The sequence below is a fragment of the Saccoglossus kowalevskii genome, chromosome 16, assembly GCF_978046115.1.
Source record: "Saccoglossus kowalevskii chromosome 16, keSacKowa6.1, whole genome shotgun sequence".
NCBI lineage: Eukaryota > Metazoa > Hemichordata > Enteropneusta > Harrimaniidae > Saccoglossus > Saccoglossus kowalevskii.
In genome coordinates this window covers 8415286-8487374 of record NC_140656.1, presented here as the reverse complement: position 1 = coordinate 8487374, position 72089 = coordinate 8415286, and the positions used below count along the sequence as shown (strand labels likewise).

The window sequence follows — 72089 nt, the reverse complement described above, 5'->3', positions numbered from 1 at the left end:
CACCTGGAATTGAACCAGAGACTTACCAGAGAAGTCATGTAGAGTTATATAATAGACCATATAATTGATTATGCTCGAAGTTTCAAAATTGTTTTTAATTGCACTGTTGGAAGCGCATTTTCAATAGAATAGTATCAATTCAATTTATTGTGCATTGGATTATTAAAATAGGACTACTTATTTTGACCATAGACACATATTTTTCTTGAATAGTAGTGCATGCACAAAAAGATATGTACAGTAATTGTAATACATGAAAATGAAGCACGGCTAATAATTAAAATGTAAGCAAGAAGTATTTAATACTTAATTCGATTTGCTGCAATATACAAACTGCAATAAACAATACTTACATTTTTACTGTTACAACAATCTTAAAGCTATCACATGCAAGAATTCCCTAATGTAAGTTGTGGCTGCATGCTTCTGTAAATAACACAAAACAAATCATTGTCAAAGGCATAGACCAGTTTATATTATATTATAGGCATGAAATATTGCACGACTCGTACCAAGAGGATATTCATAATATCAAATAACATGGCTCAGTGGAACTCGATTGTTTAAACAAGAGAACCATTTTGAATTTGATGCTGAAAAAAATGCACTTTTGTTTATCCAATATGATGCCTGATATATGCATGAAGTTTAAACTGGACCGGTTCATGCATATCAAGTATATAAAACTGGGACTACATCTGTACATCAAAACTGTACACACGACTGAGACCTAATTTAGGTACATTTTTGGTATTAAAATTGATGCCTTTTCACAGATTACTTGTGTCACAATGCTTTTATTTAAGACTTAAGATTAAGAAAGAATGGCCACATATTGCAGTTATAGTCATAATAATGGATACACATGTTTGAGTATACATGTAGAACGTGGCTAATTTTCCTAGAGGGTGGTGACTTTGTACGGACTGCATAACAGCCAAACAGAGACGCTTCCAAGTTTTAACTATGACATTTACTTGGTAATTGGAATATATAGGCGTCACCAGTGGTAATTAGTGCATGTTGTACCCCTATATAAACTACAGAGATGATCTTTAAAGGAGTTATTCAGTATTAAATTTAAGGTAGCGAGACTATTATTTGTATTGAAAATTACGATTTTCACATTTATTTATTAATTGATGAAATGCACTATAAACTTTCATGTAATAAAGTCAACATAACATAGAATGTCATGTACGTTGGTTAAAATGTAGATTTTCTGAAGGGAAGCAAGGCAGCCTCAGTGGTGTTTTCCAAAATCAACAACACAGATTTAATCTGCCTATAAGTTTCAAAGATTAACTCAAGACAAAGCAATGTTAGGATGTGTTATCAGTAGCTTTCTGGCACACAATGAGTGTTTCAAAACATTTGAGTGGTTTGTCTCCGCCCCTGTTTGTTTCACAGATTAGTCATTTGCATATGAATGTGTCAGACACAAGGTCACACAGCCACTGAAAAAAATCATTGATTTTGGTGTTTTCATATGCCGAATTTATCTAATTATAGCTATCCCATTCCTTTATTTTTTGGTTTCTAATAGCCTTACACATTTGGATGTCCTTACACATGTTAAAACAGACCTTGATCTGAAAACAAATTGATTGTGCCGATAAACAAGCTTGAAAATCTTTGCTGTTACTTCATGGACGTTTTCTAGGAGTTTATGTTTTTCAAAATACAAGGTCTTTAACAAAAAATAACGTATACTTATTGTCGTCGGATTAACACCAAATTTTCACAGCTTTAGGTTGACAGTGAGAGGAACTTGAATGTGTCCAGACAAACTATTTCATCGATTATTTACCAATGTGTTATGGTTTGAGTTGGAGGCAATGCGACTAAAACAGTAATTGAAATTCAGCACACTATTTTTTAAAATGCGTTGCTTGAATAAAACTGGCCAGACACATTCAATTTACTAGACTATTGAACAACTAGGAAAAGTAAAAAAATGCTTCTTATCGCCAGCATAAATGCGTTATTATTTTTTTTACAGAAAAAGTAATTTTTCACCTTTGATTGATTAACGCATCGTAGAATGCAGATACGAGCATGAAAAACACACCTTTGAAAAGCTTGAAGTATGGCGATTCTGAAAATATATACTTTCCTGGGTCTATTTGTAGTCATTTAGTCACAAACAATAGTCCCGCTACCTTAAATGTCGACTCTTACATACAGGTGTGAAACCATATCAATGTACTGCTTTCCTAATTTATTCTCATTCTGAGATAACAGACACATACAGGTGAAAAACCATATCAATGTACTGCTTTCCTAAATTATTCTCATTCTGAAATAACAGACACATACAGGTGAAAAACCATATCAATGTACTGCTTTCCTAATTTATTCTTATTCTGAAATAACAGACACATACAGGTGAAAAACCATATCAATGTACTGCTTTCCTAAATTATTCTCATTCTGAAATAACAGACACATACAGGTGAAAAACCCAGTGTTGTGCCGAGGCCGCGCCCTTGTGTCATTCCCGCAAAAAAATAACAAATGACGCAACTTTTATTTGGCTGGAAGGGCCTTCGGGCGCACTCATTTTGCCAGTACAAATCTGTAATGAATAATAACTTTCAAAGAAATCACGCCATTTTGACGACTCATTTTTTGTAATGACGAGTAAAAAAAAACGAAATCGCCTTTACCTAGGCCCCTATCCACGTGTATGTATGTATATGCTATCGTACAGTGTTGATATTGTGTCAACTAAATACTACCTAATCGCCGATGTGAACTCAATTTTCATTGGCTAAAATCACGACTAGAATAACGCTATCAGTCACGGTTGACATAGCGACTACTCAATTAGTGCACGCCCCGACTGTGAAATTGATTTTGATTCGCTCAGTTCACGTACTAAAATTTACGCTTGCTGTCACATCGATGTCCAGCGCAGTCAGCCTACCCTCAACTGTGAAATTGATTTTCATTGGCGAACCCCACGCCCTCAACCAATCAACACTGCCGTTTCATTGAGTCGGTAACTGAAAGCAAGTTGTCTGCACACGATGGTTCAAAACGAAAGGGTAGAACAATATTGAGCTTTTCGGACCATCAGCTCAAAAGAAAAGCAAATCGAATGACGAGATTGGGTTAGATAAGTCAGAAAAATCGACTCCTGTGGAAGATGTGTTTTTATCTCCACCGGAAACATCACAGTCTTCGAAAACTACGGTACATGATTCTACTAGTACATCGCAAGAGCGTGAAGATGACATTGGGGGTGAACCGTCTTTCGCGGGAATGCAAACTTCAAGGTATGTCCGACATTTTCAAGATAAGTGGCTACGAGATTTTAAATGGCTACAATATGAAGCTTCCAAGAATGCAATGATCTGCAAAGTGTGTATCAAGCATAATAAACAGAACACTATGACCAAAGCGAATGCTAATTTCCGAACAAGCACACTTACTCGCCATGCAGAATGTAACGATCATAAAGCAGCAATGATGTCAGATTCAATGATTTCCGACTTTCAGAAGGCGGTAAAAAATGTTCACACTGAAAAGGAAAATAGCCTGTTGGTTGCTATACGTGTAGTGTTTTGGCTAGCAAAAGAGGACATTGCAATTAACAAATATGATAGCCTACTTAACCTGCTTGAGCAACTTGAATGTCCACATGTGACAGGACTCAGAACAGGAAAAAATGTAACTTACGCTTCCAACAAAGCAGCCTGTGAAATGCTAGAGTCTCTTGCCACTGTTATCCGAAAAGGACTTGACAATAGACTGTTAAAGTCGCCCTTTGTCAGTGTTCTGTGTGATATGAGACCACAGATATTGGTATTAAAAAAAAAACTGGTTGTCTATAGTAGAATTTTAAACCCGGACTCCTTCAAACCATCAACACATTTTCTATGCAATTTGGAAGTAAAAAGTGGAACAGGCAAAGTCATTTACGAAGAATTGTCTGGTGTTATAAAAGAAAAACAGCTTCCACCAACCAAGATAATGGGCCTTGGTACAGACGAGGCCACCGTTATGAACAGGGAAAGGACAGGGTGTAACTGGCTACATATTAAGAGAAAACCCAATGATGTTAAATTACCACTGTATTGCACATCGTTTAGCATTGGTAACATCTCAGGCAGCTGATAAGGTTTCCTACTTGGTTGAATACCAGCGAATAATGACTGGGATTTTCTACTTTTTTAAGGCATCATCAAATCGTACAACAAGATTAACAGATATTCAAAATTTGCTTGAAGAACCCAATTTAAAAATTAAAGAGGTTCATGAAGTGAGATGGTTGTCTGTCTATCTGGCTGTAAAAACTGTGTATAGGTGTTTAGACTCACTCATTACGTTTTTTACCACTGACAAAGATGCTAAATCTAAAGGTTATGGCAGTAAGATGTCCAAGTACGATTTTTTAGCTACCACTTACCTGCTCATGGACATATTACCAATAGTCTCAGAATTGTGCCTTGTTTTTCAAAAATCTGACCTTGATGTTAGCTTAGTGCAAGTGTCAGTAGATCACTGCAAAACAGCTCTAAATAGGATGAAATCTTCTGAAGTAGAACATGACACTTACCTGTATCAGCTACAGAGTGAGCATCTGAAGTCTGAAAAGGGGAGACTTACCTTCAAAGGTAACCATATCATACAGGGTAAACAGAACATTGATTGAATCAGGGTAAAATTTGTTAATGCAATCTTGGAAAAAATTGACCAGAGATTTCCAAATAATGATATTAATATTGTGTATGCTTTTGGTGTGCTTGGAATGAGGCCAATATCATTCTGTTCTCAAAAAGACCTTGAAACATGGGGTAATGAACATTTAGAAACACTTGTCTGCCAGTATGGAATGCCTAAGGTGTCCAAACCTCTGAATGACCAGACTCCTGTGACAGTTGAACCAATAATTGATGCAGAAACTACAAGAAAAGAGTGGTCCCTTGTGAAGCCATTGGTAGTCAAAGCTGGTTATCCAAGAGACAAAATGGCTGATTTGTGGGGAATGATTAACAAGTATCATAAAGATGATTTTCCAAATTTGTTAACTCTGGCCTCATTGGCTTTAACTGCCCCAATCCATACTGCTGATTGTGAAAGGGGTTTCAGTGCCCAGAACCAGATTAAAACAGCTGCTAGAAATAGGCTGTCCTCTGCAAGAGTTGGTGACTTGCTAATAGTCAAACTTGAAGGTGACCCAATTGAAACATTTGACTTTAATGCAGCATTACAACATTGGAGAAAATCTAAAGACAGAAAGATATTCCACACAAGTTGAATAAATGTTTTTATTTCACATGAACATCATTGAACATTTTATTACTAAGTAACAAACATTAACGACCACTACTGTACAGTTGTAACCATCTTCTTTTCAGTTAACTGTAATGTTGTTATTGTAACACAAAACTGGAAATAAAACTACATGTTATGATCAGTTCTATGTTTGACTTGTGTTGACCCAATTTTTGGGAGGTCATGGGGCCATTGGACCCCACTTTTTTCAAACCTTGGCACAACACTGAAAACCATATCAATGTACTGCTTTCCTAATTTATTCTTATACTGAAATTACAAGACACAGGTGAGAAACCATATCAATGTACTGCTTTCCTAATTTATTCTTATTCTGAAATAACAGACACATACAGATGAAAAACCATATCAATGTACTGCTTTCCTAATTTATTCTTATTCTGAAATAAGACGACACATACAGGTGAGAAACAATATCAATATACTGCTTTCCTAATTTATTCTTATTCTGAAATAACAGACACATACAGGTGAGAAACCATATCAATGTACTGCTTTCCTAAATTATTCTCATTCTGAAATTACAAGACACATACAGGTGTGAAACCATATCAATGTACTGCTTTCCTAATTTATTCTTATTCTGAAATAACAAGACACATACAGGTGTGAAACAATATCAATATACTGCTTTCCTAATATATTCTTATTCTGAAATAACAAGACACATACAAATGAGAAACCATATCAATGTACTGCTTTCCTAATTTATTCTTATTCTGAAATAACAGACACATACAGGTGTGCAACCATATCAATGTACTGCTTTCCTAATTTATTCTTATTCTGAAATTACAAGAGACATACAGGTGTGAAACCATATCAATGTACTGCTTTCCTAATTTATTCTTATTCTGAAATAAGATGACACATATAGGTGAGAAACAATATCAATGTACTGCTTTCCTAATTTATTCTTATACTGAAATTACAAGACACATACAGGTGAGAAACCATATCAATGTACTGCTTTCCTAATTTATTCTTATTCTGAAATAACAGACACATACAGGTGTGCAACCATATCAATGTACTGCTTTCCTAATTTATTCTTATTCTGAAATTACAAGACACATACAGGTGTGAAACCATATCAATGTACTGCTTTCCTAATTTATTCTTATTCTGAAATTACAAGACACATACAGGTGTGAAACCATATCAATGTACTGCTTTTCTAATTTATTCTTATTCTGAAATAACAAGACACATACGGGTGTGAAACCATATCAATGTATTGCTTTCCTAATTTATTCTTATTCTGAAATAAGACGACACATACAGGTGAGAAACCATTATCAATGTACTGCTTTCCTAATTTATTCTTATTCTGAAATAACAAGACACATACAGGTGTGAAACCATATCAATGTACTGCTTTCCTAATTTATTCTTATTCTGAAATAACAAGACACATACAGGTGAGAAACCATATCAATGTACTGCTTTCCTAATTTATTTATTTCAACAACATTGCAAGTTGTGAATCAGTGCCTCCACGAATCCATGTCGAGTGCCGTTAGCGAACGTATCGATTTAGTTGAACTCTGTGGTAAATGAATGTTTGCCTGTATCCATGAACTGTGCTTCATGTACACCGAAATACAGTTTCCAATAGCTTATGTAAACTCTGTACGGTAGATTAAACCATGGGAGCAATTGTGGACAAATCAACAGTGTCACGTTGAAATAAGAATTTTAATCTATCCATCAGCGCTAGAACGTCTTTTTCAGTTTTGTTGTTGCCACAAATTTAAAGGACAAGCGTAACAACAGTCCCTTCGCAGCTGCATTATCCTTTTCAGGCCTTGATTCCTCCTCCAACTCAACTGTGAGCACAACTCAACTTTTGTTGATTGCCTTAAATCTGGGCGAAAGTTTTGTGAGCATGCGCATAACTAGTTACTCTACTGCGCATGTGAGGGCTCATGAAAGCAACATGTGAGCAACAAAGTGAGCGTTATTTTTTTATGAATAAAGGTAACGGAGTTCGCTCGATCGTTCCAAAGGTCATTTACTTTATCTGTGGTTGATCGGAACGAAATAATATTTCGAAAAACGATTGATTTCGTGACTTTTTGTTTTTTCACGCCGACAGTTCTTGCCGACCTTGTATAATGGTTACAGGGCCAGGCGATCTCTCGACCCCTAATGTACACAGTGTCATTCTGGTTGCCTCATATTTGTCAATTATTTTCTCCTGCACAAATTTGTTAACAACTCTTTAATTTCAATTCTATATTCACACAAACACTGGCTAAGTTTATTGTGTGATAGTCCTAATTCTGTGAATTTAGTTAAACCAACTTGGTGCATTTCTGTATTGTTTGCTTTAAATTCAGCATACAGTCCACGTATTGGTGCTGTCAAAACTCTTGCTTGTTCCAATGTTTTTTTGCTTCCAGATTTAATTCCTGGTAGTTCTGTTGAGATATCTGGGCGTTTTTTGAGGAATTCCATCGATATCATATTCAAGATGAGAATATTTTCGCATGAAAGGAACACTCACTCCCAAGTTTTTACTCAATGCTTTTTTACACATGTATCTCTTTGTAATTAATATTGTTGAAATGAGCAGGCGCTTAACACAAAGACTTCTGGTTGAATATTTGTGTTTTAAGTCGGCAAATTTTTCCTTAAAGCTATCAGTTATGTCTTAACACATTTTCAACCTTTAACCTTAAGTCACACATAACTGCAGCGAATTTGTTGGGCTTTGTGGCAAAACCTTTTTTACATGTGAAACGGCTTTTCGTCTTGCACTTAGTGTGTTGTATCCATTACCAGTCACTACACCATCTATCCTAGAGACAACTTTTTTTTTCTACTGATCCTGCTTTTTATTGGTCTTTTTATCATATTTAGATCTTCTTTTCTCATTAATTCTTGATTTTTCTGAGTTGACATTGCTTGTCTTTGTTTTTGTCTCTCTCCAGTAGACTTTCATTCTTTCTGCTGTGTGTCTTGTACACACTTATTTTCTTGTCATTGCTGTCACACGTATTTAGCTGTTTCGCTTTTTTTGCTCTATATCTCTGCATTCTTATTTTAGCAGTTTCTCTATTTTTGTTCTTTGCTTTGATTAACTCAGTATTTTCTGCGTTTCTGTACATTTTAAAGGCACTGGCATCACTTTTGAGCTTTGTCCTGTAACGACGCATTCACTTTTTACTGCTAGGAGCTTCTACTGATGGAGCTTGGATTTTCAATATAAAAGGCATGGTAAATTGATACTTAACAAAAGACAAATTGACTGTTGGCTTCTCTCCTTCAGGTGAATTAAATACCTGCATTGAATGAAAAATAAAAAGCTAATTAACAAAGTGAAACAAATTTACATTTATCTGAAAGCTTGTATTGTTCAATAAAGATTTGCTTAAATTTATTTGTATGATGTTTTGTTAGTCATCCACATTTATTTAAAATATCATTGCTTTATACACATAATCAAAATTATTATTAAATAAAACATGATTTCCATTGGAATCGGGAATAGCTTTACAAAAGTAATTAAAGGAGAATTAGGTTAATTTATATAAATTGTTCATTAATTACAAGGGTTGACACAAAACACAAAATTAATAAATATAATATAGGTTAGCCAGTATGCTTATAACCGGAAAACATGAAGTGTTTCAAGTTTTCACTAATGCTTAATGTGTATAACACTTCTGCACGTGAACTTCATTAGCTTGGGCATGTCAGAGATACAGATCGGCATTGTGCAAGCTATGCATAGAGGTTAATCAAAGTCTCCAAGAAAGACGACTAATAATGTGTATGAGTTTGAAGTGTCATGAATATATCACAGGTTGCAAACAAAATTAGATGTCTCTGATGGTAGAACACCAGCATTTGAGACTTATATACTAAACAATCAATAGTATTTCGTCCTACTGACAAGTTTGAAGCAATACATTCAATACAGAACAGGAAACCAATTTAAACCCTCGGCCGACAATTAAAACCAACTGAAATAGCTAATTAAACACACTTAATGTACGCTCCACTATGAAAATAGACACACTCGTATATAAACATGTAGTCACAAAATTTTATTACATTATACCAAAGCAAACGCATGTTTATCATTGACCAAATGGTGGCAGCCATTTTGAATGTCACTTATGACAACATCATTTTGGTATGATAACTAGAACTGTTCTACTAAAAAAATCACATTAAAGACAATTAAACTGTACTATTTCAAAAGTTAACAAAACATAGCTTTTCCAATAATAGTTTATCCGTATAAGAATTAACAAACCAATACTTTCACAGATTACACTACTAGTAGAACTTTCAATCAGAGAGTGGCTTACAAAACACATTTGCCATATATCAACTACAGAGGGCATAATTCACTCATAAAGTAAAAAGATCTTTTATTTTGTAAGAAATTGCAGAATTTTCCCTCCAAGTTTGATTGAAAGGTAAAAACATTTTGTGTGCATATTACTAAGTACTTACAAAAGTCAAAATAGCAAACTTCAAAACTGCTTCCTAATATGTTCAGCGTGTTCTTCATTCAGTCTTTTCTTTATTTCTTGTACAATTAACAGGTTTTCACTCCTGAAATGGCGATTTAACCCTTCATTTCCCCCAACGTATACATGTAATGTTTGGATGGTAGTAAACATTCTTCATTCGTCCTATTTTGGTCATTTTATGTTGCAAGTGTGCTCACTGATGCAGACCACTGTACCACATCTTTCAATTTTCTCTGTGCAAGTCGAACAGTTGCTGCCTTGGAATGCTGGTTGAACAGCTAAAACCAAGAAAAAGACTATGTTTTCAAAAAATGCTAAATAAAGTCGAACCAAACCTTTCGTTGCAAGCGGACGTTGGTCGCAATACAAAACACTGGAGAGGCTGAGATCACTAGCGTTGATGGGTTCCTTGTGTATAGATGTGTTCTTTCTCTCTTCTTCACGGTCTTCACAATGCCACGCAAAATATAATTGGCAACCTGGAACTATCTGTCATGCATAATATTGATCTTACGATGATAGGGAGTACCAGTGATATATATGTCTGTGAATTGACGCCCGTAAACCAGACAACGATGGTTTGCCATTATACTTCTCGCCATCTTGCCTTCGAGTCGATGCTCGTCAAGCTGGTCAACAACTCCAATGAATATGTTTTGTAATCAAGCCATTCTGTAAACGAAAAATACAAAATAGTAAGAATTATGATTTATTTAGATGATTTTTTTCATTATTTGACAAATACACGATCCCCGTCGTCGATTGTCTGAGATTTGCTGGTGGTCCAAAATTCATGGAATTTTACTATTTGAAATCGAGAAATGCCCGAAAAGTAGAAAATTACATACTGCGCAACACTCGCACTACCCATATTGTTTGCTGTGACGTATTTTTCTCATTTCTCGCATTTTCAAGGGTACCCAGCTCTGCTTCACCAACATCAACAAACCGTGCCATGGTCAAAACACTGAAAATGACGGTGTTGGTAATGGTATAATATAATATCCCTTAAGGGAAACTTCTTAATGTAGAAAACTGCTTATACAAAAGTTGTAACTACAGTTTTAATATGACCTTTTGAGTTACCAAATCTATATGTTATATCATGATCTAATAGTCCTACCAAAGTTTATGTTCAGACCCATGACGCAAGTTTGGGGGTCAGAAACTAATAATTTTGTGCCTGGAATATCTTCAAGGAGATCGACATTTGCATATGTATTGCTGTGTTCAGTCATTTTGCTTTGCCATACCGTTAAAAGTACCAGGATGTAAACATTCGGGGTCAAGCAAAGGTCAAAGAGAATGGCCTATTGAACTGGGATTCACTCGCACTAACCGTGGAGTCTCGCCATATTCAGGTGGTGCATTTTTCTTGAAAACTTTGCATACCATATTTCAAAGCATTTGAGTCTGGACTTCCTGGAGAAATACAAATACATTAAATTATTGGCTAAATAGTTGAAAACACAGTTGAGAATTATCAAAATATGTTATTTATGTGCATATTAAAAATGTAGAGATGGATGTGAAAAGTCTATTTTCATTCTTGAAGAATAACATATCAATGTTGTATGGAAATCCAGGGCATATTTTTAGGGTAGTAGACGCTCTCTCATTTTCAAATATTAGGTTGATAAAAAAATGTAATGTTGATTCAGCATGATATGAACATTTTCTTCAAATAAATATTCATCAAAATCATGCTTCAAACATGGAAATTAAATTCCTCAACATTCCCCAATTTAGTCAGTATTCCAGTATTCCATGAAATTCCATGCTTCAAACATTATAGAAATGCAATAAAAATTGCTAAAAACAGATAAATTAATATGTTTTAAATATAATGAAACGCTATGTAAACATCCTTACTTTTTTTGCCATGATAAATCTCCCATCTTTAAAACTTTTTCCTTGTACTTGGTAAAAGCTTTTTTACATAGCTTGAATGCGATCATTGAAATGACACTTCATGACATAATTGCCTGATTTCAGGTAGTCATTATCAAATACATAGCAGTTGTATGCCTCTCGCATATCTCTTATTCCAAGTAGCTTTCCTTTGTGAAATGAATTTAAGTGTGATGTATCTTCCCAGTTGCATACATCAGATGTACTGTACTTAAAAAAAAGTAGTTTTCCTTCTGTGATTTGGTCTAATAACACAGAATGAAAAACAAACTCATTTTAAAAATGGTATTTTTATGTATTGGTGGTTGTATGTTCATTAAAAAGTATTCGTTGTGTAAAAATAGTGGCAAAATATGAGATGGTGAATGTTTCTTGGTTAAGTGACAACAAAAAACATAACTGTATTCCATATCCATAGTCCTAGTGGAAACTAAATGTGCGATGATTATACTTCAATCAAAACGGAACCTATAGTGCGGCATTTCAGTTGCCACGATATAGCAATTGGAGCGGCCCAACAACAGATAGAAAGCAGTGAATAAGGTAGGCTAAAATGTCACCAGTCATGAAGGTAAGCAAGTTAAACTTTTCGACATCAAGTTATCCTGGACTTATGTGACGTCTGCATTGATGTTTCAATCATTTTCAACACTGGAATGGTGGTATCAGAAGCACTCTGTTTGTATCCTGGGGGGGGGGGGAACCATTATGTTCAATTGACAGAAGTTTGAATGAAATAAGTCCATGAATGACTGACTTGAGATCCAGCCCTGGAATGACAGAAGGGTACTTTTTAGCACTAAAAAGTCCATAATTCGGCCATCTTGATTAGGGTCATAAAAAATCATTTGCATACGTACGAGATATGCTTGAAGTTTAAATTAAATTAGCCCAAGCATATCTGTATGCAACTAAACTAAATAATACAGGATATATCTTAACATACAAAAATCACTATAAATTGTGTTATCGCTATAAAATAAAATGTAATATTATTATACATCTGTCACCGTAACGCCATAAGTTACAGCGTGCAATAATTTTGCTGTATTTTACAGGGTATTTTCATCCTAACATATTGGGAAATGGAACGATTACGCGCGTGAGCGTCATTTAATAATAAAAACAAACATGGTTCAGGGTTTGACCGGACTCCACACAAAGAAGTTCGCCGATTCTGTTTTAAGCTTGTTGGATTTCGGCATTCCCATGATGTATCATTGGAGGAAAAGATGTATAATAATAGGGTTATTACGAGGATACCTGCGCATCGGTCGATACTCTTGCATACTTTGAGGTATCTTCGTAATAACTGATATGTTCACCATCACTATGATTTGAAAGAATTTTTTTACTTCAGCCATGATCACTGCTGTATTTCACATTAGAACATAACCCTACATACATGGACTGTGTCGGGTGATTACGGACTGACATTTGGCATTAGTTTGTCGGTCAACACAGCGTAGAGCTAATCAAATAATAAATCCAAGGAGGATGTCGCATGACGTGATTAGTCCCTTTCCGACGTCATTAACATACATGAAGAATTTAGGCCAGTAAAGTTAATACTGGCAAAAAAGTGTTTTTTGTTTTATTTTAAATGCTTAATAAAGGTTGCAAACGTTTTTGCCATGGCAAAGTTGCCTAATTAGTATGCATTTTTATTTATTCAGTGCTGAAGGCACGCGAGAAAGTACGTGATTAGCTGTTTCCCCGAGGTCATATTGTGGTCTTCAGGTGTAGGTCGTGTCAGACCACTTTAAATATTGCCATGTAAACATCACCTCGTGATACTGTTTTGGTCGTTACCATCATAATGTAGACGTTGCAGATATTTTCAGTTAGTTACGTAGCCAATTTATAATAGTTTTTAGCCCAAATATTTGTAAAGTGAGTCGGCCCGGCCGACTGCCGATATTCCCTAACAATGTCGACACCACCGACCACACCTGTAAAAAAAAAGGAATCAATAGTGCAAAAATGTGCGTAGTTCACCGAGTGGATAGACTCCAGAGAAGAGTACTGTTAGACATTAACAACATCCATCAACAGAATGTGGAACGTTCAAAAGTGTTCTCACAAGCCTTGTATTGAGCAAATATATAAATTTTCTAAATTTGTCATAAACACTTCTGGAGCAATGAAAAATTCCCATTTCTTATATGCAGGAATATGTAGTCTTTTAAGCCAAGGAAATATACAACACAGATAATGGCACAATCGTTAATCAAAAATGATCCTCGACTGTTGGGATCAGCAACCGTTTCAGCCTGTAGGGTAAAAAAAAATCTATGTATATGGTACAAAATAATAAATTGCTTGTAACTAATTATACACTTGGACCTTGTTACTTGTTAAAATGTTCCATCAATAAATTAATTGCTAATGTATAAATCTCGTTTGGTTGTTTTTAGTATGCAATGATATCAATGTTTGGCATTCCTTTACGCATGAGAGCAGATAAGGGTGGGTAAAATACACAGGTTGCACTATTCTTGTTGAAGCACCCAGAGAGATGACTTGGCAGAGGCAGCTTTATTGCAGCAAAGAGCTTGCACCATCAGCGAATTGAGTGTCTGATGCGTTTCAGGACATTCTATAAAGGTATTACTATTTATCATATACCTTGTATTGCCCGGCCTCGTAACGCTCTGGGAATCCCAATGTGCGAGCCGTGCAATAATTTCCCATATCACGCCCGGGCCCCGTTTGCCATATTTGGTAAATGCGTCTATTTCCTGGAACTACTTTCTGTTTACAAAAAACGCGCGTAATTTGAGATTATCGATTTAGAAGCTGTGGGTGATTTTATAAAATCACAACGAAAAGCAAGCACAGTTCGTACAACTGAACGAGACGTCGCAAAGGTACGGAGTTATATTCAGAGCCGATATGTTGACCATCGTAAGCTATCGGAGATTCCACCTAAAACACTGAACGAGTACTTGGCCACATTCTTTGTTAACTTGAAGAAACAGGATGGAACTGATTATGAACCAGGGTCCGTCTCTGCAATAAAGCATAGCTTAGAAAGATATCTCACCGAAAACAACTACGAAGTATCTCTGTCTGATAAACATTTTTCGTTAACAAATGATGCCTTGAAGGCAAAACGAATGCTTCACAAGAAAAGTGGCCTCGGTTGCGGTAGTCACGCCAGTGAAGCAATATCTCCGGAAGAAGAAGGCGCAATGTGGAAAGAAGGTAAACTAGGGACCGCCGATTGAGACACCCTCAATTTTACGCTGTGGTATTTATTTACCAAACATTTCGAACTTCACGACCAGGATGAACTTAGAAAGTTGTGCCATGGAGATATTACTATACAACGAGATGGTTTGGGACACAAATTTCTGCAGTTCAATGAACGCGATACTAAGACTTGTTTGGTGATCGGCGTGTGCCCCCCCTCGTATGTTTGCCCATCCCGACAGTTCCATGAACCCTGGCCGAATTTATAGAGAGATTTCGCTTCATTACGCGTTCGAACCTACGAAAAATTGTGACTTGTTTTTATTAGGAAAAGATTGGAACCACAAAGTCGGGTCACGGCAGCTGTGGATTCAGGACAGAGGTTAACTTATAATGAGGTGTTGTCACCTATGTTTTGTTTGAAGCCTTAGGCGTAACAAGTAATATAAAACATCTGGTATCCAAAGTGCAATTTGACAATGTCAAATTACTGAATAGCATTTATGATTTGCTGAATGGACTAACTTCTGTTTCCAACAAAATTGGAAAAGCTAAATACATCCCAGGTTAATTGTGTATAGTGTGCAGCATGAACAGGGTTTAGGTTGGACAAACATGTTTCATGACTAAAGATACTTTGAAGTTGCATTTCTAGTATGAAAAATAAACTGAAGAATATGAATAAAAGAAATCAAATTCCTGAAAATGAACCTCGAGGTAAATTCGAAGTAACTGGGTACCTTTCCAAGAATAAAAAAATAACCTGCTTATGCTACTTAAGAATAACATTTCAAATTTGAAAGAAGACATTAAATCCTTAAGAGTTAGTTGACGTCTGGAATTTCCTCTATGTCAATTATATCAGATACACAGCCTAGCAACATACTGGTAAGTGGCTTTTCACAGGCAATGTAACATTATTATCCGCAGCATATTTCGCGCAGTCAGTAGATGCCAATCATGACAGAAGCATACAATGTTTTGTTTTCCTTCAAATACTACGCTGGTTTTCAAAGCATTGATTAGGTAACTGCAAAATTCTCGTCTAGAACCGCCATCATCTACAGCAACTCTCCCCAGTGTATTTCTAAGAGTAAAATTATGGTTTGAACAGTTGTTTTCCAGAATGCAGACCTTATAACATTGACGTGCTGTTTTTCACCACGAGTACTGTCACTAGGACTGTTAACATAATTTAACTTCATTTGTTCCACATAATGCTTAATAACTTCCTTTGTAAAATCAATAGTACATCTAAATATGACTTGCAGCATTGATGCATGACTTATTGATCCTCTTTAAAAAAATCAAATCATTGAAAATGATACAGTCCCACTTGGTATTTTTCAAAATGATCTTACAAGAGCTGAATAAAGAGTAGATTATGTGTGAAATTGAAATAGTTCATTGCTTTCATGAAATTGTTCGGTCATTGTAGATCACAGTGGTATGTCAGCCGAACAAAACATTAACATTCGAACCGGGACTAATAATAATAAGTCATTGTAAATGTCTCAGTCTTCATAATAAGTGTCCTTAACATTTATCCATAAGATAATTTAACTTAATTCAAACAGTAACTGATCAAGATCATTACAACCCGACAAGAATTAAATTCCGATCGAAATTGATGATAATCATCATAAGATCTTTGCAACATCCCCACAAGTATGCACAACTGGACATTGCGCCAAACCTGCAAGAATAAAAAAAAAATGTTTTATGTCTCCTGCAGGCGACACATCTGAGGTAGTACAAAAAAGGTAAGAACTGTTTTAACATTGTGCAATCCAACTCATTGATGAATTTCTTGATCACCCCATCAATATTTTCCAAGAACCTTATTCTCTTCTGTACTTCCTTCACTGTTGGATTTAAGCTCTGATAACAACTCGCCAATGTCGGGTTGTTAAGTTCTTGTAGATTGGAATATATTGTATTGAGTGGTAGAGCGCCCTTTGTGGTGAGGTACGTACATAAAGGTTAAAATAAATTCCTGACTGAGTGTAGACCGCATTCAGTTTGTGTGACTGTTTATTTGCTTAAATTCAGAACCAATCGACCAACGAATGCGACATTGACAACTGGTTCCATTTAAATGATTGCTATGACAGATGAGTGGTTTAAGAGCTGTCAAATCCGTTGACTCCTCAACTTGAGATGCAAAAACATGGCTCGAAGAATTTGAAGCATATGCAGATAGCAAGGGACTGTAAATGGAAGAGAAATCTGATACCAAAAAAGCCCAAAGGCGAGCATTATTACTGTACACAGCTGAAGCTGTTAAGACACTTTAATACTGGTACTACTAAGCAGTATAACATGCACACTATGTAGTGAAAACGTATGTTACATATCAGACATGTGTTCCGAAAAACAACAAAAAATGATGAAACCATAGCACAGTATGTAACAAGGTCGAATAAAGCGTTTTTTGGCTGTGAATTTGGGAATGATAGAGACAATCGATGTCGAATAAAAAACGTATTTGCTTTAGTTTGGGGGTGGGGGGTTTTGACCTCAAAAAGTTTCCATCCTACAAAAACGATTTTATTTTTTAATGAAGTCAAAAACTCTTGGAATATTTGTAGTTCGTTTTTTTTCTATCCAATCATGGACAACAATAACCGAAAATGAAAAAAACAAAACATCGAAGACAAGAAAATGGTTTGGTCCGAGTAAGAATATGTGCGTCAAATTAGGTCAATTTCAGGGCATGGACCTAGAATCAACTGCTATGCCATACATACTACTGTCCGATTATAAACTTGTATTTAATGGTGAATGTAGTCTGACGCCATGGTCAATATTTATCAATTAAGTTTCAGGGGGGGTGAGAAAAAACTAAAGGAATTAAGTTTTTTATCCTAGATTGAACTTTTGATGTTGTCCCTTAGAGATCATGTTGTAGAACACTGTAAATCTTATCCACTAACACTAAGGGGTAAACTTTTAAGGATTTCTGTCACAATTCCAGTCCATAAAATTGGAGGATTATAAGGTCAGCAGGGTCACTAGTCAGAAACAGTACCAAGGTAAAACTCCACAGACAAGAACAATAAAGAATTTTTGTTAACAAGATAATTTTGAAAATAACTAGAATGAATGTACTTAAAATTCACAAATAAATAAATATGTATAAAAAAATAAATACACAAATAAATTATTAAAGAAATCTAATCTCTAATTTTGGTCGCAGCTAAAATAAAGTTTGATATCTCTTGAACTAATTTATCTTGATGTGAAATTAAATATGTGAAACGAGAAATGTTAATGACAGCCGGAACTTTAATTTTATGTAACAGTTGAGATTTCTGATGTTCATATTTTTGACAATCTAAAAGGAAATGGATACTGTGTTCTGTGTGTCGGGTGGTTTTATTACCATAGTGTATGTCGGCAATTGACAAATGATCCTGTAGGACCTACTGGAAACGCAGTCTACCCTCGGTTGTTCTAGCATATTTAAGTTGTTTGACCATCACATCACGTCGTTGACAAGTGTCTCGCAGAGGCCGTTTAAAATGGATATCAATGTTTTTTGAAACATGTGTTCGTCTGTTATTATTTCGTTGTTTCTTCAGATGATCGCGATATCAACTACTAACACAATTTGAAGCTGGCATATATTATGTTTCAGTGTTTCCAATGTTACAATAATGGGGGGATTCGAATGTATAACTTGCCATATGATTGTTGATGTCCATAACGCTTTCTCTGTCAACAGATCTGTGGTGCAGTCGGTGTTTTCTGCGGGGTCAGATTGAATTGTCGAAAGTGGTCTTCTTTTCCCCATAAGAGTTGCAATACATTGCTTGCTGATTCCGATGATTTTCAAAAATCCCAGACGGCAGATACGCTTTCTGTTTGTTGTATCAATATATGCTCATCATAGCATTTAAGTTGGGGAAATAACGCACATATACAAGTTTAATTATGATTACATCACGTTCTACCTTATCTTCATTGTGGGTCTCGTGGAGACCACAGTCTATTGATCAGAGCCGTCATGACGGATGGTGCCAACAAGACGATACACTTCACGCAATTCTTACGGCTATTATTCTAGATTCGGCTTTCTAGTACAAGATGGATAGAGTTAAAACACGCCCGAGTATGGCACAGGTGTGACACTTCTAAAGACGGATATAGCCTTCCACTATGTACAACGAAACTAATTTGATGGACAGTTATCCTACAAGTCCTGTACCCTCTGCTTGTAGAACCATGCACTCCAAACCCAACACCCATACTTGCCACAAACTATTCGTTTTTCCAAAATTTTGAGTTTTAGTGCAGATTTTTCGTTGGCTGAGAGATCACTGATTGAGGTTGCCATATCTATTGCGCTCATACGCGAGTTCCCTACAAGGGTTTCAGTCTTCTAGTAGTAGCTGTGACAGTATTATGCAAATGCATGGGATCGACGTCTCAAATACTAGTGAAATTGTAGCAATAAGAGAGAAGGTCAATTATTCGAGTTACGGAGATCGTAATCGTGAGTATACTCGGCATTCAGGAGCTGGGAGCTTGTCTTCAATACAGGTCTGGTAGTAGCGTGCTTATATTATAAGACTTCTCCCTTCAGCTCGTCCGCTGCCACATGGTTGGGATCGTTTGGTGAAAGTATATCACCACAGCTGAGGCAGTGCTGGGAAGGAAATATACCGGTAACGAATACAATAAATCAAAACACCACATATAAGGTTTCCTTCACTTTAATAAATAAATAAATGGGGTGCTAGTCACTGGAACCAACAAGGAATGGGAATATACAGTAAATAAATAAACTTAGGACCTGATCGATGATGCAGGGAACGGTGGTTTTTTAGCGTGTAGTTATGCTATGAGGTTAGTTGGTAGTATTCTTTAAACCAATCAGCGGCCAGTATGATTTGCGGTCGTGTGACATAAGAACCAAGCTGACCTCTACACTCAACAATACCACAAACAGACGATGTGATTATTGAATTATTCCCGCGACGAAGCGAAATTTGGAAGGTGAAACGTGTTTAAATGAAACAATGTCACGTCTAGGATATAGTAGCATTAGAACTTACCAGATGCAAATTATTGACGGGTATATTTCCGGCCGCGATGTTTTTGTTGCATTGCCCACAGGGAGCGGAGAACCTGTAGCAGGAGATTGCACAGTTGTCAACTCAAATAACACTCTCTTTTTTGGGTTGTCATCACGTGAACAACGTTTATAAGATTCAACTTGTTTTATTGATCTTATATACCTCGTGGAAAGGAGGGTTATACGATATCGCTATACGAATAATGGTGTCGCCCTCTTCTAGTTCGGAACGATCTATTTGTCCCTCAATCTATGATCATAGTATTTGGGGATTGATGATAGAACGACTTAGCTTGGCATTTCCGGATAAACAATGGATTCCACACACCAATCACTGGGGACAGAGTTACACGCCAATTATATAGTTCAAGTGTAATTTATTAAATTTACCCGTAGTCCCATGGTAGAGTCCTCGATATTTGCCGTTCTTGAGAGTTGCCTAATAATAAATATGTGTCAACGTTTTATTTAACCAACAACCATGTTGAATATACCTCACAATATGTCTAAAATACATATCAATGTGTTCACTGGGCACCAAGATTTTGGCTTTCAAATGGGTAAAAAAACTCACTATCAGTAGAAAAGTTTACAGAATTATAAAATAATCCCTCTGAAAGCATTGTGCTGCTATCCATGCCACATGGTGGTCTGGGTGATTCCATGAAATATGACATTGATGATGGCAGGTCTCCAGGTGTGTTGTGAAAACTTGAAAGACTAGTACCTGGTTTTGAGTTACTGTTAGTTTTGGACTGTGGAATGAATGGTCTTGGCATTGGCACTGCATTGGTTGGTTGGTACGCTGTTGTGATGTACGGAATTTTGGTAATTTTGTGATATGTCGTGCTGAGCAGAAGAGTAAGCTAATGGTGTTGACTGTCTGTTCATCTGAGTCGTACAATTCATCAAAGTTGTCAGGAGTTGATTATCTTGTTTTCGTCGTTACTGTTCTTACATTCTCATTCTTCTTTCTTCCAACTCTAGTTGTCTTTGTTCCATGGCAAGTTGATCGATTGTGTCGTTCTTCCAACTTCATCTGTCTTTTCTTTCTATCTTGTTTTGTGTTTCATCTTCTTCTGTTCAAACAAAAAATACGTTTTCAAAGCAGAATTAAATCCTTTTTGTACTTTGCCTTCTTTCTCTCTTAACAATTCTACTTTCTAAAAATATGACAAGACATATTTGTCATAAAAAAATAATTTCATTAAAAACAATGGAAATAATTACACAGAAGATGATGAATAAGTACTATTCAAATTACTGATTTTTGTGCATCAATTCCACTTTTCAAAGAACTACAAATATTTTTAGTGCAAAATATTCAATATTTTATAAAAAATATGCCAAATAAAATCTAACCTACCTCTCCTTAAAACCACCACAAGTACTGGCGTTTTGGGACTTTTTTTAGAACTGAAGCAGCTGGAAAAAATATAATCTCATTTTAAAACAAAAATAATTCATGTACAAGTTCTTGTAACTTGATTGATGTACTATTTTTTATGCTCCCTCAACTACAGGGTGGATTTTGAGAGGGTGCACCATTCAACTATACTGTCTATGTTTTCGCATAAAGTGGGGATAGCATAGTTAGGGAAATGACAAACATGAACCAGTACTACAGTTATTGTAAATTTCTGCGGTGAATGACTTAATAGTTGGGAAACAAATCATCTTACCATAGTCATGGTCTATAGGGGATTCATCTCTCATAAGATCCTATGAGGTCTTTTCCTTAAAGGAGCAGGAGGCGGAGTGCTAGAATTCACTAATAGTATATAACAAATGATAAATAGTTTATGAAATATTTAATATTTGTGATATGCATGCATCAGAATATTATAAAAGCAAAATTGTTTTGGGAAAATGAAATCCATTCACTGCCTTCTTTTATTTGGTATCAAAGCGTTTATTTAACAATAGAAAAAGAGGGACAGGTGCCAGACTGCACAACCTTTCATACACCCAGGTAACGTTCCTTCCTCACTTGATTTACATTTCGATCATAAAGAACGCTGTTCACACTACATTTTTTGAAGCGTCAAATAAAATAGTCGCAACATGCTCCCGGAAACAGAATACAATTTTTGTTTGTAGACCCGCGCTCATTTGGTATGTTGCTTATTGACATGTTTGAAAAAAAGAGTCGTGCAGTTGACATGGTAATCTGAGAACTCTGTCAATGTGCAATATGCAACAAGTCATGGATCTGCATTACATAATAATAACGTATACAGTGAAGGGAAGAAAAGTGTGGGGGGGGGGTCCTTTCCCGCGACCCCTAAGAAGAAAAAATAAGCCCAATCGGCAAGTTCGAATCATTTTGTTATATAGGCGCAGATTTCTACCTTTACTTTATTGCACAATAAAAAGTGGTAAAATATGACTAGCTTACATTTTTTTCAAAAAAGCAAAAAACAAGCTTACACAATGTTAAAGAGCTACTCATTTTTGTAAACAACGTCGTTAAACGATATACGAGTCATTTTGTTTACGTTATACAAGATTACACTTTATCAACTATGGCACTATCCCCACCCCCTAAAAAATTTTGATTTTTTTTCTCATGATTAATCATCTCAAAGACCTTATCTGTACCACGTAAATAGATACAAGATTACACACCTTGACATTTAAATATCGTACACTTTATCAACTATGACGCTATTCAAAAAAAAATACGTGGATATTTTTCTCAAGATTAATTATCTTAAACTTATCTGATAATGTCAATTTATCATCAGCGGTCAAAAGGAGAGCTGATAGTTGAATGAATGATGCGAAGTGGATATTTTGAAAAGAATGTCGTTCAACAATAAATCACGTACAGCGAGGATAGTCTTCGTTTTGTCATAGTACCACGTACAACTATACAAGAGTCGTTTTTCCACGTTTACATAGATTACACCATGATATTTCAATATATATGTACACTTTATCAACGTTCAATCTATGATATTCTAAAATGGTAATATCTAAATACGTGAAATTTTCACGATTAATCATCTCAACGGATAGACTTGTTTCTTTGCTGTGGCGCTCACAAAGTATGTGTAGAGGTAGTATCGTCATCACAATGTAGATAATCTTCAATGAAAACAGTGAGAAATTAGCATTTTGTTTCATGTATCCAGTTCGAAATATAATATACCGGACAAGTCAACATAATGCTAGCTGATGAAAAAACTTGTTGAAAAACACAAGGCCCGATATTATACATATAGGTACTACAGGTGGACCTCTCTCTCAGATTTGTTCATTTTCTTAATAATATTTTTAATTGAAATGTGCAATCACATTTTTTATTTTCTAGATGTTCATTAGTATTATGTAGTACACCAGCCTAAATTTCTTAAATTGCTTAGCCAGGAAATCTCGATAGTGTACAACATAATAATGATGAATATCTAAGTGATATAACAAATTACATTTGTGAAGCTCTTTCATCTTGTGTTTGTCTTGATTTTTCCTTTAACTCACTGGAAAAGGATGCATTTCGACTTGGATAACGACGTTTGCTGCACAGTTCGGTTGCAATGTCACTACACTGTCGCATTTACTGGCAGGTTCTTCCTGCTTGGAGTTTCGGAAAATGGGAATTATCAAACTCGCACAGCTGAAGAGATAAAATGAAGTCCTATTACATGGGGTAGCGGCAAAATAATATACGTTTTCTGTTTAGAATAAAAAAACGAAAGTGAATCACCGACAGAAGCGAATCGCGAAATATATATTTATATATATTGTACAAACTATACAGTAATTACGTACCGAGTGTATTAGATGCGTAGCAGCTCCGAATTCAGCTTCATCGCTACATTCAAATCTTATTTCAGGATTCATCCCGTATAGCGCACAGTAAGATGATAGAAGCAATGAAAAACAGATTTTCTTATTACCTGTGGAAAATCCCGCAATATTTAATATTAATCACCGTCAGAGACAAATCACGAAATGTATATATATTGTACAAACGTAATTACGTACCGAATTTATCAGGTCACTACGTTCACGATACACTAAATGCGAAGATTTTGAGAACGGTGAAAAATCTACATAGTAGTAAGTCTGTTGATATAAATTAATACCGAAAATAGCATTAATCGGGCGAAACATGCAAATACCGATGTATTAAAAAAAATGAACTTGCATATCAGAGAAGAGAATGATAGGGGTAACGAGCATTGATAATGCATAGTCTCCGTTCAGTATTAGCTGTAGTCGATGTAATATTCAGTACAAGATGACATGTAGAAATGACAGATCAATGTTTTTTTTAACACTAACACAGATTATTGATTGTGTTACTGTCAGTATAGTACCTACGTGGAAACTTTGAACTGAATTGGACTATATCTTACAGAGGAAATCGCATGAACGAAAAGCGCAGCCAGTAGGGTATTGTTGTTCAAGTATCTCCAAAAAAATATGGCTTGCACCGTAACCTAATATGTAAGATCATCAAACTTTGATGTCAGCAATAGGCATGATAACATACAAAGTTTGATTGAAAATGCCTTATTCAACTTTGAACTGAATCAGGCCATATGGCCCTGTTCAGCTCCATGAAACAGTTCCGGACGTGTTATAGAATGCGATTTTACCTTTTTTTGACAGAATGGTCACAAATGTGATCAAATCTCAAAACAAAACATGTTGTTGTGTTACCTTGCAGTACACTACCTATGTATAAACTTTCAAGTAAATCAAGCCATATCTTTTGGAGGAATCGGCACAAAAAAGAAAACAAAAATGACCGCCAATCGGCCATTTTGGTCAAAATTTTGAAAAAAATATGACGTACACGTGTAACCCAATATACATGATCATCATACAAAGTTTGATTGAAATCGCCTATTCAGCCATGAGAAACAGTTCCGGACACGTTACAGACTGATTTTAAGATATTAAACAAAATGGCCGCCATTTCGACAAATTTGATCAAGTCCCAAAGCAAAACATGGTGTTGTCACAGTGTTATTGTCACGGGGGGAAATCTCATCTCGTCTCTCTATCGCGTCCCCTTGAGGTACCGGACCAGGAAAGTCACTTAAACCTTACAGTCAAATAAGATACACACAAGGTTCAATAGCTAGTCTTTAGTCGGTCAGTCGAGTACTCTATAAGACACAGCGTCCTGGGGAAAAGTCCCCAAGACTATCGCAAGGCTGGCCCAAGACTAGACTCTAGACTCGCCCCAAGACTCTCCAGGACTGCGTCTCTCCTCGTGTACTCGCCAAGACCAACTAAAAACAACTTTATACACTTTCAAAACCTTAACCAATTACAAAGAAGTATAAAGACTATAGGGCGTAACCTTCAATCATACAGCCAATCACACTAAGTACTGAACACGTCATATCTTTTGATTAATCGTTCACTACATTAATAACTGCGAATACCAAACTGTCAGAAATAATAGTCCGAATAGCGACGGTTATCTCGTAATTAGTTCCAAATCACTGAGTCGAGTTCCGTCCAGAACCTCAAATGGGCGGAAACGATGACAGACAACACATCAGCTAATTAAGTCGGACAACAGATAGGCAAAAACAAATTCATCACATTATCTTAAAGTATAGTGCCTGAACTGAATCGGGCAATATCTTATGGAGGAATCAGCACGAAAACGGAAAAAAAATGGTCCCCGGTCGGCCTTCTTGGACTGAATCTTGAAAAAAAAGTGACGTGCACCCAATATGCATGATTACCATACAAAGTTTAATTGAAATTACCCTGTTCAACTCCGTGAAACAGTTCTGGACACGTTTAAATACCAGAATTTAACAAATGTGAGGACAAAATGGCTGCCAGTCAGCCATATTTAATCAAATCATAACGAAAATTGGCGTGCATGTGTAGGTCATCATACTTTGTCTGTATGCCAAGCTTGAACGCGATTGATCGAAGGGTGTCCGAGAAATGGCTCCGGGCGGACGGAACCCAAAATAATGGTCCCCGTTTTCGTACTTCGTCCGAACGAGACTAAAATATCCAAATGTACGGTTTGTAGAAAACCACAACCACCCAATCAATAAATGGTTTAATATGTTTTAATTGTTTTGTTATGATTAACAATAGAATTGCTGCTCGGTTTCCATACAATGTATCAATATATCGATAGTTTTTTTTTTCCACTATAAAACAAGGTTCAACTCAGGAATAATTGTCTCATTTGCATAAATTAATATTCATGAGCAATGAAAAAACTCGTCTTTTCAGTAAAATTGTGCCAAAATGCTTTCCGATAGCTTACATGATAGTTCTAAATTGACTGATTCTATCTGATTAATCGAAAAATTGAGGTGCTTTTTGAGACACATTTTTGATCAGTTGAAAGTAACCACAGGTTTGTTCTTTACCCTGATCATAGCAAGTTGCGAAATTCATAGAGAATGCAGAAGCACGTTTATATTTCACTCTAGTACTATTGCTAAAAATTCATCAAAATGTTTTCAGTAACTTTTATCAGTGACAAGTTATCTAATCAGTATGCATTTCGAGAAACCACAGTGTGTTTACATGCGCAGTTTGAAATGGAACAATTTCGAACGCAATAAAATCACGTGTAGAACTCGGGCTCCGGCAGGGAATTGTGGCGTCAAACTGGCTGTCGGTTGAATTGTATTGCAATAAACATAATTTTAGAGCCTGTTTTTTTCTATGAATTGTTTCTAAGTTTTGTTGAGGATTATTCTGTATAGAAATTGATGAAATTATTTAATATGTTCGTTACAGGGACGTTGTTGCTTTGACGATGGGCTACTGACGACTGACTTCGAAACGTTCCATTCAGATTGGATGGCGCTCACTCGTGCCAACTCCCCCCCCCTGGTCTGGCGCAACAAAGGCATTCCATTTACATTTTCAAACTGAAAGCGTGCATGGACCAAGGGCGGTGGGCAAAGGTGCCTGCGTTAGTACAATACTAGAGACAATACATGAATATTTCTTTCTTGGATAAAATAAGTTATTATTAACAATCTAGAAATGATAAAACAGTACTACGAGCATTACCGTCTGTGGTGACATGTTTTGACTCGAACTCTTACATGTATTGAATTTGCGTCTTGCCCAGACTCCGAGTTTTAGAAAACGTACGTCTAGCGCGTACAAGACATGGCCGCGCGCTTTTTGAAAACGTTCACCCCCGCTTTTCATACTAATATACGGGGTATGACACACCCAAAGGCGACCAATAAGTGTTCGCCATATAGTACACATGACCTGCAACTTTTCATCCAATACTCGTACCATTGCTTACGAATACCATGCTCTTCTTCGCATTATTATGTCTGCGTTTTATTGAAGGAGGTACACACCATGTTCAATCATTAACAAACATAATTCACTAATCTGGGCTCAATATCGAATGTTTGCTGTGAAATGCAGAAACTTTAATAATCGCTGTTGTGCGCTCACTCATGATGCGAGGCTGTCACTAGATGCATAGCTGCCGTTCTGTGCATATTTAAAGTTAGTTCGATGACGGGCGAAATAATCTTACCGGCACTAAAACAACGATATACCCTCGCACTACTGCAGCTACTGATGCGTTGTTAACAGCCAACGTCCCGGGTGACTCTGATTTTGAACAATATTTGTACAGCCGACGCCAGGGTTCGATAACTCAAATAATAGGCTTGATCAAGCAAAATTGTCAATATGTTCATGAACAATTTGGTTCATTTCTGTATTCATAAAAAAAAAAACCATCACATAAAAATTACGTACAACTTTACGCTAAAATAATGATGATGTGGTTATTTGGCACTCGACCGTCAACTACGAACACCATAAACGAGAAGTCTGGTACGCGGTGTGTCCGAAAATGGGACACACTGTGTCATACCCCGTCTATATTATAGTTCCGCTAAATATTTCTCCTTTATGGCGGAAACTAAGGAAACGAGAAATGTGCACGCGAGCGAGCGTTTCTTTTGGGTATTTGACAAAACGAAAAAATGGCCGGCGGTGGCGCCGTTCAATACTTCTTACGCCGCTAATTCTTTCCTTACGGCTCGAAGGATACAATGCGTTTCAAATCGAATGTGGAATTAAATAATATAAGCGAATGGTACAGCCAGAATTGTGTACATATATAAGGTACAATTAGAAACAGTTTTCAAAGTAAATGTATTTTATTGTCATTATTAAAATAAATTGTCATTAATCTTGGCTTACCTTACACTTGCCTACCGCCCTTGCTTGGACACGTAATTAATGGTAGTGTTGAGGGGCGCCTTCTCTGAACGATTCCCTTAAAATAACAAGAGGTTTCTTTACCGGAGGGGGTGTAGTGTCCCAGCAATTCAACCATCCCCAGTCTAGCTACTTCTGGGAAAGTTATGGCATACCCTTGGTATGTGGAGAGTAAATATCCGCCATTGGATTGGGGGGTACGTGGAAAGAATTCAGACTGATCTCGCATTCGTTTTTGAATTCTGTGGGAACGTTTTTTTTTTCTTGCCACCAGAATTTAAAATGCACTCTTATACGTTATGACGGAACGGGAAGTAAGTGAGCCGAAGTGTTTTTTGGACGTAGCTCCGTCTTTGAGAATACAATACTAATAATCAAACAAGCGTTGTTACTTGTTTTTTTATTTAAATAAACATACTCTATCATTTCTTTTCTTGAAGCTTTCCTTCTCGCCCGAATTCGAGTTACCTATAGATGAGAGAGAGATAAACACTAGTGCAACGAACAACAGCCAGAACAAATTTTTGATCGAGGTATACAAGAACTTACATTAATTGAACCTTCTTTTACCCCCCCCCCCCAGTTACATGTAAATGAGAGAGAGAGAAATAAACATTAATGCAACGACTAGCTAGAAAAAATCGTGATCGAGAGTAACGGTAGCTACTAACTTGCATCAATTGACAGTAGCCACTCGGCTGTTAAATTATAACAAGTTAACATTATTTTTATCGAACGAACGAGCGTTTTTATTTTTTTAAACAAAACCCGCCTTGTTCTGACAGGCCAACTGTTAACATCATCTTCATACAGCTCCGGGATGAGAATAGTAGTATTCTGTCAAAAGATAAAACATACATTTCGATTTCTAGACACTTCGACCAAAATTGGACATCACATTCAGTGAAACAAACACTGTGGTCTGCGAGCACTGGGAAAAGAACGACGTTATGGAGATCGGGTCGAGACGGCGGGTCGTCTGAAATAGGTGGTTCGGGATGTCTAGGGGTACCGGGTCGAGTTGTCCAGTACCCTCAATTTCGCCGAGGAAAACGAACGAGCAAATAACACCTAATCTAAGACAACAACTTACGCTGATCGGCTGCCTTAATTCCGACATCTCCCCTGACGCGAGACTTTGTTTATACTTCCACTAAAAAAATTCAATCATTTTCATGACTGATCGATTACACACACACAACAACAACAGCACAAAAGCTTACCTTGTAAGTCGAATGATCCATAACACTCATATCTTGGGTGTTCAAAGGCCCATCTGATGAGGCCGTATACACCAAATGCGGACAGCTTTGATTTACCATGCCAACTGCACGACTCGTGGGCTATTTGTTGCACGCTAGACTGGCACAGTCGGGCGATTAATTTGTTTTTGTAGTTTAAATAAAATAAAAAAAGTCGAGAAATGAAGGTGTTAGCGCGAAATCACCCCGACTGGTTTATTCTGCATGGCCCTCTACCGACACTGCAGGAACCCGTCGTTTTTTCAACGGGTAATTATGTTAATGAGTGTTCTAATTGACAATCATCTAAGCCAATCACAACGTCTCTTCAACTGACCTCTAACCGAGAAGACATCGGCTGATTGTAGCATCCGATTTTGTTTAATTCTACGACTAGTACGAGTTACTTTTTAAGTCTATTTGCGACGACTATGACAAACTCGAATTTCAACGTGCCGCCATGTTGGGTCTGCAGTGTGACCTTTACCATGTACACCTCCTTATGCACGTATTTCCGTGCCCATCTCATTATATTATGTGCATTCATGAATATTTAATAGCAATGAATTTTCTGCAGAATAAACCAGTCGCGTCAACACCTCCATTTCGCGCCAACACCTCCATTTCGCATTTTATTTAAACTAAAAACAACGAATTAATCTCCCCGACTGCGCCAGTCTAACCGACAACCTTCAATTTTGTTGTCAATCACGTCACTACGCACGGCCATTTTTCCCGTAATTGTTACGTCTGAAAACGTACTACAAAAAGTCATTCATCAATAAGTATGAGTAGATTTGGATATAAATGATATGCCATGATTTGTTGATTTAGCATTGTTTTTAAAGAGAACAATGAAGAAAGAACTAATAACCACATACATCTCATTTTACATAGGCAGAAAAGTAATTTGTAAAAAAAAAATATTTATTTTATAAATGTTTTATAAATTACAGTTGAAAAAAGTTTTACAAATCACAAAGCCAATCAAGTCTGTCAATGATTGACGAAAATCAGTAAAGGTTTATGATTAATAGGCGTTACATCAAATGTCTCAAATAGACAATCGATAAGATGTTTTATAAATATTTTATAAAACATTCATGCCTGTATGAATTGAAGTGTATGTCCAGGAAAAAAATATCACCAATAACATTGGGTTAAGTGGTGTTTCTTAGAAGACTGTCACCTGTAAATATAGTGAAACATATAGTTGTAAAGTAAAAAACACGTTAAGTTTTATTGCGCTTAATCATATCACATTTTTAATTTTCCTCCTTGATCCATCACTGAAGACTTTAACACTACTGAAATAACAGTTAATCCTTGTGGTTACACGTTAAACAAATATAGACCAACAACGAAACAATAATACCGAGATAGTATATGGATGCCAAAAAATAATGATCATTATATGCACAGTGAAACATTTAATATGAATATTGATTCACCTGCAACTCACCTGTGTCGCCACTGCCACTAAATACATAAGGCACTGTAGTGTACTACTGTTTTCGCTATCTTTGTCACTAATACACTCTACGATGGCACCCGTTACGGGGTTTATAGCGGACCATCTTCTCAAAATGTTTGCCAACTCATCGTAGAAAGACATGGTCCTGCGTTTCCTACCACTACGGTTATTATTTTTGGTAACTTGAAAAATTTTACTTTTCGATGGCACTGCTCTGCGGTTCTATCTAATCCCGATTCTTTGCCGTTTCCCGCAATAATCCGTCTATCAGTCTGAGACTACTTACCTCTTACCAAATGGAAATCACTACTTTATTGTCACTCCAATTATTTCCGCCACTACTCGCTCACAGACCAAATAGTCCATGAGCCAGACCCCCCAAAATAGCTTAACGGTACCATTTGAGGGGGCAAATTCAATCATATATTTTTGGAAAGCTTAACACCTATACTTTATGAAAATTGATGGTGGACGTGTAAAAAATGTAGCTTTTTGCTGGAAAAAATGCGTTACCATAGCAACAACCTAAATATTACAAAAACATCCGGACTGTGCTGTAAAATGGATTATATAAATATTTTTATATTTCTACTACAAGCATTGATTACTGGACGTCATGTTAATGCTTCAATATAGTGAAATGACTTTCTCTGCATGAATCGAAATCCTAATATGATATATTTTTTAGGGGTAAAAGCAAATTTAAATTTTTCCCACCAAATATCACATTCATGGTATGAACGCATTTGTTTATTTTAAAAATTTACCCATCAACATTTTTCTCTTCGTTCCATATTGTAATTTAAACAAATATTAAGTTGTACATGTATACAGCGCCCTCTAGTGATGTATTGTAAAATCTCCCAGCATCCTTCTCTTCAACATGGCAGCCTTGACGTTGCAGGTTAGTATCATTTTGAATCTCTATTGAATCCGGAGCATCCATGTGTTTATTTGACCATCGACTCTTCCAAAATTTATGAAGTTGTATTTTAGCACCTGTAGAAAGTTTTTCATTCAAAATATTAAGCAGTTTTATTTTATTTTCTCTGGATTATTTTGTATTCTCTGCTTGACTGTTTTACATACAACTTAGTAGGCCCTTTTCTATAAAATATAGCAATTTCTGCAGTTTTCTATGTATTGTATTGAAATGATGACTGTCTTCACATTGTGTGCTGTGATAAACAAATACAAATTGGAATCCTGTATTATTGGACTATTTAATTATGTTGATGCTGCCAGCCAAAATGAAATTCAATCATTATCCATTATCGAGATCCATGGTAATAAAAAGGATCTACATGTTCATAAAATATAGTAACCATTACAGAAACTACAGTTAATGTGTATTATCGTAACATATAGTATAATTTATATTTTAACAGTAATTATAAAAGAAGAGTTGCTATATATATAGATATATTTACATACAAGTATTCTACAGTTTTTGTATAAGCTTTGAAAGGTAAATATGCGCTACTGGGAAATTATATAATGTTTGCGTTCAAGTAAACTTAATAAAGACCTTGGTAATAATTGTTAATACAAATTCGGTGATTATATTTGTTGCATACTGATATTTACTTTTGTTATTATTTAATTGTTTATTTCAAAGCAAAGAGCTGAGTTACCAACCTTAACTTACACAATGGACAAGTCAGAAGTTGAATACCCAAGAAAGAGGGTTAGAACAGAAGTTACATCCAGCATATGTGTGGTGTGTGGAATTGGGAGTTCTGATCTGAACAAAACAAAAGACCGAGACTCAGGGAATGTACTGTTGAATGCAGCTGAAATCAGGCAATGTGAGAACATTTTAAAATATAGAGTGTATGGGTGTTCCAGATATATATTACCATTTAGAATGCAGAAAGAAGTTCACTCATAAAAAAACACTTGATAGTCTTACAAGAAAGCAAGCATCAGGGCCATCTTCATCATCACAAGATGATTCAGATCAACTACGACAATCACAAAGGAAAAGAACTCAAATTTCCAGTAGAGTGCATGATAACATTTGTATATTTTGTGAAAAGACAAACTATGTAAAAGGAACTCATTCACGGGAATCCCTATGCCAATCAGTAGATTTAAGATCAGACATGACACTACGAAAAATAGCGCAAGAGAAGATGGATACAAAAATGTTGGCCAAAACATCAAGGGACCTGGTAGCAGCAGAAGCACAGTATCACCGTAGCTGTTACCGAAATTATACGAGAATGAATACTGTAATCCAGACACAAGATGAATCTGAAGAACACGCTTACATTGTGAAAGGGCGACAAGCATATGTCATGCTTTTCAACTATATCCGTAATGATTTATTTACAAACCCACGAGTAGAATTAATGGTTAACATTACAGACAGACTAGTTGCAAATATGTTGTCCTTAGGCATTGAAAATGTAAAGCCACAAACAAAGAAACACATACGAAGAAAGATGGAAGCAGAGTTTGCCAATAGTATTGAGATTATATCTGATGACAAAGGCAAACTCATTGTTATACCAGACTCCCTCTCAAGAAATATATTGGTGAAAGAAAATTTACGACTAATGGCTGAGCTGAACCAGAGAAAGATGCAAGACAGTGATGAGGTTCTTAGGAAGCAATGTGCTCTTGCAATAAGACTGATGTAAAGAAGTCAAAGAAAGACCAGCCATGGCCACCTCAACAATGAGTATGTTTCATTGCCCAGATCAATAGTAGACTTCCTCACAGTGTTGCTAACACGAGACATGCGATGTACTTCTTCATCAAGAGTTAAAAGATTAATTCAGCTTTTGGCCAAGACTTGATTTATGCAATCACTATAGGTGAGCAGAAGCCAGCAAAACACATTTTGTTGCCATGGGCAGTGAAAACGCTCACAGGAAATGTTGAGTTAATGAAGATCCTAAATCGTCTTGGTCATGGTATATCCTACAGCCAACTGGAAGAGATTGACACCGCCCTTTGCTTACAAAAGTTAACTAATGAAGAAGAATCCGATATTGCAATATCATATCACATTCACCCTTGTATTCCAGTGACTCTAGCATATGATAATATCGACAGAATGGTGCAGGAACATCTCATAGGGTTAATGGTATTATAGTTCAGCCACTAGTACCTTATGTGGAAGAACCAAAAAAGTATGTCTCTGCAGTGGAAATGAAACAACGTAGCATTGTCCCTACACCAATTCAACTGCCGCTTTACAATGCTGGTAGACGTGTTGGGCCACCTTTGATGGAAGCATTGGAACATGACTATGACGAGATTATGTAGTGCTCAAGTTCCGAACCAGATATGGTCTTTGGTTAGACAGACAAATGTAAATAACCAGACCATTAGCTCATGGACAGGATTCAATATCCTAACAACCACAGTGTAACTGACAACACAATTGGTTATCTTCCAACTATAAATGCTCCTCAAACAGGCACTCAAAATAGTTGAAAAGTTGCATTTGAATGAGATTACATGTGTCTTTGATTTTGCACTTTACGCCAAAGCTATAGAAATAACCTGGACAAATTCTGAGATGTTTCAACCTTTAGTTCTGAGAATGGGTGTATTTCACACAGTGTGCAACATGATGTCTATCATTGGCAAACGATTCCAGAATGCTGGTCTCAAAGATCTAGCTGTAGAAGCAAGTGTGATTGCAGAGGGATCTATTATTGGTGTAATGGAAGGACGAAAGTACAACAGAACAGTAAGGTTACATAAATTGGTATATGAGGCATTGCTAAGATTGGCATGGGAAGACTTTTATACTTGGATGGAAGATCAACACAAAAACTACCTGCCAGATTTCAGAGCAACAAAAGAAGAAGCTGATAGGCTTCATGGTAACACTACTGAAGATCAAGTTGAAATCTTTCAAAGTAATCCATCCTGTGTCAAGGTAGTGAAGCTATTTAACACATACCTGAATTTCCTGAAGTTTGAAAATGGAGAATTGTCAAGTTTCTGGATGAGTTATATTGACATGATAAAAGTTCTTCTTGGTCTCATTCGTGCTTCTAGGGAGGGAAACTGGCTTCTTCATCTTGCTATGATAAGATCAATGATACCATGGGCATTTGCATACGATAAGTTGAACTATGCAAGATATCTATATGTATACTATGCCCAGATGACAAGACTAGAAATATAACATCCTGAAGTCTATTCTCATCTACATCATGGAGGATTTTCTATGCAAATTGGGCCATCCAATCCATTTGAATGAATTCCTGTGGATCAGGCCATTGGGGAGACAAACAACAGAAATACCGAATCAGCTGGTGGAACCAAAGGTTTTAGTCTTAAAGCTGGTGCTGTAAGTAGGTATTACATTACTGCAGAGTTCAGGTCTACATGCATTAAGAATCTCCGAAAAATGGTACAGACAGATATACAAGGCATATTGCATACAGATTTGGAGCTCTCAAGAATGAAAAAGATATTCAATCCTTATTGGATGCACTACAAAACAACTGGGTGAATCCATTTAGTTATGAACAAGAACTAATGTGTCTCTCAACTGGATCCATACCACCTGATACTGTTAAAGAAGACTTGTTGACATCACTTGGGAAAGGAGAAGAAGCATACAAATCGTTTAGAAAGAACAAGTTAGAATCCTATGAATCTAGATTAAGGTTCCATGATCGTCTACCAATGCAACAGCTGAAAACGTTCAGCACCATTAAGAAATCAAGCAAACCAAAGGCTTCCAACAAGGAAATTGTTCTGAAGGCAGACCACAAGCTTTTTGGTCATATGCTTCTTGTTGCAACAAGTCGAAATTTGGATGTCGCAGAGGTATTACAACACTCATTAGGTCCACTACCTTGGTCCCTTGCCAACTCTGATGGGACAATGAAGAAGACTAGCATATCAGTTCTTGCAAGGCATCTGGGAAAGAGAGTATCTCCAGCTGACACAATCCCAAAGCCTTCTGCCTGCATCATTGATGGAATGGTTGTGGTACATAAAGTAAATGCTGAAAGAAAGACATACGGTGAACTGGCAGCAGCTGTATTTGCAATGGTTTTGAAAGATGGAAAAGACTGCTAGAATAGATGTGATATTTGATACATACAGAGAGTTGTCAATCAAGAATGCAGAACGCAATAAAAGGATGGAGTCTGGTTCTGGGGTATTACTAAGTAAGATTACGTCTAGCCATAAGATACAACAATGGAGATCCATTCTCAGATGTTCAGCCAGCAAAAGTGCTCTCATTGCATTTTTTTGTGAAGAATGGAAGAAATCCTCTTACATTGAGAAATTAGGGTCAAAGGTGTTACTCGTCACTTGCAAGGAAAATTGCATCACACTCGGTGAAGAAGATGTGTCTATTGCCCCCCACCTGACATCATCTCAAGAGGAAGCAGACACAAGGATGATGCTCCACGCAAAACATGCATCCCATCATTATAAATCAGTCATAATTGTGTCTGAAGACACAGATGTTATTATCATTTTGGGAGAAATGATTTGGAAAATATCTATATCAGATGTGGCATCCAAAATCGAATTAGGTATATTGATATCGGGAAACTTGGTAATTCACTTGGCAGAGACATTTGCAAAAGTTTGATGGGACTACATGCATTTACAGGGTGTGATTCTGTTAGTGCATTTGGAGGACGTGGAAAAATCTCTGCATTGAAGCTAATTATTGCAGATGAGAATCTCCAGAAGGCGTTAGCACGACTAGGTGATAGATGGGAGTTATCTAAAGACCTGTTTTGTCTACTCCAACAATTTACTTGTCGATTATATGCTGTTGGATCAACAACTAATGAGGTTAATACGTTGAGGTACCAACTATTTCGGGCTAAGAAGGGCGATATTGAATCCAGTCAACTACCTCCCTGTGAAGATTGTCTATATCTGCATGCTCTACGTGCCAACTACCAAGCTGCAGTGTGGAGTAGGTGTTTGGAGAGTTATCCACAAATTCCTAGCCCAGAAACTTGATATGGATGGATAATGGAGGAAGGGAATCTTGCAATTGATTGGATGAAAGACCCCCAGCACCAGAGGTAGTAATGGAGTTTCTGTCCTGTAAGTGTACCAGGGAATGTAAACTACCTGCTTGCCAATGTATGGCATATGGTTTGAAATGCACACCAGCATGTAAGCTGCTAATTTGCGCAAATATGTTGGAGGAAGATGAGGAAGTCACTGCTGATTATGAGGATAGTTCTGATGAAAATGAATTTGACAACTAGCTGTTATGCATTGCATGCATGCATGTATAGTATGGTGAAACATAATGTATTTATTCTTATTTTTATTTATTTATTTATTTATTTATTTATTTATTTATTTATTTTAGCCATTTATTAAGACAATGATTTTGTGTTTTTAGCTATATTATCGATGCAAAAACAGAATAAATACTGTTTTCATTTATTGTAAATAACATTGCAGTAACTTTCTGGCAATAACTAGCTAAATGGATTTCAACATGATTTCACAAAGCAGGTATGTTTTAACTACCAATCCACTGTTACTTCAACTACTATTTGTTATTTTGTTGTTTATACATTATTTCAAACTATTGATGATATGGGGATTTTTATCTTTGACCTCTGACCTTTGACCCTGACACTTTTGGCCCTGATGATTGGCATCGTCGAGATGCCTGTTAGTGACATACTTCAGTATAATTGATTGACATGACATGACATATTACCTATACTGAATGCATGTATTACACTGATAACGTACATTACCATTATACTAAATTTTGTTAGATTGGTTGCTATGGCAACAATATTTAGCTACTTATACGACACGTCCACCAAACAATTTTGTAAACTATATGTCCAGAGCTATCAGAAAAAGTATGGTGGAACTTGCCCCTCGAGATGGTACCGGCAACCTAACTGGCTCATGGACTAAAGCGCATTCTCGCCGCCAGAGTTTATTTCCGCTTCTCTGCCGTAAAAGAGGCCGAGGCCGTGGCGTACGACGATGACCAAAGTGGTACGTGTATCGGTTGTCACTATGTTGTTGCTATGGACGTGGATACGCATTCCCGATAGAGGGCGTTTGTGCCACTGTTTATTTCACTGTGCGTGTTTACGTGTTTACGTGTTTATTTACGTGTTTATTTTATTACGTGTTTATTTTATTTTACGTGTTTATTTTATTTACGTGTTTATTTCACTGTGCGTGTTTACGTGTTTACGTGTTTACGTTTACGTGTTCACTGCGCGTGTTTATTCTAAACTTTGTTTAGAATTTGGCGTAAATGTTAAGTGTGAACCAGATTAATACGCATTCCCGATAGAGGGCGTTTGTGCCACTGTTTATTTCACTGTGCGTGTTTACGTGTTTATTTACGTGTTTATTTACGTGTTTATTTTATTACGTGTTTATTTTATTTTACGTGTTTATTTTATTTACGTGTTTATTTCACTGTGCGTGTTTACGTGTTTACGTGTTTACGTTTACGTGTTCACTGCGCGTGTTTATTCTAAACTTTGTTTAGAATTTGGCGTAAATGTTAAGTGTGAACCAGATTAATAAGCACAGGGAATAAGTTGAACGGTTTGTTAATTCTCTGTAGTTCTTTAGTTACAAGGCGGGATATAGTTTCCACCTCGATGGCCTGAGGTGATTGTCGTTGCAATTGACAACACATACATCAGAAGTGGACAAATCAGTAATGTTATCCCCACAAGAATTAAAATGAAATGGGACCGGTTAAAAGGATTTTCCTGTCTAGTATGTCGTAGATGTTCAGTAAACCGTTCTAGTCACCGCACTGTGTAACCTATATATATAGTTTCTCCTCATTTATTATATGAAATACAAGAAATGTCTGCATTAGGTTTACAAAATTTAGGTTTCTCATGTCATCAAAATGCTATCATACTCAAAGTCTACATCACTTGTGTAATAAAGCGCAGTCATGTTTAGTATGTGATTTTAAGCATTTTAATAAAGACATGTGTTCAGATATTTATTCATACAGTCTTTATTATTTATGTGAAGAAATAATAATGCATTTGATGATTGCCATTTTATTCATGGAATTGTAAAAAAAAAGATAATCCAAATATTGCCACCGTACCTTGATATTCAATTGAAGCGGTTCTCAAAATGTTCCCAAAAACTAAAACATCAGTTATTTTCCAAAGTATTTTTTTTTTAATATGTCAAATTTGTCAGTAGTAATCTTCCTGGTAACACCAACACCGTCTCATTACTATGCTTGTATCAAAGCCCCAGATGATAAATGGTATAAATTTGGCGAGTGTGACAGTATTTGATAGTGTAGGTAGACATAGTTCTGACTGAACAAGAATATATATTATTTTATCAGTTCAAATTAGGCACCAATGTTTTTGTAAGATAATTACATCAATCAAAAAGTTTTTGTAGGCTGCCTCACCACTGCTGTTTCAATCCTAAAACTTGTTTGTATTCAAAAGTAATTATGACAATGCATATTCATATTAAAACAAATTTAACTTTGATTCATTCTGTTGACGTAGCTCGAAAAAACATAAAAAACATAAACATAAAAACCTTTTTTCACGCGTGCCTGGATTTATTTTATTGAAACTTTGTAATGTACACAAGTCATAGTGGGTTACTGGTGCACGTCCGTTTATTTAGCGTTCTGACTTAAGATACACTTTTAATTAAATGTAACTCACTGATATAGGGTAAAATTTCGTCAAAAAATAAGAACACATGTCATAAACATTTTTTTCAAAATAACCAACTGGTAGCCATTTTGGTTTAATTTTTATGCAGCTATTTAACTGTTTCTTAGACATGCTTTGATGGATTTTGTTATAAGGACAAGACATAATGGGAGATATATGGATGTCAACTATTGGGCATTTTAGTCTAATTCACACTGGATAGGGACTATGTAATTGACATAGACATATTTGCTTATAAATCAGTTTCCGTATCGACATTGGGTATATGTCGACACATAAATACAAATAAATGTATTACTGATGTCAACTTTACATGTATTACTTTTCCTTCCCTGTAATAGATAAAGACAAAATAAACGTCCTCGCTGTAGATTTTTGAAAGCTTTAAAATGTAATCACAAATGTGAGTGATTGTTTTTGATACTTTACCAGTTTTTCGTACCATATTAAATCAATAAGTGTTTTGCATGTGGACGAAAACCGTTTTTACAAGAGTAATATTGCATAAAATAAACAAACGCTTAAATCATTGAGTCTTTTAATGTTTTGCATAGAGCGATATCGTGTATATAATAGCATACAAGATTCTTTGTAATATAGAGAATATTCATGTATCCCGATAATGGTTTGTTTGTACCCCTGACATCAAAACCACTAAAAATTAAAAAAATATTGCCCAGTGGTGTTTGTGAGAAAACCCTTACAATAATCGTGAAATGGTTCCTATTATGTTAAAAAATACTGACTTCAACTCTAGAGATCGAGCTAATATAACTTAAAATTTTCAAATGACGGAATAAACTTTCCGTTCAGTTATTATTTTCAGTACATGGCCTCAGCCCATCGTACAAAATAATATAATGGTGAGAAAAGTACATAACACGCTTTAAAACAATACAACATCCATGTAAACATATGATTGTAAACATATTAAATTGAGCTGGATTCATATTCATCTCGTCGATTGAAAGCTTTTAAAAGATGTTACCCTAGGTGGAGCGAAGAAATGAGACTATTCTGTCAGTATTTGCATTATTACATAGTGTTATCGGCAAAAGATCAGCTCTTAATTCATTATATAATGGGCATATAAAAACAAAATGAAGTTCATTTTCTACCGCTCTAATGTAACGCTAAGATATACGACACATAGACAATGATTCAATCATGATGCACATATCCAGGTTCTTTTATTTCCTGATCATGTGTGTTTGACAGTTTGCAAACTGACGAAGGTACATTACAGAAATCCGCTTACAAAAGTATAGAAAACGATGTTAAAATTAAACAATATCAGTTGGCCCTAAAATGATGACATTATACGTGGGATACAAAACGTATTGCTATGGAAAAAAAAATTGTGTTAATGGACAAATACACCCTAGCAAACCAAACTGCATTACTGTTGTCAAAATATACAAAATCAATACAATGTCATATCAGAGAGATAAAATACGGAAATAATAGTGTTTATATACACTGCAGTATGAAGAAACATTTGCTGTATTACATAATAGTTCAGGCAATTTAAACAGGCTCATGTACTATAAATGTACATCACTCACCCGACAGGACATGTCAAGGCCGATTTCTATTCTCACAATTCACGATTTCTAACCTCACAATATCAGAAAATATCAGACGTTATTACCTGTATAATAATAAAGCAGTAGTGTAACAATCTCAATGAATCGCAAACTTAAGTGCAGATAAGTATGTCATGAAATATACACACAGAAACCCCCTGACAGGGTGCCACTTCACAAGCAATCGAAAAAATATTGAACAAAGTAATTTGTGATCATAAATACAGTCGTCTGCTCAATACGAGAAATACAATAAAATATATACAAAAGTTAAAACATCTTCAAAAATACTAACAAACTGTCAAATAAACTCAACATACAAAAGAATCAAATCTCACCAGATACAAATTCAACAAGATTATGGCTGGATGGCAACGCAAACAAATCTGATTACAGTTGATGAAATCTTGCATAAAAAGTTGGTAAAATATTTAGGTATAGCGAAAAACAAATGAAGTGCGCATATGCGTGAACTAATGGCTTATTATACTGAATTGCGCCCTCACACTAAATTCAAACTTATCACTACAAAGACTACAAATTCTTTGATTAACTCCACAAGTAATAAACAAACAATGAAGGCTCCAGCCAGCTCACATTTTTTTAAACTGGAAAAAGCAGACGAAAAGAATGAAAAATTCAATCTCTAAAATACTGTAAAATATGTTGAAAAAGCGGCATGCAATTTTAGCGAATTGTGGTAAAATGACGTAATAGCGAAATGTTGATTTAGCGAATCTCTCTTGTCATTGTTGATTTCTTTGTTTGGCGGCCATTTTGAATTTATATTAAAGTCATTAGCGAATCAGTTCTCTCACTAAATTCGCGAAAAAGACATGCTCGCGAAAAAGACATGTTTTACAGTATACTACCTTGAAAAATATTAGTTGCTTCTTCTTCGCTTGTCTTTTCTACTCCTAAATAGTTTCTAATTTGTACGTCAATTTCTGAACGAATTAACTGATTTCAGCTTCCGTATGACATGCGTTTTACTGAAAAGTATTGAAACGTGGTACATACAGATTGTATATAGAAGTTGAATTTCTAACAATAGTTTGAGAAAATTCATATTAATCACACAATTTTCATACTACCTAAATATTTTTGACAAGTTTTTCTTACATACCCTCCAATAAAACTCTACGGCGTGGCAGAGTAAACATGCGATCGGCCAATGGCTTCACCCTTTGGCATGACCACGTGATTGCCAGTGATGTCTGTCAAAGGTTAAATCATTGCGTAATTGACACTACTGGAAACATATAGTAAACAATCTATTCCTAAAATTCAGGGTTATGATGTGTCCTTAAACGTGCAAGTTTTTGACGATAATTAATACTGCAACCTCATTTGAACCAAACATGCGTACACGATGTCACTATGGTAACAATTGCATGCCTAATACTTGTATGGAATAAGTCATTTTTACTATTCATACGGAATTAGTTGTTATTGCTAACGTATCACAATATATATACGGGATACTTGCTGGTCATGTTTGACGTAGTGGTACGTCGGTGTCTACTCGCTGTCAGAGACATATGTGCTGCACCAGTAGATAGCCCACGACAGTCAATGCCCTAACACCGGAATATGGGTAGTAAACGTACTGGGATACACCTAAATGGGTCATAGTTCGAGGTGTCCTACCTATAAAATCCTGTTCTTGAGTCCCAAAGACTGTTTCTAAAGGCATTTCGTACACCCCCCTAAAACATCGTCGTTTACTCACTGTTCCATCTCAACAATCAATTACAAAAGGTCTTTCATACTATAGAATTTAGCAGGTGTTACATCGATGTCTCGGGTCACGCGGTACGACCACTGTACTTATCACTGTACTTATATGGATATGGTAATTTCTGGTCACGACACTAGGTCGTTTTTTTAATGTAGGTCATCCCGATCTACGCCGGTGTTCTATAATGTTAAATAGTTTTCTCACAATCAGAAAGCATACTTTATTGTAGATACATCCGCCCAGTTTGTTCAGAACCCACGACGTTGGATGGCAAACAAACTTGCTTCACATAAGAGGATCGTAGTTCGGGGTGTTGCACTATCAAAGCCAGTTTTTAACTAATTCAAAGACTGTCCGGGCTTTATATACCAAAAAATCACTGTCTGTTCACTGACTGTTCTATGTGAACAATCAATTTTAAACGAATGTACTACTAAGGAATTTAGAATGTACCATGACCTGGAACAACACTGTAAATACAATCATTACGTCGTGGTACTAATATGGTAATTTCTGGCCAGGATGATCGCCTTAAAGCTTTACTGTATTTCTTGGAAACATATTCATTGTAATTCATTGGTGTATGACTTCACCGACGTCTGTGTGAAAACGGGAGAGGGCAAAGCAAAGTGGATATTATTGTGGTTGCGGTGCGGAGACTTTCAGCAGTATTTTCCAAGCGCCGCGACAAGTTTGTTGGTCGTGAAACACAACAGGCTTATAACAGGTACAGGGGTGATCAGGTTGATATTTTTGTGAAGGATGTTAGCAAAGAGTAGTTTTTGAAAGAGAGTTTCAGAAATCGGTAGGCATTTTAATCAGGGTGTGGTCAGATCTCAGACATGAAAAACTCAGACCCGATCTACTTTTGCGAAAAACGCCACTTTCTATCGGAGTACAGAACAGAGTGTTTTAGTTTTTTTGCAGTTTGCTGCAATTTTCGTATTTTTATGTATTTTAAGCCAATATAGATGACGTAAACATCACACAACTACAAATGATTAATTTCCATTCTGTGTACATGGGAGTGATATAGCCCTGATTCCATGGCTAGGTGTGTTAGAATTCTTCCTCTCTGTGTAATTTCCTATGGTTACTAGTAATCCTTGTTTAGAATGGTCTCAAACAAAAGCCCCCCCCCCCCACAAGAAACACACATGTTTGATTGTGTATAAGACTACGAGAGTCGTACTTATAATGTAATTGCCGGTGACAGCGGGTGAATTATGGTCGATGTACATTTATTTTAGATCACAGTACGGGTGGTGAATTGGTGTCAGCTAAAGCAGACAAGCACGTGTGAATCTTCCCCCATTCAACAGTGGTGAAATGCTGACAAGCTATACAGTTCCAAAGACCGTGTCATGGAACAACTGGTGTTGTTGTTTATCATATAAAGGAATATGGGCTATTATATTCATCGCTATACTAGTGTGAGTACGTTCTTTAGCCGCACACTCGAACTGACGGTACGTAATGATAATATGCAAATTTCAAACTGGAAATGTATTGTAGCACTGTAGACAAAGGCAAAATGTTGACGTTAATATCCTTCATTGAAAATAGCGTTTATATACAGCGATCCAAATCGAAACTATGACAACGATATGGCGATTCTTGGGATGTCTGTCACTCTTAACCACCCTTTGTTATATCAATAACTCCAATAGCGTACTTTCAAATAAAAGATCGGTGGTTAATTGGGTCATATCAATTGTGTCTAGTCACAATCATTTTATTAGTGATAGTGAGAGACAACGCGCATGACCCGAACATTCATCTACGCATAACCACAGACCATCTATAGACCGGTCTGGAAACGGCTAATGTTCAAAGGTGTGAAGGGGACCAAATCTGAAACAGTGCGTGATACGCCTTTCCGCGAAACATGCTCAGCTAATCACTGTATCCTGCTGTTTGCTGTTGCACACCACGTACTCGTGTCTCATTTGTTATACGTGTACATGTACTTAATTTGGATTCTTCAATTATTGCTAAGCCAAATGTTCAAGTCAGGCAATGAACAACCGATTACAATCATATCATGTAATCGTGTATTAATTTGTGTTTATAAGCACCCATTTATTGTTCACACTCGTTAGGACTGTAAGATGCGCATGCTTCATATGATAAACTGAAAGTTGTTACCGACCTGTGTGATCAAGCACATGCGAATCAGTTCCATTCAGTTAGATCATCGACCTTCAACCATCAAAATGAATGTGTTTTCAAGAAACAGTGAATGCGATCTTTACACAACACGCACAATGCCCCACTGTCACGATATCACGCAAAACTCGTGTTCAAATAGGTAATTAAAATAGTCATAACGAGAAATTTCTATTGCCAAATAAAATACGTCAATGTTAATATTATATATTTTTCGCGATATTTTAGATTCGTCATCTATAATGGAAACCATCAAGATAAAGAATCTGTAGTAAGCACTTTATTCACAAAGATTAAAGGAGTTTCCTACACGAATCTGTCCACTGTGGACCCTAGCTACATCGCGGTTGAGGACACAACGCCTTATAATAGACTATGGGATGAAGCTGACTACATTATTCCACCGCAGGTAGTATATTACAGAATTGTATTATTGTTGTTTATACATGAATATTAACGTATTACTATAATTAGAAATACTTGTAAACAGACAACCATTACCACGTGTGTGATGGAACAGAAGCAAATCAATACTTTCGTCGTACTGTCATTATCAACAAGATTCAAAACAATTTCAATGTTTTTTTGCGAAACGACTGTTCTTGCAGCGCAGCAGGATGTGCTCACTAATTTCGAAAGCGCCTGACAGCTGTTATTGAAAAACATTCTCTCGTGCTAACATTATGCATTTCTAAATGCGCTCTTTATTTTATTGGTAACCATTGTAATGATAATTATGTTATAGTTAAACTTCATCTCGTATTTAGATGCAATATTTAACGAACATGTTTATTTTGTAATATCGTTGGGCATGTTGAGAACACTTTTTAAATCCCATATTTTTTTTTAAATAATTCAGAACAAAAAGTACTCCATCATTAACAATATATCATTTTTTCAGCCTATGTCACCAGGCTAGATTTTGAGATATTGCATAATATCTCTGTCATAGGAACCTGTGGTAAAAGTGTTATAGTAGTGTCAAAATGGCAACTTTTCACTAAAATACAACCATCCATTTCTCGAAAAAAGGCTAGGGACCCCAACTTTTTTTAGCTCAATATCCTAATACTTCCTTGGAGTACAGTTTATTGCAAACTAAATACATTCTGCGTATTTTAATTTATGAGTAGACTTTTACCTTAAAGTAGTGTTTTGTTCGAACGATCTTGGCTCTAATTCGCAGTTCAATGTATTTATCCACATGCAGTATGAAAAGCAGTATAAAAAACTACACGTTTTCATCCACATGACGTAGTTACGTGTTTGATAAAGTTACTCGGCCACAATATGATTTGAGCCACCTTCTTTAACGACGAAAGTAAGTGCGTCGTCGCATGGCATTATACGGTGGCCCATACGTACAATCCATAAGCAATTACCACACCGTATTTAGGTAGCTCAATTTTGTTTAGTTCAGCGTTCCTGTACGTAGTAGATCATACAAACTATGAGCTGATCGACTTATGCTCATTTTGAATTTTGAGTGAGAATAAAATTATCATAGTGGCGTAACTATGACAACAGGGACAAGAGAGGCTAATACAAAGCATATTTGTCAAGTCACTTGAATTCACCCTTTTATGTTATATGTACATGGTTACTAGGTGGTTTTTCGGTTCACTGCGAGATCTCACGGATTGCGTGAAAGAAGAAGACCACAAAAATCGTATGATTTGATTTAATTTTTTTTTTATATAGTTCAATGTCGATCTTTCAGGGGGTATTGCGTTGATATACCCTCACTTCATCAAAGTTGTCCAGCACATTATTAAGCGAAAAATGTCCAAACACTATTATCGCGTTTGTCGAATCCCACGCGATGTTTGACGCCACTACGTAGCTATGACCTTTGTTTGTCCTACCTTTACGTTCGATTCCACTCATAATCTCACAGTACACGGAAAATAGTCTTTATCCTGCAACCAACCTTATATTTTAAAATGATATGACAAAAGTTTATTACTTCATCAGATGCAGAGCTCGTTTTTTGTAATGACCAACATGATAATCACAGAGGATCAGACACAGGGCGAATGTGCTGAGGTGGGTGGCATATGAGAGTAGCAACAGGCAAGTCTATATAGTTTAACCGTTTTACGGCTTATGATTTTACAGCGATCTGATAAAAAACAGAATTACACCCAATCATTATTGTTACATACAGCTATTTCTAAACTATATGCTACATGGCTGAGTTGGCTTGCTCATTTATGTGCACAGTCTGAAAATGGAAACACGCTGACATGGCATGATCTGTTGCTGTATTGTTAGAAACTGATCTTAATGTTAGTACTGATTGTGTGCAAATTGAAATAATATAAGTGCAGATTTTACTATATACTTAATTTTCGTGTTTTTCATTTAAGTCAGATTAAGAATTTATTTGAATTATAAAATGTTCATAATATGCATGCAAACAATGTTTATTTAAATGTTAGTTATCCAAACACAGGTATGTGTAAATGTATACAGTGATCTGGTTATTTTTTTGTTTTGTATTATTATCTCGTTATTACATTCAGGAACCCATCGTCCGATCTGCAGTATGTGTGAATGATAGTGATTGTTCAACTCACCTTTATAGAGGACACGGTGAGTTTTTCAAACATTTGGTATTTCATCTAAAGTAAGATGTACATAATAGGTCAGCCAAGTTTTACTAATTATGTCTAATAATCGTATATTATAAGTTTGTACTGTATATTCTTGATATATGGATGTAGGTTTTTAAAATAAAACCCATTATACCCAATTACCATTAATATCTGCTAAGTCCTATTTTTTGAAGATTGCATATTGTGATATGATTTAAAAAACAAAAAATCATTATTAATTCTCAAGATATTTTACTGCAGATGGCCTTCAGTTTATTTGAGGGTTGTGGAAACTTTACAGAAAAACAGAATATTTTATTCTGCAACAATGTATTAAATATTTAAACTGCATTTTGATAATTTTAAATTATGTTTTAAATATGTTTCGCTTGTGAAATGTGGAATGTCAACATAATGAAGCCAGAAACTTTATATATATATATATCTGTTCTATTTTTATAGAAGAACCTTCCCAAATAAAAAAAAATTCTAAAATTTAAAAATATAAGAGGTAGTCACTAAACCATGTACTTTCACACTCAAGCAAGAGAATAGACATGTTGGTGAACTAGCCTTGCACTGTGAGTGTTTTATTGTTTACACTCCAGTTTTTTCACAAATAAAAAAAGAAAAAAAAAAGAAATGCAGACCACACTTCTTTATATTTATTTTATTTTAAAAAAAAATATTTTAGAAGCATAACAATACGACTAGATTTGGTGTCACAGTTTGCTCCCAATTCATACTGGAATATTGCCAGCAATAATTAATAAAGCTTGTTCAGAAAACCATTTATTCCCGACATCATATTCAATGGCTAGTTCTCAGGATCTACAACAGTAAATAAATAAACAGAAATCATTTTGATGCGTGGTTTTTAGATGACACTGCCATATCGCACAGATATTCAACACCACCATATCGAATTTGTATTTGGACCATACCATTTCAAGCTGCAGGGTGTCTAAACAATGACTCAACAAGCAATAAACACATCTTCCACCCACCACACAAATTTTAGCCACAATTGAACAACCAAGAAAGCAACAAATATCAGGCTGCATCTTGAAAACAAAGAGATACCGCATTACAACCAGTCATTACAAACATGAAATCCTCCACCCCTTCCAGTACACCCTACAGCATTAATGGTTCCTATACAACAAGCTTAGCCAATAGATGCACCTGACTCATCAAATATTGTGGAGTGAGGGCGCTATTTACTAATGAGAGGAATCTTTTAAACGAATTAAACAGATATATATATATATATATATAACCTTTATCGACAGGGCCATGTACTGGTAGATGTATAGAACACCCAGACTATCCAGGGACTAATACATGTGAAATTAGAACATGGTGTCCAGTTGAAAAGGACCAACTACCGAGGTATTGAATAACTATAAATACAAGTGCTGTTATATTTTTATGAATTATTCGAAAATTATCACAGTTGAACATTGTTTATTGTTGTATATTTTCAGGAAAGATAGAGCAGTGCTATACGAAGCATGCAATTTTACCGTACTCATAAAAAACGCCATAGCGTTTCCGAAGTTCGGTTTCAAAAAGTAAGTATTAGCATTGTAAACATTTCTCACGATACCAGAGCATCCAAATACAGACTTGCCATCTTTGGAATAATCGGACCATCCTGGTAGTCATGTGTGTGATTTCACTCAAGTGATGCGCCTTTGCAGAATATCGGATAAATATGAACCAAACCATAGCCCATTTAGTGATTAGACATACATTGTCACTGCTGAACTACCAACTTACCAAAAAAATCAATGTACTAGGTTCTGTATATATAATGTATGCCAAATTTCAATGTGATTAGTGATTGTGAAAAAGTTTTACAAGGCATTTTTTGATGTAGTAATCATATCGCAAAAAATTACGTGGCGAGGTATAATTTTATTTATAACATTGATAATACATGTATGACCTGATAAAATATGTGGATGTATGCATTTGAGGTCGAGTGACAGGAAGTTAATAATTTTTTTATGTGTTCTATAAAATATTTTCAGATTTGACAAGGATTGCAGTATATTAACGTATTCGTAGTAGAAATGAAAAACAGTATTCATATATAATCAATTTTTCCAAGTCCTGATTTAAGTTCAAAAGGGAGAATGATAGAATACAATTTAATGATAATTTCGTCTTCAAAATATTTTATAGCAATTTTTTTTATAAATACTACTAATCAGAAATAATATATTATATTATATATCATTTAAGTCAGTTTGTAGAAGAAATATAACAAATCTTTCAAATTAACAGAATGGTATCGAGGCATGTTATACAAACTCAATAGAATAATTACCTAAGACTTCCGTAGAAGACTAGAAGTTGTAGCTCAATATCTAGATCCTTTAAATCTAAGCCAGTTTCTTAGACATGCAAGCAAACATTGTTTTTTGTTTATATTTTCATAGGCACAACATTTTGGAATCTGCCGATTATACGTTTCTGGAAGACTGCCTGTACAACAAGGAAAATGAACGAGATTCATTGTGTCCTATATTCCGACTTGGTGATATTGTTAGGCAGGCTGGAGGTGATTTTGATCAAATCGCGTATACGGTAATACATATATTCTTGTTAATAACTAGAGGGGACAATATGATTTATTTTCAATCCTAAGGACAGTTGTGCAAATACTTTTATTGCGGTGACCTTAAATTTTACAGTGCTAATGTTATCGAGACTATTTAACTATTATTCTGCGAATGACATCAATTATGTTATACCAGTTTATTAATGGTGTCAATCAATCGATTTGGTTGGTCAAAAACAAAATTGGCTACTAGTTCAATGCGGAAATATATAAAACCGGAATTATTGGATTTTTAAGGAAATTTAGGGGATGGATTTTGAAAAAATGTTGGACAAATTATCGAATTAAAATATCTGGCAAACTATAAAACCCATAATATTGCTTTTTGTTAATTTCGGGATCCAAATTGTGAGCGTTGGTCGTTGGTTGATCACCGTTCGCCGCACAACAAAGAAACAGAAACCCCGATTTGTTAGTTTAGCTAACTGGTGGCTAACTAGATGAGATTGAGTGATTGAGGAAAGAAAGAAAAAATACAACAATCAAACAGGACGTGGAATAAGAATTCTGAAAGGTGTCTTTGTTTACTCTTTGTCTAACTGTTTACAACATGGTTTTCAATTTTGCTCAATCAACTGAGAAGATCCCTGAGTTCGAGTATTTGGGTAATGGAGATCTCAAAAGTGTTATGCTGAGTTGCGTAGTCAAGCAGAACGAGAGACCGTGTTTCGGTGCAGTGCAATGCGAGCGGCGACCAATCAACACATAAACTTATCTCTTATATCACAACCTCAATATTATGAAGCACCGCGAGTTCAACACTGGCAACAACGGCTTCAAAGGCTCACAACTTTAAATCGAGCGATAAAGTTGAACACAAAATAAATTAGAAACAGTTGGCCGACACCAACGTGGACAAGTGATCACAAACGAGAAAAGTTTGGTTACATTTAACTTTTAATGTTGGGAGACGTGTTGCTGGTGTATGCTGGTGGACAGAAAATCAATGAATACGCGTTTCAAGAAAAAATAAAATCTTTCTGACGATGAATAAAAGACACAGACTAATTGCATGCCACTAATAATAACTGTTCGAATTACACCTGACAAAATTGCACCACGTGTAAATGTCATTTGTTTAAAAAAACACTGAATTACGCAGAATTCGACGAAACCATATGGTATTGCAATTCCCCTATGGGGTTAAACAAATTAGAGGATATAATGATGGGAATTTTGGAAAGCTACAGATTTGTCCCGAGTATAAGAGCGACGGTGTACACAGCCTTTGACTGACACGACAACACCTTGGCTCAAACCTTGCCGAACCAAAAACCGCTGAACGTCAAATATCTACATTTAGTAGTATGAAGAGTCAGACCTCCGTTTTTCACAACTGTACTTTCAATAGACCTTTAACTGTTAAAGAACCGGAATGGAAATGAGGAAAATCTGGTGTTTAATTAACCCTGTATTTCATTGACGTAGTCAGTAAAAGAATGTAATATTTTTTTATGCTATTGTTTGTGTTTATGCTGTTCTATTCTACATTTTAATTTTTTGTATGCATTCAGTGTATTATGATGAAATTGTTCGCGTGTTACTAGCGAATGGCTGTGTTATGTCTGTCATCGTTTAGGCAGGCGAGGTCCTGGACGGATCTCGACTCAGTCATTTGGAACTAATTACGATATAATCGCTGCTATCCGGACCGCTATTTCTGACAGTTGGTATTCGCAGTTACTAATGTAGTGAACGATTAATCAAAAGATATGACGTGTTCAGTGCTTAGTGTGATTGGCTGTATGATTGAAGGTTACGCCCTAGAGTCTTTTTACTTCTTTGTAATTGGTTAAGGTTTTGAAAGTGAATAAAGAGTTTTTAGTTGGTCTTGGCGAGAACACCACGACAGAGGCAGTCCTGGAGAGTCTTGGGGCGAGTCTTGACACAGTCTAGAGGCAGTCTTGGGTCAGCCTTGCGATAGTCTTGGGGACTTTTTCCCAGGGCGCTGTGTCTTATAGAGTACTCGACTGACTGACTAAGACGAGAGTTGAAACGTATTTTGTTGTGTGCGTCTATTTGACTGTAAAGTTAAAGTGACTTTCCCGGTCCCATACCTCAAGCAGACGAGATACAGAGTCAGACGACATTTCCCCATGGCAAGGGTTGGAGAACCCCACCGAGAGAAGAATTTTCCCCCTGATACGTGAGTGGAGATCCCGGGCAGGTGTTTAACACACATATTGACATCCTGTGAAGAACTGTGGCACAGATGACTCGGAAACTGCGCTTGACGACTAATGCCTTTACCAGTATGGCACCGATGAACGACGGTGAAGAGATGAAGACTTCGGAGCCCCTTAGGAAAGACGAGTATCGAATAGGACTGAATAATCAAGAATTGAGCGACATTAAAGACAAGATGATGAAATAACGACCCGGACTAACGCGACGAAAAGAGAAGAGATGCTTAGACTTTGATTAGAACTTTAGCTATTTGTGTATTGTTTAGAGAACTGCTGGCTGGACACTGTAACGGACAATGTACCTTAAGACATTGACCTCTTTTTCAGAATCCCGGCTCTTTTGCTTAGTAATGTAACGTATTTCTATTACCGCTTTTTTGAACATTTTTTGTGATATTGAATTGTATGTATGTGAGCGCCCAGATCTTTGTTTTGAACTTATATTTAGTGATGTGCGAGGTCCTTTATAACGATTTAAGCGTGTTTCAGTGGACAAGTATTTGCAACACAGTGTTATGAGTTTTGTGAAGTTTTATGGTGTTTTACTGAGTTTATGAGTACGGAATATGATGGGGAGAGTAATGCCCCAAAGAGTTTTTAAGAGTTTTGAGATTTGTCGATGTACAGAGATATCAACGTTTTGAGAGTTATTGAAGTTTACGTGTTGTTTTGAGAATACTTCTGACGCTTTTTGAGTTGATTTGAGTTGAGAGCACTTTGTAACGTATTTTAATGTCTTTTTGAAATGAGAGTGTGGTGCACCTATATACGTATTGTTTGATAACGCAAGCTTTTGTTCATGATTGACAGGATTATATGTAACTTAGTAGTGTCTATCGTTTTAACTGTTTCCCATCTTAATTGCAAGAGGAGTAATGTGTTATGATAGCAACTTTGTCTTTGCATTCCGTTCCACTCCGTATGACTTTTGTTTAGATTCGACGACTTGTGAGTTCAGTTTGAAGTTTATAAGCGTATATGACAGAACTTTGATTAATAGTTTGTTTATTCATTCTTTATTAGTTACCGCTTTGCAATGCTTTAACCGAGAGACGCATCCCTGGTAATCACGTGATCATGCTGTCGACTGCAGCGATTGGCTGGTCGCATGGTTACACCGCCACGCCTTAGTTTTTTTGACCTTTTGATATAGAGTTTGTAACCTTAGTAACGGGAGACAGTGCAGCGAAGGGTTACTCTCGGCGGACCGTTTGAGAAAAGCGAGTCGATTGGTTGCCTTTCCCTTGTGTTTAGATTTATAACCGTTGGTATTTGTGACTTTATAACCATTGTATTTAGAATTATAATCATTGTATTTAATCAGTGTGTTTTACTCTTTTGATTTATACCTTTTATTAGTATTGTATTTAACCCGTATGACGATGAGTAGATGACGGTATCTTTGATTTATGAACGTGCAATGCCGGGAGGCATAGCTCAGTTTGAGTGAAGGGATGTATGATGAAATTGTTCGCGTGTATCTGTTGATCGACTTATTTAGCTGATTACTAGCGAATGGCTGTGTTATGTCTGTCATCGTTTAGGCAGGCGAGGTCCTGGACGGATCTCGACTCAGTGATTTGGAACTAATTACGATATAACCGTTGCTATCCGGACCGCTATTTCTGACAGTTGGTATTCGCAGTTACTAATATAGTGAACGATTAATCAAAAGATATGACGTGTTCAGTGCTTAGTGTGATTGGCTGTATGATTGAAGGTTACGCCCTAGAGTCTTTTTACTTCTTTGTAATTGGTTAAGGTTTTGAAAGTGAATAAAGAGTTTTTAGTTGGTCTTGGCGAGAACACCACGACAGAGGCAGTCCTGGAGTGTCTTGGGGCGAGTCTTGACACAGTCTAGAGGCAGTCTTGGGTCAGCCTTGCGATAGTCTTGGGGACTTTTCCCCAGGGCGCTGTGTCTTATAGAATACTCGACTGACTGACTAAGACGAGAGTTGAAACGTATTTTGTTGTGTGCTACTATTTGACTGTAAAGTTTAAGTGACTTTCCTGACCCCGCACCTCAAGGGGACGCGATAGAGAGACGAGACGAGATATTCCCCCCTGACACGTGTGGAGAACCCAGAGGAGAAGAATTTCCCCCTGATAGTATAGCTACATATAGACTGTCGACAGTCAGTCGTACCTAATATTAATATGTTATTATTAATAAATATTGTGTATAAACGTAATATGCGTGAATAAATTGCGAACGCTGGGTCAGGAAGTATGGAGTGCTGTAAGGCACGACCGACTGTCCGGTGTTGTAAATTCACTGGTAAGATTTTTTACCAGATCCCGGTACTTTCATATGCAAATGAATAGTCGCGCAGATGTCTATCATTTTATCGTGGCTAATCGTGAAAAGGGTCAGGGGTCGCTGGCTACTAGGATCGCCCACGACTTACGCGAACTTTGTTTTGACTGTACTATACTTTCCACAGCAGTTTTTGATATCATGACACAAACAAATCTTTACGAGTGCATTATAAAAGTGCTGGAACGTTTAGACTACCATGATATTTCTTGAGACACTATCACAAACTACAGAGAGGAGAGAGACGTGTTTGTCAGCATGCCCACGGGAAGCGGTAAGTCATTAACATAGGAAGTCGGACCTCCCATGTTTTTATGCAGAATCGACGTTCTCAGCACACATACGAACTGGCAAGATGTGGATCGACCGTCTCTGCCACAACAAATTCGATTTCTTCGCATGTAGTAGTTCTGTTGATCCCACGAAACAGTCTCCTCCGGTTTTCTATATTTACTATTTGACTACCACAAACAATGTACGTGGTTTCCTTGGTTCTCGGCGATATAATACTTTTTTTTTATTTTGGTTAGAGTGTCTGTGTTCATTGTGTTCGTAAGTTGAACAACCAACGCATTCAGAAGGTACGCCCATTTAGAATAAATTTGCATTCATTATGTTAATATAATTCATCTCGTGACGTCAGCGTCAACTTATGAATTATTCATATCAACTAGAAACCTGCAGAAGGGGACAGTCTCCCGGAACTAAGGTCCCTCGCTTGAAATGCTTCGCATTTCCCATCAAGTCTAAGATACACAATTACATTAGGCCCGAGGACTGTCGACAGTCTAAGCTACATACTAAGTTTACAAATATTCATGTTCTAGGGCATAATCATAATCCTATGTTATATGCAAGTAAACTCGTTCTTTACAACTTTTTTCGATAGACTGGAATCTAGTATAACACTCGATGTATGCAATGGTCTGCGGCCTGTGCCTATATGTCGTGAATTTTGCAATATCTCGTACTTTGCCTTCTTCGGCGGGAGGTTATTCCTTAATTAACATCCGGTCTATGACGCAATCCAGTCCATCTATTATTCACGGACCAATCGTGTGCTCAACATTTATGCCTCAAGATGTTTATCAAAAGATCAAATTTCCTTTCAAAACTGTGCTGACTACATATATTTTCGTTTCAAATATTTACATAATATCTCTAATATCTAACGTGTAAAGCTACCTTGAAAATGCAATCAAATATGCTATATACATACCGTTTATTCTACCGTTATATAGGGTGGGTCGATTGGAATAATTATTGACTGGAGGTGTAATTTGGACATACCACATGCATATGACAAGTGCAAACCTGAATACAGATTTCGTCGCATAGACAGAGAAGACGCAAAGATAGCTCCTGGATACCATTTCAAGTAAAGTGATAAATGTTTTCTAAGCTTAACTTAACTCTATTCTTATACAAATTCTTTTGCCCGAGCATTCCCTAAATTTATGAAGTATTAGGCATGTGTTAGAATATGAAATGCATATGCTGTTTTCGAACATTTTTAAAACTATTATTATTAAACATTTTTTTTAATATATTTTATTTGCGAAATAAGAAATACGAAAATACACTTGTAAGGAAAATGTGTTCTAAAGATTCAACATCATAATTGCAGAATATACGCAAAGAACAGCCTACCAGACCCCACTGGCAAAGTTGTTTGTTAGTCGGAATGTCCCGATATACAAATTTAAACTGAAAAGCTTGTAGCTTAGTATCACTTGTACAGCGGAAAGGTAAATCATGTATGTAAGACCATTGTTCAGATTCTATCCGCACTTCAAGCTTATCTTCCCATTTATTATGAACCTTCAATAATATGCTATGATTTGTGTCCATGAGTATGTCGTGTACTATGTGGCTTCTTTTTATTTGAAAAATGAACAATGAAATTTTAAATTTTTGACAATTTCTCTGGCGTTTCTTTTAAAGTTGATTTCCAAGATTTTGGTATTGCACTAATAAGCATCGGGTATTCTATAAAACTAACCTTAAAAGTATATTTATGTATAAACTCTGTTAAATTCATCAAATTTTCCTCATCAGTAAGCAAGTAATTAACATGCTTACATACATATTTGAGAGTTGTACCAAAGTGTCTGATTTTGAATTATACCACATTTAACTTTTCTGGAGATACAAAGTTCCAAAGTTTCTAAAATATTTTCCCAAAAATCGTTAGATATGCAATATCTCAGATTTCTTATAAACCTGGAATCTGCTTCCCAACTCTTGGGCGTATCAGATTGCTCAAAAATAGCAGACAAGTGCTTTTCACGGGTGTGAGCAGTTTAACAACGACCTTTGAACCCAAGCCGTTTTAACGAGCTTGCAAACCTTGCCTTGTTCATCAAATTCAATCCCCCTTCTTCCCGCGAAAGACTAAGTGTCTCTCTGCTAATCTTTGCTCTTTTTCCATTCCAAATGAAAGAAAAAATTACATTGTTAAGTTGATTGAAATAATCATTGGACGGATTTGGCAATGATGTTAAAAGATGTACTAATTGTGCTACCACCAGACTTTTAACTATTGTTACCTTAACAATTAGCGACACAGATTTCTGTTTCCACATTGACGATAGCGAAGTTATCTTTTTAAGTCTGGTCTTATAATTCTTTGCCACCATTTTCTTCAAATCTAAATCAAAACTCAAACCTAATAAATCAAAAGTATGTTCCAGCCAAGTTATATGTAGATTTAGACAAATTTGTTCTTGTTCCCTTTTTTTGACCCGAACTAAATAGCTTTTGATTTTTGAACATTAACGGTAAGACCGGGAATGTGACCGAAATTGCCCAGGAAAAGACTGATTTTATAAACAACTCTGAACCATCATGCGTCAAAAGTAAATCATCGGCATACTGCCCCAATAACAATTCCTCGTGTTGAATTTTACATTACTATTTTTCTTCAATGCCACCGCAAGCAGTTCAATACCTAAAATGAAGAGGTAAGGCGACAAAGGGTCTCCCTGCCTTACCCCCTAGAAAACATTTGAATATTTCAAGTATAACCATTGTTTATGAAACAACTTCTTATATCAGTATAAAAACATTTAATCCAGTTTCTTAAATTAATCCCAAAGTTATATTTGTGTAAAATAGCATCAATATATTCCCATTCTATACTGTCAAACGCCTTTTCAAAATCCAGTAACAATAAAAGCCCTGGAATTTGATTTTCTTCAGTATAATGCAACATATCATAAACAAAACGAGTATTGTCTCCCATGAATCTACCCTTTAAATAACCTGTCTGAGTATCACTGCCCAAAATTGGCAATAATTTCTTAATACGCTCTGCTATACAACTAGTGGCAATTTTATAGTCAGTGTTTAAAAGTCTATATCGTTAATTTGAGACTCCAAATTTAATTGATATTTATCTCTATATAGACTTTATCTTTATATAGACTAATGAAACATTTATAACGCCATTCACTTTCCCGTTTTTCTTCCTTACCCGCCTGACAATGTATATCTTGTAAACATACAATTGAACATTCTTTTTCTTTTAACCATCTAAAAATATCATGTCTCTTCTCAATTCCTGCACAGCCTCGAACATTTAACGACAGAAAATATTGTTAATCATGTTTGAAATGTCGGGACAAATATACCCCACTGCCACATGAGAACAATATGGTGAAAGAAAACTAACTAAAACCACAGAAAATTTATATAAAAATGGGAACAAATTCCAGCAAAGCAAAACTAGGTTTAACAACATGTTTTGCAAAATACAAACAAAAATGAACCGCTTTATCAGCACGCCGGTTCTAAGTTTTTATAGTATTTGTTGTCGTTAGACTAAACACGACCCAAAATATTCTAATGAACAAATATAATTGTGTATACGCATATTGCTATTAATAATTCCAATCATGCCTAGTATAAATTAAAATGAAAGGACACCAAAGAAAGTGAAGTGATCACCATCAAATTATTATAACCTGTAAAGTTAAATAGTTAAATATCAGCAGATTTGTCTATTCCAACAACTCTTACTTTGCCTGAAGAATCTCGGTACTTTAACTCTCGCATTTTCGGTATTAACTTCCGTCTAGCATTTCGGGTTCCCCCTGAAAAATCCTGAGAAATGGAAATATCATTGCCTTTAAATGGTTTCCCCTTCAAGCATGCAGCAGCATTCCTACAAACCATTTCTTTCACCCTGTACCGGAGAAATGCAACGTATATTAGATGTGGCTTCTTGTTATTGGGGAGCAAATATGGTATCCACCATGGTATCTATGAGCACGCTTAATTTCAACTGGGACGTCAAGCTTTATGTGTTGTTTAATAAAACTTGTAATAAACTTATGGCAATCACCACTTTCTGATCTTTCAGGAATATTATAGAAAATCAAATTATTTCTACGGGTTCTATCCTCATTTCGCACTTGCCGTGCGGTAATATAAGCAGTACTGTGGATTTATTTTCACATCGTGCATCTTAAAAAAACAGAACAATATTATTCGAATGCTTACTTGAAATAGAAATGGTTTCTGTGCCTTTTTTGTGTAACTGCAATGTGGCCACATAGAGATGTCTCATACAATGACTCATATTTCCGTCATTTCTGTGTGATGATTGCTTATAGCTATGTGTTAAGTTCTCTAGACTGGCATTATTGTATTTGCTAATACATCATACTCGGCAAACTAGAACTTGAGTGTACGTGAATTTGATTCTTTTACATCTATTCCGTTATAGATTTTCCTACCAATACCGAAACAACAACATTCAATACCGAACCCTGACCAAAGCATATGGGATCCTGTTTGAAATTGTTGTTGAAGGAGAAGCAGGGCAATTCAGTTGGATCAATTTGGTGCTAGCCGTTGGTGCACTTTTTGGATTGCTTGGACTAGTACGTATTCTTTCATTTAATCTAGTTATAATTAGTGCTAGACTGAATTCAGCTGTGGCTGCATATGATTTATCACCTTATCACTGTTTCTATACAGAACTATAGTAATAGAAAACATGTATGTTGATGTAAGTTCCCCTCCCTTGTTCCTGTCATACTGGACTGATAATCTTCTCTTTGGAAAGGGAGGGGATACCGAACTTCAAATACGTGATGGATTTGTGTTTTCGGTCTTCCTTTTAAGTTGTTGCGCATAACCCCTTCTGCTAGCTGCCGGATCACTCAATACTGATCAATTCAAAGTGTTAAAAACATATTGAATGCTATAATTGTGTTTTTACCAGTTTACCATCATCTTCGATACCGTTAGCACGAAGACAAACAAACAATTCGGAAATGCAGCAGAGGACGAATTTGAAGACAGGGAATGGTAATATTTTGTCTTTTTTTGCTACATACACATCTTGTTTGTATAGTATATCATGTAAATTTATTTTTGAGAATTAATTATATACATTTCCCGGTAAGGATTTTAGCCCATAGCTAGAGGTGGTCTTGTCGACCTTCATGGTGCTAAAGTTGTTCAATATGTTTTATGTGTGTAGTGTCGCTTTCCCAGATTGGTTAAATAAAACAATGTTTACTTTTTTTCAGAAATAAAATTTTGTTCTTTGTCCTTATGACCCGTCTTCAGAACACTGCATTTGTGAATACCAATGAAAGGCAGAAAAAATGGAGACATTACAGTTTTCATTGATGAGTTATCAATAATAATGTCTCTTGATTAGACTTTTTATATTGGCCTTCCTGGTGTGTCAACACCAACATACGTTTGTGACAGTTCCGGATACAACTTGCCACTGTGTTGTCGACTATTGTGCAAGACAAATTTCTAAAAATGAATTTTGCCAAACAAAATAGACAAAGCGGTACATTTATGCATTCAACAAAATTATAACATGTTTGGTTTTAGTGAAGCCGAACAAAGTATACATAAAATCTGTTCCTCAAACAACGTTCAAATTCAAATATAACCTGTCAGAGCAGAACGTCACTGGGTGAATGGACATCGACTTCTGATTCAGTGTTATCTTCTTTGAGTATATTGCTGCATATTGTATTAATATGATATTATTTTGGTATTCATTAATATCATTTGACTTTTTAGGACTTTTTGCAAATGGCTTATTGGATTATATAGATGCATCTTCTGTTCTGAATGTTGTAATAGAGATGATGATGATGATAATGATAATATGCGAGAACCAAGAGGTGAAGTGAACATGGCAATCTGAAATAAAAGGCAAGGGCATTATTATTCGGTACTTGAATGTAAGCACACTTGTAACAAATTTAAATTTAAAATTGAATATAGTCAACTAATATATTTTCAGCATGGCTAATTATCCCCAAACCCTGGTTCTTATGAAATAAATGTAGCCCACGTAGGACGATTAAGTAATGAATAATAATTAATAATGATAATAATAATAATGATGTTTTATGTTGTAGGACAATGATGAATGATGTTGTTCAAGTGTACGTGATAACGATATTGAAAATCTAGAGACGGGATAATCTACATGATTCATTCAGTGCTTTTATGAATGGGGTGTAATATGTGCAATAATGCACGTGGGGTTGACATTTATGATATATTGGTTGCGGGATTTCTATAAGTGTAAAGTAGTTATGTTAAGCCATGATGTCTCTACAATCACAGCTACCTTAACAGAGTGTCTTCTTCATTAGTATTACATTGTATACCATAAATGACTAAAATTAGATGTGATACATGTACTTGACCATGCGGAATAGAGGCTGTTTTTTAAATCAAACCACTGACCATGGGTGAATTGTAACACACTGACAGGCATGGACTACTTACCAGCTGGTGAGAATCAAAAGTCTGCTGCAGGCTGTAGTGGTTCGTGACCAGGAAGAATTGTCAAAATTTGTTGGTGAAGGTAGAAAAAAAAAGTAGCCAGAGTCGGTGTTTTATAATCAACAGTGTTGGTGTTTGTACAGGTTAATATTATATGTCATTACTTGAATATTTTGCGTTGTTTTATAACTTTGACACTCTAATGGCTTTCAATGATTAGAAGCATATACTAGGTAGATTCTTTTTGAAATTATATGTTTGTTTTTTTGAAAATATCTATTTCATATAGAAGTGCATTTAAGATGATTTTTAAGTACTGTTTAATAGTCTATATGTTGGCTCGTCAAAGTGTAGTGGCACACTACAAACAATGCTCACTTCTGTGTATATTTATTTGTTTTGACAATTTTATTAAAAACAGTTATATATAAATAAAATACAAGTTAGGCTAAACAATATGATATGTTTATTCAGAATAAATATAACAACATCTACATGTGCGTATTGTTTATTCTTCGGAATTATTGACATTGAATAAGTTGCTATTGGAAAAAACCAAGCATAAGATCCTGATCGTGACATATTGTCCCACACAGCTAACGCATATATGGTTTTTAGTGAATGACTTATTCGAGAAGAAATAAAAAAATATGGAAAATGAAAAATATCCACTTCATCAGTAGCATAACTCGCCTTGCTTGTTTTTAAATTCGTACCTCCGTAAAACATTCGACTATCGAGCTTAGTTTAAGATTAGTGAATGGTTCACCACAATCTACAAGGAGAATCTAAAATGTGGATATTGCAGTCGAATCATATGTCTACTAACAAGAAAACTTTGTGAGCAATGAGTGGGATTAAATCAATGATTAAGGTTTTATGGTCATATCTCCTATATGTGATAAATAACAAAAATTCCACAGAGAAAAAGGTACATTAACATATCTAGAAATCTGTGCATACAAATTAGACAATTTGCATGCGAATTAATTACTTTCAGCATGTTTTCTTGATACACAAACAACATGTAGCTCAAAATGGTTTGGAAAATGCAAATGCAAACGCAACTATGTTTTTTTCCAGATTGTCATGTTGTACAACTAACGTTTCACACGCACTTGTAATTCTCCAACATACTTAGGTAACAAAATATTTCAAACAATACTTTCAAACTGGTACATATTTTGTTTCTGACTAGTTGGGTTGTGTCAACATAGTTAAACAAAAAAAACATACGCTTTTCATTTGTTATATTATATCATATGATTCATCAACTGTCAACTTTATGGGAATGGTAAGAAATAGTTATTGATTCATCGATACCAATTACCTTGCAAAGCTCCTGAATAAAGCAAAATTTGAAATTTCTCCTTAGTCAGAATGCAACCGTGCAAGTCATCTGTAATGCAATATGGATTCTATAATAATGCATGCCAATAGTATCAAGCATGTATAGCATCAATCATGCAATACTGATCCAAATATTCAATTTAGCTGTTGGTTATGTTGCACTTAATACATTATTCTGCAGCAGTTCGTAAAGTTTTACCCAATTCATGTAAAAACTACCTCATCGCGGATATTCATAATGTATTTATAATAGTATAAAGTACTTATCCTTGATTCATAAACAAGATTGTTTGTTTCGCATGTTTCTGCTGGCTGCCTCAGCTGATTTCAATTTAAATATTCGAAAAAGCAGAAATAGTAGCATGGATTTACTACTTTGCAAAAATAGGATTTGGGAAGTTAAGATAGCCCAGATAGAAAAGAATCTTATGCCCTGGAGAAAACGAAATATTACCCTGTATGGTAAAATGACAATTCTGAAGACTTTCGCTCTGTCACAATTAACATATATTTTACCCATTCTGGATTATAGCTATAATTCCCTGAAAGAGATTGATGTTTTGTTTTTCAAATTTTTATGGGGGAGTAAAAAACATAAAATATCAAGAAAGGCTGTGATAGCAGATTATGATCAAGGTGGTATCAAAATGATAGATATTTTTGCTCATAATAAAGCGTTAAAGGCAGCGTGGGTAAAGAGACTGCTGACATAAAATCCAGATAAAGAAACGGAACCCAGATGGAAGTTAATACCTTTTTTCTATCTCAGGAAAAATAACATGCACAAAATAATTTTTCATTGTAATTTTTCAAATCCCCAACACTGTCCTGATCTTGGATCTCTGCCAGCATTTTATAAAGAAATGATTCATGCATTACACCAATCAAATATTATACCTTCCAAACAAAATTGCACCAAATCTATATTAAAACAAATTATTTGGGGTAATAGATTCATTGTTTACCAAGGAAAACCCATATTATTTTCTAACTGGATTAAGTCTAATATTATCTATATGCAAGACATAATAACTGCTAACAAAATAGACCTGGACAAGATTCTACGTCATTTATATAGCAAGACTAACTGGGTAAATGAATATTATATGCTTTGTAATGCCCTGAAACCATGGATGAGTTTGCTTGAAAGTGTCACGGAATCTGATATTTACACTAATAATGATGACGGTATGCTTTTGAATATAACTTCAAAGTTGGTGTACACAAATTTGACTCAACAACAAATTGAAAAACCTTATGTTGAATATATATGGTCTAACAAGTATGACATACCAGCTGAATATTGGAAACATATTTGGGGGAAAAGATGTATGTACACTACTTATGACAGAAAACTGTCAAATTTTATATTTAAATGTATTCATTGTATCTTGCCAAATGGATATAATCTGTACAGATGGAAAATACGAAACACACCATTCTGTGATAAGTGTTTCGTCGTTGAAGACAATCTCCATATATTCTATAATTGTATTGATGTACGGAATTTTTGGGGCAAAATCAGATGTTTTATCTTTATCTACTTTGGCACTGACGTAATGTTAAACATGAGAACACTTATTACCGGAACAAACATATTAATTATCGACCAAATTCTAACTATTGCCATGCACTCCCTCTTTAAGAGATGGTGCTTATTTATGTCCCAGCTCAAAACAACTATTAATAATGAACTACATCTAAATTATGGAAAGGCAAGTAAGAAATGGACAGCATCATTAATTGATACGGTTAAACCCGTATAAAGTGTTCTTCTGCAGTGTATAAAAATATTATTATTTAAGTAATGTATTAAACTGATATGACGATAATGAAAAAAAAAAAAATGTAAAAAAAAAAATTTCCTTGTATATTTATACAAGTCAATGGCAAGCGCAAATAAAGTAATACAATGTTATTCCATCGGCCAATAGTTACCTCTTTATTCAATTGTTTGTCGTTTATCGATCATTTAATTTATATCTGTTTGTTGGTGAAGGAGAACTGTTTTTTGCTGGAGTTGGTGTTAGAGTAGCTAACAGGGGTGACAAGTGACAGACGTTATTGGGATAATACCGCGCTTTGTACTGTCGTGAACGTCGTACTTGTGTTGAATGCGTGACGTCACTTGCGTCGATGTTCGATTCGCCATCGCAATGATGATGTCATGCGCACAATGGTGCGCAGGATAACACATAATTTATCGACACGTGTTTAACCCAATCAAATCGACCTTTATTACAAAAGAAATTTGTATACTCGAAGCACATTCATTAAAAACTCAAATTACAAGAACGAAAAAAAAAAAATAGTAGCATGGAAAACTCCCAAATATACAAAGCTCAGAACATTAGTCGTATTCAGCCAAGTAAATAGTGCTTTGGTTTTGTTACATTATAATACCTAGATCAAATAGCGACAAGTTGTGATGGTATACTGATAGAACGAAACTGGTGAAGTAAAATTTATCACGTCTCGCCTACATATAACTATTTACAAAAATCCAGTCTTAATGTTGATTGCTGAAAACCACACACCCTGAAAAATAGTTATTCCTACCTCTATCCCAGGAAATTACACACATATGGTAATTACTGTCTTAATCCACTGGGCAATCAACACAAATACGTGTATACATATCGTTTTCAATAATGAGGAACGATTGTGATGAACAAACTATCGGATTCACGGAGAATTTCAGAATCGACCATGCTGTTAATCTGACTGCAAACGTCACCATAGAGGGCGGGCCTCCAAGAATATTCTGAATGGCTTCTCAGCTGGTATATACCACATCAGTGGCGGTGGCGGCACCGGGGGGGGGGGGGGGGGCAGGTTGGCGGTTGCCCCTCTGAAAAAAAATTTGCCGTCGCCTCTGTATATTGTCAGTGTCAGATTATAAATGACCGGTGATTTGCAGTGCAACATTTCATGAACTTTGTGCAATTTGGCAGCTTAATTAGTTGGATGATTTTATACATAGTGAACCATAGCCACTTGTCTGTCCCACTGACATTTTCTGTTTACGTCAATAAAAAGTTTATTTGAATAATTCTCTTTATTTTATGGTGAATACAAACTATTCAAATTAGCTACAATTTCCTGACACAGTTTTCAATCAACATTTTTAATTGGATACCAAAACACCTGCAGGGTGTAAGTATTGTGACCTCTCTGTTGAAGTCTGGTCCACAGTCCTCTTTATGTCTGTATGTAAGTTCTGTGACGCGCGTGGCACGCTCGTATATAAAATGTAACATCTTCTGAATTTCTGAATCTAAATTACGCAATTATGCTTGCTAAGAAGCTGGGTTTTCATGTATCCTAGTAGTTGGGTAGTCTGTTTGAATGCGTCTCAATAGTCTATTCATGTGCCGCGTTGTAAAAAGTAACCTGCTGAATTCCAACATTCCTTTTTAGTCGCATTCTCCCCAACTAAACTATTATCCGCGGAGATTCAGTAACACAGTATTACATGTTTCCTTCATTTGCTTTTGTTTTTTACGCTGTACAATTTGTTTCACTTCTAACGCGAAATGACTTAACCTGTTCCGCCCCACTTGCAACTGAAATATGGCAAACCCCATTGAAAGAAACGTTTACGTGTGCAGTCTGTGTTCTATTGATAAACACGGAATTGTAGGCATATAATCTATTATTGAACCCGGATACCAATTTCAGAGTTTCATATCATATTACCCAAATCCTCATTATATATAACACTTCACGTGCACGGTAGTTATGAACATCTTGTGCTTAAACTTGTGTGATTCACTGTTATTGTGACTGTCTAACCAGATTGTGAACTGTTGACGCTTAAAGGTAAAACTAGCAACTTTTGGTAATTTGACTGGACTTGGTGACGTCACATATATAATATATTGATAGGTAACTATGGAACATTTAGGCCATCGGACAATATTTAAACTGGCTGAAGTTTTTCAAGTTCACTTTTGATGGTCGCAATTCGTTATCACTAAGTGTCAGTTATATACTTTCTATGACATACCGAATTCGTATCTGTTTTTTCAATCACGTAACTGGAATGAACTGTTAAGGTGTGTTGACTTGAACACAAAACAGGCTCGAAATGTGGAATACATATTTTTATGAACAAGTTTGTACTCTAATAGACCCAGTCTACTTTTTGATAAGAGATGTTGAAAATATGAATCCCAACTGCACACGAGACCGTACATAGATGTTTTTATAATCTGACCTGTGGACATTGATGTCTATTGATTTCGGTTCATTGAGATATCGCAGTCATGAAGTTTCCTGAAATGGATTTTGGAGTATACAAGACAGTGACTTGGAAAAATCGCTGCTTTGGCGTATCTTATAAAGCAACATGGTTTATATTGCATTTGCTTTTTTACTTGTGTAAGTACCCATTGTTAGTAAGCATATCACTGAAAATATGTGAAATATGAGGAGACAAAACAATTTGCGTATTAACGACACCCTTCAACACATCATTTAGTTCAAAATAATTTGAACGGTGGTTTGGAGTCACTTCCTCAACTAATCAGTTTGCAGAAGAGTGTGACTCGAACATTTCATTTACTCATTAGGACGATATCCACTCGACTGCCTCAGTAACATGTTCTATACAGGCGAGTGACGTCATACATAATAGCGCCGTTCATAATATAATGATACGTATAAAAAGCAAAATTCAATCCTTCGTATACTTTCAACTTTTATGTGTTTCACTTCTCACTTCTCAATGTGATCACCAAATCAATACATCGCTTAACGCATGTATTTACACAAAGGTATACACTATCGTTGACCAGAGAAGTAAACAAAGTCCCCTCTGTTGAAATTAAACATCACTCACTAAAGCGGCTGACAACGACTCAGTACAAATACTTTGTTATTTTCAGATATTAAGATTGTTATCGACACAGAAGAGCTATTGGTCCTCCCATAGACTTGTGTAACACTAACGTACGACGCTAAATGGCATCGTATTAGCCTAATTGTATTTAGTTAAATTCACTGTTGTGCGACGAGATATAAGTTTTTCTCAAATTTCAGATTTACTCACTAATTCTTAGAGTGTTGCTCATGATCACAGGATCCAGTTTCCTCCACTATTGACTCAGTATTCCGCATTTCTTCAGATTTTTTTTTCCGGCACATAACGTCTCTGACAAAATACAAATATTTTCCCATATTTTAGATATGCAATGATAGTACATAAAGACTACCAAGTAACCGATTCGGTAGAAAGCATCACATTCATAAAAGTCAAAGGCGCCAGTTACACGAATCTATCTACCATAGATCCTAGTTACATTGCAGTTAAAGATACAACACCTTATGACAGAGTGTGGGATGAAGCTGACTATGTCATTCCGCCGCAGGTAGTCCTTTCAGTTTTTTGTTGTTGATGTTTATGTTTATTGTATATATTAAATTATAAATAAATGTATTAATACTTAACAATGAGACTGACATTTATAAAAAACTATCAATACAACATTTTTCCGTTTGCAATCATTAATCGATAATTTAGTAATATTGGTAAGCTTTGATTGATAATTTAAAAAAAAATCTTAAATAATTGTTAATTGTTATGATGCAGCGCGATTGTGGTCACGACATTGTCAGTGCAGTTAGAGATGCAGTATTTACAGTTACTTCAAGTGTAACAGTCGTCACTGACCACTGCATACTTAATATGTCAGTGCACAATACGTCGCAGTATGTAAGTTTGTGTATGATAACAAACAAAACGACAATATGAAATACCAGCGGAACGTACACGCTACGATTCACACAATAATAACCAATTTATTACCCGAGTAATTTAGAAACTGTTCATTATTACTATTCATCAGATGAAGAATTCATTTTTTGTAATGACCAACATGTTAATTACAGAAGGACAGACACAGGGCAAATTTGCTGAGGTGGGTGGTTCACATAATCAATGTGTGTTAATGATGATGATTGCTTAACTCAGCCTCCACTTTCCATGGGTCATGGTGAGTCAGTCTGATATGATTATACATATGTAATCACAACTAGAGCTCACATAATAAGGCAGTAATTGTTACGAGTAATCTAGCTAACATATACTGTCATCTACATTCACATGGGTCCACGTACTGGTAGATGCATAGACCATCCTGATTACCCAGGTAAAAAAACATGTGTGAAATTAGGACATGGTGTCCAGTTGAAAATGACCAGCTACCAAGATATCAATACAAATGCTATTCGTTAAAATTATTGTATTTGTTATTAATTTCTGACAAATAATGAAGTTAGTAATAAATTATTATTAATTATTACATTTTCCCCAGGAAAGACAGAGCAGTATTGTACGAGGCAGCAAATTTTACTGTATTCATAAAAAACGCTATATTGTTCCCCAAGTTTAATTTTAAAAAGTGAGTACCAACGGCCATGAATAATTATTGCAGGTAATCAGATTATCGATTCGCTATCAAATGTATCACATGTCTAATTGACAATCGGAAGCAATATTTGGAAATTACCATTTAAGAATTACACAATCACGGTGCAAGTTTTCACCTGAACTTGGATCGTATACCGCTGGATTCCGCATACAATTTTCGTTTAATATGTTTTATAGGCGTAATCTCTATGAAACGGATGATTCCACGTATCTTAAATCTGTCAGTACAACGAAGAAGACGAACAACAGTCACTGTGCCCTATATTTCGACTACGTGATATTGTTAAGCTTGCAGGAGAGAACTTCGAGAACATTGCGTATACGGTAATTATTCAAACCAACTTACACTGCCTCCTCAATTATGCTATGTGTGTCAAAGATTTGTCACAATGCCTACATTGTGAAATAATAATTTGTCTCCCTGACATGCCATATTGTTTCACAGCAATTTGTTTATTGAATGTTTATTTTACAATGAGACTACATTCTTTATCTGAAATGCATTATCCCCTTATATTTGTTGGATGTGGTCACGTGTTAATGTGACTAGTTGCCAAGAAACATGTATGCTACATATTATTATTATTATTATTATTATTATTATTTTATACCTTTAATAAGACACGTACACATAAATGAATACGCATAGCTTACATGCAAGCTATATGTATTTTGTTATTGTTAGGGTGGTTCGATTATTGACTGGATCTGTAATTTAGATGAATCATATGACAAGTGCAAACCCACATACAGGTTTCGTCGAATAGACAGAAAGGACGTGAAGGTCTCTTCCGGGTATAATTTCAGGTATTGTAGTGCGCGTGTTTTATCCAAATGCGGCAATGTTCCTTTAGCCAACTTTATTGGAACAAACATGTAACGTCCCCTACCAGCTTAATGTGAGTATTGCCATTCAATGTTGCATAATGTGTTTAAGAAGAACTTAATTTCAAACGAAACTGATTATTATATTAAATTGAAATCTCAAACCACAATAGTTGGCTCATTTGTACACAATATAGATAATGAATATTCATAAATCGTTGTAATTGTGAATTTGCAATGTGTTACTTCCTACTTCAACTACCTGTAAGAGTAGCACATTACCCACTTCTTCGTTGGTTTTACCATCATTAGAAGCTGAATTCGTTTGGCTCAAGTTCATATGGATATTTCAATTGTTGATGGAAAGCACAGCATAAATGTTACTGTGATCTAATGGATTCGCTTATTTTCCAATTTCTTTGTGTATGTATGTTTGCTTGCCTTATATGGATATAAAGAGCAACACCCATTTTTAAGATTATATGTTACTCTTTAACACTATATTGTCGACAGCTTTGTCAATGGACTCTCCCATCTGTTTCATAGATTTTCCCATCAGTATAGGAATAACGGCATTACATATCGAACCCTGACTAAAGCTTATGGTATCTTGTTTGAAATAGTGGTGGAAGGTGAAGTAGGGAAATTTAGTGTGACCAAGTGTGTATTGGCCATTGGTGCATCTTGGGGTGCACTTGGCATAGTGAGTTGTTTTCCCTAATCATTTGCATTATAACTCGTAGTACTGTTTTCTATTCTAGTCTGAGAAAACAATGAAGTTTAGGTTCATCGGAAGCATTCTCTTTTGTTGAATATAGTTAATATTCAGATAATGTACTATTGTGAGATATTTAACCAGATGGCTACACTAAAAAAAAATACAATGATTGGAAACGTCATAGTTCACATATATGCCAAGTTGTATGCTTACAAGAAAGATTTGTGCTGTTTACATAAAACAAACTAAATAGCATCATTTATGTATTCTTATTTCTACAGGTTACTGCAATTTTTACAGTTGTAATTAGGAACTCTAACAAAAAGTTCAAAGACGCTTCAAATTTTTGAAGACGATAACTGGTAATGTTTAACCTAATTTCACTAAACCGTGTCATTCTTGTAGGATTTTAAACGTACAACACACAGGCGGATTTTGGCGGAATCAACACACAAGGAATTTGGATAGATCTTTGTTTTCCCCTGTTTGGAGCACTGATTAACAGATGATTGTATGTTATATATATGTTATATAGTCCGCCATTAACATCTTCTAAAAAACTTCATAATTATTTCAGAGTATGTAATTTTACAAAAAAACATTCTGCAATGAATAAAACTGTAGGGTTTTCAATAATATTTAATAAATAATTTAATTAATAATTTTTAAATTATCCTGAACAGAATTATTTCTTTTAAATAAGTGAAATATCTCTTGCACAAGGTTGGAGTTGTGATATATTTATTAATTATATTATGCCAGTATATTGATGGTGTTAATCCATCGATTTGATTGGTCCAAACACAAAATTTGCATATGCAATTAATAGTATATTGGCTGATAATACACAGCTTAGTGGCCCTGGAACATGAATTGACTACAGGTTTAATGCGGAAATACATAAAACTGGTAGTGTTTGATTTTTAGGGAAGTATAGTTGTTGAATTTTGAAAAATAACTATAATATTGCTTTTTGTTTATGGCGGTATCCAAGTTGTTAGCTCGGGTCGTTTGGTGATTGTCGCCACACAAACCTAAACCACCGTCCCTCAACACCGTGAGGGACGGTTCCTAAAACGAACGCCAGAACGCTGGATTGCGAACCTTCAACAAAGAAAACATTATCTTAAAGTTTAACTAGTGACCAACTAGATGAGATTGAGGACAACAAAAATGTAAAAAACAACACAGGCAA

General features: G+C 35.7%; 2 protein-coding genes and 1 pseudogene across 2 annotated transcripts; all 3 read left to right on the top strand.

The window, feature by feature from the left end:
- Positions 1-3396: 3396 nt before the first annotated feature.
- LOC102808679 (uncharacterized protein C17orf113-like) lies at positions 3397-4660 on the top strand (annotated as a pseudogene).
- Positions 4661-12258: 7598 nt separating this feature from the next.
- On the top strand, positions 12259-14935 carry LOC144359994 (uncharacterized protein KIAA1958-like). The gene is made up of 2 exons (XM_078012901.1): positions 12259-12276; positions 14489-14935. The coding sequence occupies exons 1-2, from the start codon at positions 12259-12261 to the stop codon at positions 14933-14935; spliced, it is 465 nt and encodes a 154-aa protein (XP_077869027.1).
- Positions 14936-44506: 29571 nt separating this feature from the next.
- On the top strand, positions 44507-71054 carry LOC100374289 (P2X purinoceptor 4a-like). The gene is made up of 15 exons (XM_085491498.1): positions 44507-44523; positions 45297-45477; positions 47043-47114; positions 47594-47663; positions 48958-49057; positions 49153-49239; positions 50113-50260; positions 56039-56175; positions 59527-59683; positions 60028-60113; positions 60852-60974; positions 68107-68290; positions 69577-69675; positions 70037-70158; positions 70723-71054. Exons 1-15 carry the CDS (start codon positions 44507-44509, stop codon positions 70895-70897), a joined length of 1758 nt encoding a protein of 585 aa, XP_085347624.1. The 3' UTR covers positions 70898-71054.
- Positions 71055-72089: the final 1035 nt, after the last annotated feature.

Coding starts and splice junctions, on each gene's coding strand:
- LOC100374289 (XM_085491498.1), top strand. Junction 59,684..60,027: donor TTTTTGGATTGCTTGGACTA/GTACGTATTCTT, acceptor TGTTTTTACCAG/TTTACCATCATCTTCGATAC. Junction 68,291..69,576: donor ACTATGTCATTCCGCCGCAG/GTAGTCCTTTCA, acceptor TAAATCTGTCAG/TACAACGAAGAAGACGAACA.